The sequence below is a fragment of the Garra rufa genome, chromosome 6, assembly GCF_049309525.1.
Source record: "Garra rufa chromosome 6, GarRuf1.0, whole genome shotgun sequence".
Taxonomy (NCBI): domain Eukaryota; kingdom Metazoa; phylum Chordata; class Actinopteri; order Cypriniformes; family Cyprinidae; genus Garra; species Garra rufa.
The window spans coordinates 37,699,643-37,760,590 of NC_133366.1; the positions used below are offsets into that span (position 1 = coordinate 37,699,643).

Here is a 60,948-nt window from a genome sequence, read left to right on the forward strand (position 1 = left end):
ATGAAAGTGTTACACCACAATCCTGAGCTTAACTATTGTTAAGGTCATTTTTAAAAGTAGTTTTCATTCTATTTCATTAATCTAAGATCTATAAATATATGCAAATGAGCCCCGCCTCCACTCACACACACCAGCCAGAGCCTCCTGATTCGTAAACGTGATATAATGGCGATAATACACGGATACTGACTGATAAAACTATGTTTTTACTAGCGGACAACTACAGTGGATATTGTAACATTCGTTAAAGTTACTTACTTGACGATGTAGTGTCCTCAAAATGCCTCGAAGGCTCTAACGCCCTGGGCATATGTGTCTGAAGTGCAGACGCCAATGCGGTAGAGGTGCTTCTGACTCCAGGCAACCTTTACACTGTTGCCGCAGGTTATTATTCAAGTTAGCGGTTAGTGGTTTTGCTCTATTTAAGTTTTGGTTTTGTGCTGGTATTCCTATTGGTATATTTTGTGTGCTAATGATATGAATCTTTCCATTGATACAGCATAAAAAGGGCTGTTTCAAACCGCATTTCTGGGAAAGCCTTTGGGAAACCACAGTTTTAAGGAGAAATTACTAAGCAATTGTGTTGATTAATGGATTAGCACGTGGTTTGTCTAAAAGCATATTAATAACACCACATAGACAAATAAACAACATAAAAACTTTTTATGAAACATTTATTAACATTATATGTGTTTTGTGTGTGTGTGTGTGTGTGTGTGTGTGTGTGTGTGTGTGTGTGTGTGTGTGTGTGTGTGTGTGTGTGTGTGTGTGTGTGTATGTGTGTGTGCTATAAATGCACGTATACTAGTCAAAACTTTTTGAACAGTAAGATTTTTGTTTTTTTAAGAAGTCTATTCTCCTCACCAAGACTGCATTTATTTGATCAAAATACAGCAAAAAACAGTACAATTTTGAAATAGTTTTACTATTTAAAATACATTTTCTATTTGAATATATTTTGAAATGTAATTTATTCCTGTGATCAAAGCATGAGTCGCATGATCCTTCAGAGATCATTCTAATATGCTGATTTGCTGTTCAATAATTTTTTATCACTATTATTATCAATATTTGAGTAATATTTTTTAGAAAGATCAAAAGATCAACATTTATCTTAGCTAAAATACTTTTGTAACATTATACACTATACCATTCAAAAGCTTGGAGTTAGTATAATTTTAGAAATTATAGAAATTAGAATTATAGAAATGAATACTTTTATTTAGCAAGGATGCTTTAAATTGATCAAAAGTGATAATGAAGACATTTATAATGTTACAGAAATTCTATTTCAGATCAATTCTACTCAGCTGTTTTCAACATAATAATAATAAATGTTTTTGGGCAGGATCATGTGACACTATTTAAAATAGTAAACATATTAAACAGTAAAAATGTTATTGTTTTTGCTGTACTTTGGATCAAATAAATGCAGGCTTGGTGAGCAGAAGAGAAAAAAAAACATAAAAAAAAAAACTTTTGATAGTGTATATACTTTTCCCCTATTTAGTTTTTCATTTAATTACTTATTTCCTGTACATATTAATAAAGCATTGAAACACAATGCTCATTTGCTTTCAAGCTATTTGGCAGATACCTCTTCTGGAACATTGTACTAAAAGAGTTTTTATTCGCTTGCTGTCTTGCATCCCAACAAAATATAATGGCTGTCGTAATGGTTGTTGTTTGTGGTCTGAATGGCCTGTCAGACAGCCAGACTGATCAGTAGCAGTGAATTCAGAGTCCTTAGACTTGTCCTCCAGTATTTCTACTGAGAACCTTCTTCAGTAGCCTATACAGTATTCATGGATATGCTACTGTATTTCACTGGGAAGTATGTGACATGAGGTGAACAATAGATTGTCCTGTCAGCCATGTGCAACATTAATATTTGTCTTTGTGTGTGAACACTAGCACTGCAGTCAGGGACAGTTTCTTCTCTCTGTGGGACTGAAGATGTGAGGTTGGTAGATACTGTAAGATCACTTACTGTGATGTATTGTGGAGTATGGTGTATTGTGAAGGTGACTGAATGACAGTGACTGGGACAACATCCATTTGCAGCACTGTTGTGATTTACTCATCCTCAGGCCATCAAAGATGTAGATGAGTTTGCTTCATCTTTTTTTTTTGTAAGATTTATTTTTGTTATTTTCGCCTTTTATTATGATAGGAGATCACAACTGACAGGAAGCAAAGTGGGGGAGAAATAGAAAGGTCCTTCCTTGAGTCAGGAATCAATAAACTTGGGACGCCCATAGTGCAACAGGGCTGTTTGTCGGCACGCTGCTAACAAGGTTATCAGCACCAACATGAGTTTGTTTCTTCATCAGAACAGATTTGAAGAAATTCAGAATGACATTTCAAGCAGCGGATTAAAAAAACATAAGTAATTTACACATCTTTACTCTATGAGTTAAAGGGATAGTTCATCCAAAAATGAAAATTCTGTCATTAATTATTCACCCTTATGTCGTTCCAAACCCGCAAGACCTTTGTTCATCTTCAGAACACAAATTAAGATATTTTTGCTGAAATCCAAGAGCTTTCTGACCCTCCATAGACAGCAAGGGTCCTTCCACGTTCAAGCCCCAAAAAGGTAGTAAGAACATCGTTAAAACATGCCATGAGACATCAGTGGTTCATTCGTTATTTATGAAGCTATAAGAATACTTTTTATGCGCGAAGTAAACAAAAATAACAACTTTGTTCAACAATTCTTCTCTGCGTCACTAGCACCATTTTGGAGAGTATCACGACGTATGCGTGTGCTTTCATTGCATGTAAACAAGCATGCTCCAAAAGTGATACTCTCCAAAATGGCGCTAGTGACAGAAGAAAGGAATTGTTGAATAAAACTGTTATTTTGGTTTGTTTGTTTTGCACACAAAAAGTATTCTCCTAGCTTCAAAAAAAAAATCACGATTGAACCACTGATGTTACATGGACTATTTATGGACTATAAGTTCTTGGTACCTTTCTGGGCCTTGAACATGGAAGGACCCTTGCTGTCTGTGCAGGGTCAGAAAGCTCTCGGATTTCATCATATATATCTTAATTTGTGTTTCGAAGATGAACGAAGGTCTTACAGGTTTGGAACTACATGAGGGTGAGTAATTAATGACAGCATTTTCATTTTGGGGTGAACTAACCCTTTAATGTTTAATGTTTTAATGTTGTAATAAATCCATGATTAAGACATTTAAATTTAAACTATCCCTTCTGGTCAAAATACCAGTCCATAATCCATAATAATGCTTCGTCCAATGAAAAAGACCATCCAATCTTTGTCCTCCGACATCGAAATCAATCAACATTTGTTTAGAACAGTTTTCGTTTGTAAATGGCACTCTCTCCTGGTTCAAATAAGACTTTTCACCGGAGAATGCAATATTGTAAGCTCGTATTTTAGTCATAAGCAAAGCCTGATTGATGTATTACAACCATCTCATTTCACTTCACAGGATGTTAATTGATAGACTGGAGTCGTGCGAATTACTTTAGGATTACTGTGATGTTTTTATCAGCCGTTTGAACTCTCATTCTGACAGCACCATTCACTGCAGAGGATCCATTGGTTAGCATTTACAATTTGGATGGCCTGAGGGTGAGTAAATTTGAAGCAAATCTTATATTTTTGGTCGTACTATTCCTTTAAATGATAAACAGCACAATAAAAAGATTAAATTTATTTAGTCTTACAAGTATTTGATCAGGTTACCATCTACAAAATTACTTTATTGATACATATTTAGTCTTTACTGAATAAGACAACACTTTCTTTGTTGATTATGAAATAGATAACAAACCATTGACTGAATGCATCAACTTGCGCATTATAAATGGGTGGATAAAGAATTTTCTCGTTCTGCTTAGATCATGAAAGAGGCACAATACTCCTCTTATGTTTATGATCCCATCAAGATTACGTTCTTTTAGGATTTTCTTGTTTAAACAGTCTATTTTAACTTTAAATAGTCTAGCGGTGAAAACTAATGTCTTGTTCACAGACCACAAGGGGGCAGTAAAACACCCTGGAAAATTTCAAACGTAGGCTACCGGTATGCATTTGACCATGTACTGTGTATAATATGTGTAAATTTTAATAAGACAGACAACTGTCAACTTTCACTATACCTGCTTTACATCTATATTAAAAAACCTGAGTGTCCCAGGCCAGGATACAAGCTTTCTCCTCCATTCCTCTTTTATCCAGGTAGTTTCGATTTGTTAATCTGCCTAAGAACAAGAAAAATAAATAACATGAAGGAAGATTAAGATCCTCTCTGCTGGTTAAAAGTATTTTTGTTAATTATATTTTACATAGGCTAGATTTTAATAACATGCTAATGTTTATCTTTTATTTCAGCTGTTTCTGTTAAAAAAATTATATCTTTAGCTTTAGTTAATACCAACACTGAATTTTGGAGTGATATGAGGGTGAGAATATGATGCCAGAATTTTATTTTTGCGTGAACTATCCCTTTAAGTCTTCCTAAAATAAAATGACTGCACTGAGGGGAATGAGGGATGAATGAATCATTGATGAAGCTGGATCATTGACCCAGAGTTCATCTCATCCTTAACTCTTTTCCTCTACTGGTCACAGAGTAATACACAAGGGGATGACCTCTGGAACAGCATGGTCGGATGTTTGTCAGACCCAATAGTGCGGCTGCCCACCTCTTCCTGTCAGGCCTGATTTAGGTCTTCTGCACCTGAATCACAGTGATAACTAATGGGCTGTTGAGCCATTGACCCAGAAGACCTGCTGCTGGCTCACTCTGTGTTTTCATGCACAATGCTAAAGCACAAACACAAGCCATGAGACATTCTTTTACAGTTTAATAACCCAAAATATTCATAAATCATACACTGTGAAATGTACTGCATAAGAAAAACAATTGCATGGACAGCAATTCATATTACAATAAAAAATTGCATGCCTCCCATCATCATACAGGTCGCAAGCTCTGTAGGAGTAAGAGATGCATCCATAATCATCAAACTACAACATATACATAACAATATGCAACAGTATGCATAACATTTAAGAGAGATTCCTCCTGAGATCACTCTTTTTACTGACACAGCTTCCAGTATTTATAAAAAAGATGACAAGATGAAAAAACAAACACAGAACAGTAGTGTATTCAGTGATAATGTTGTACAATTAGATGTAATGCAGCCTCATGAATATATAAATATTCAAATCATATATACTGTATGTGTGTGAGTGTGTCGTCAGATTTAATTACAATTAAATCAAAGAAATTCTTTCACAATGGAATCAAATGGGATCATTTTTACAAACGGTATGTAAGATTCAATTTAATACAGTATAGAGGAAGTAAGTGCTGTATTGTACACTGTACATTTTCACATGTGAGCTTTTTTTTACTGTAGTATCTTCTTATGATATACATTTCCAACATACAGTACACTACTAGTCAAAAGTTTTTGAACAGTAAGATTTTTTATGTTTTTAAAGAAGTCTCTTCTGCCCACCAAGCTTGCATTTATTTGATCTAAGTACAGCAGAAACAGTAAAATTTTAAAAGATGTTTACCGGTTAAAATAACTGTTTTCTATTTGAATATATTAAAATGTAATTTATTCCTGTGATTTCAATTAGAGATGCTCCGATCAGCATTTTTGGGGCCGATTACCGATCACCAAGATCATGATCTGCCGATTGCCGATCACTGCCGATCACAGAATGGCAGGGGAATGGGAATCTTTTATTTATAATCTAGCAGAGTTTGCACCATTTGTGGAAATGAAACTAACTCTAAATTAACTATATTGAAAAAAAAAAACTGTAGAAAAAGGCTACAGTCAAGATCTTGAAGAACCACCAAGTTAGGGTTGTGCCGATAGACGATAGTATTGTATATCGACGGTAGTTAGAGATATCGCCAGTTGCTGATGCCTTTGACAATAGCAAGACGATTATTATTATTATCTGTCAAAAAGGCGCCTAACTTTAGCGATGCAGTGCAGAGAGTCGGTTCTAGGATGCTTCAGAAACTTGCCGCGGTATAAACACACACATAGAGTGGCCACGTCGTCTTAACACGCCGCATGGGGAAGAGATTTATTCATCATACAGTGTAGATAGATAAACTGATTATAACGGGAGTGTACCTCGCACTAGACTAGGCTACGCTAGTTAGTGATGAAGTTCTTTGATAATGTAAATGTTCTTTGCTTGTTATTTGTAGCCGCTTTTTAAGATGATGTAAGGATTATATTATCCAGCATTGCACAGTCATTAGGATAAAGGTAGTAAAATGTGGTTTAGGCTGAATTAAATACGATATATCAGAATCCGTCTGTATATAGGAAACATAAACATTCACCTCAGTAACATCTATATGCGTTCATTAGAATTACGATGCGATAAAATGGCGCTAAACATACACAGGTGAATTACACGCGCACCGTTTCTCCTCATTCTGTATGAACTGAACTACAACATGAACTGATGACAACAATCAGACATACAGCGGTAACATTATCGCAATATGACGGGTATAGAAAGATACATTCATTTACATTCAAGCACGCCCATTTACCACTCACTGAAGATAGCAGAGAATGAAACTGAAAGTAAACTTGAACTTCTCCGGCAAAACTACAGTCAGCGCTCTGTACACGCACAACTTAGTCACATGCCCAATAACAAGACTACCCTTACAAAACGAATAAGGAATTTAGTACATAGAGATTATTAAATAAATTAGCACGATAGTATCGTGTATCGGCGATCTCACAGGCTGACGATATTACGATATGAAAATTGAGCATATCACCCAACACTAGTCTTTATCGGACACTTTGAAAAACTTCCAGACGGGAGAACTCATGTTGCCACTGGTAAGCTCCGCTCTGCTGTTGTTTACCTGTGCACCATGCACGCACGTGTGAAAAAGTCGTGCGACTAATTTACGTCAAGTGAACGGCGCTTTTGGGGTTCGCCGATCAAGCTATTTTCGGCCGATCATGATCGGTGGCCAATCAATCGGAGCATCACTAATTTCAATGCTGATTTTTTAGAATCATTACTCTAGTCACATGATCTTTCAGAAATCATTCTATTATTCTGCACAAAAACATTGATTATTTTTATTATTATGTTGAACAGCTGATTTTTTCAAGTTTCTTTGATGATTAGAAAGTTCAGAAGAACAGCATTTAAGTGAAATAGAAATCTTTTGTAACATTATAAATGTCTTTATAAAGCATCCTTGCTAAATAAAAGTATTTATTTCTATAATTTTTTTCCATATATATATATATATATATATATATATATATATATATATATATATATATATATATATAGTAGTAATCAATGTAGAAAACTTTTGCTGTACTTTAGATCAAATAAATGCAGGTTTGGTGAGCAGAAAAGACTTTTAAAAAACATTAAACATCTTACTGTTCAAAAACTTTTGACTGGTAGTGTATGATTAGCCAATCCAAAACCTGCTCTGGTGACTTTATTATTTTGAAATATATCCAACATTTAAAAAAATACTAAACCTCACAGGCTCTGCTTTAGTTGAATATGAATATGGTGCAAGATAATGTTTAATACATGGAAACCTGTCAAAAACAGGACACATATAAGACCATGACACTAGACACTTTAAATGTGCAATAATATATAAATAACACTAACCAACATGATTTTTAGAAATGTAACCTATTACTCTTTGTAACCTTGATGGTCCCTCGCAGACCAAACCAATATAATACTTCCTTTAAAAACCTGCATGGCATAAATCTCATAGCTGCACAAGTATGCCAAAATGATGTACAAACACTACGCCATAATAATAAAATATAAAATTAATAACAGTATGATAACAAAATAAGACTCTACAGTTTCTGGCATTGTCTGAGTGAAGAGAATCTAGTGTGAATATCCTATTGTAAACGGTATGTGGTGCTCTCTCGCTCTATATATTCTGCTTTTAATAGCTCTGATCTAAATTGTCCCATCATTTCTTTCTGTTTCTTTCCATATGCTAATCTGTACACTTCTTTTTTTCGTTTAAAACAGTGAAATGGATCTTGGGATTTAGAAAACTAGATCAAAATACTAAAACTGTTTTCTCTGACTTCTCAAGCTACACTTTGTACTCGGTATGGGGTTTAAGAGTGTGCCACTAAAACACACATATGCGCACACATGCACACACACAAAACAAGATGCTTTGCACACACACACCTGACTGAAAAAAAGAAGGAGAGAAAGGAGAGAAACCCTGAACAGAAACAGATACCCTGAGTGGAAACCACACATAGTTATGCAAAAAGAACAAGTGCACTGAAGAGATTCACTATCAAAGAAAATGCTCTGGGTATAGTGAAAAAAATAAGTTACTTAAATCAATACTTTTTTTTAGTTAAGATAAATGTACTTGGGAAGAAAAATAGAGAACATGTTTAAGTTTATTTTTCTAAATCCATTGGCAAACCTCACTGAATTTGGCTAGAGTTATGTTTAAAACAAACTGCCAATGGCATAAGAACTATAATTTATTTTAGTTACAGTTTCTGACTTTATAACGTAATGCTAAGTTCCACCAAATCTGTTCTGATGAAGAAACAAACTCATCTACATCTTGGATGGCCTGCGGGTGAGGTGAATTTTCATTTTTGGGTGAACTATTGCATTAATAGTTCTCAAATAAATTAATTTTGTAAGAATGTTTAGATATTTGTACTAAAAAACAGTAACAAAGGAGAACTGAAGAAAATGATTTGACAGTGCACAAGAGGGAGGGAGGGAAGATTATAAAAAAATAATTCATTTTCTAAAATAATATCCCAAAACAAGACATTAAAAAGTTTTCTCCAAACTGAATGTTCATGTCTCATCCTGATGAATTTGATATTTGTGTATTATATATTTTTCCATACAATACCAGTCAAAAGTTTTTGAACAGTAAGATTTTTAATGTTTTTTTTAAAGGTTTGTTCTGCTCACCAAGCCTGAATTTATTTGATCCAAAGTACTGCAAAAAAGTTACATTTTAAAATCTATTTGAGTATATTTTAAATCTAATTTATTCCTCTGATTTAAAATCTGAATTTTTAGCACAATTATTCCAGTCACATGATCCTTTAGAAATAATTCTAATATTCTGATTTGCTGCTCAAAAACTATTATAATTATGTTAAAAACAGCAGAGTAGAATTTGTCAAGTTTCTTTGACGAATAGAAATCTTATGAAAACAGCATTTATCTGAAATAGAAATCTTTTGTAACATTATAAATGTCTTTATCATCACTTTTGATCAATATAAAGCATCCTTGCTAAATAAAAGCATTAATTTCTAGAATTGAGTCCAAGCTTTTGAATGGTATAGTGTATAATGTTACAAAACCTTTTTATTTCCGATAAATGCTGATCTTTGGATCTTTCTATTCATCAAAAAATCTTGAAAAAATGTTTCTTGAACAGCAAATCAGCATAGAACGATTTCTAAAGGATCATGTGACACTAAAAACTAGAGTAATGATGCTAAAAATGTAGATTTGATCACAGGAATAAATTAAATTTTAAAATATATTCAAATAGAAAACAGCTATTTTAAATAATAAAACTTTTTTCAGAATTGTACTGATTTATGAGCAGAAGAGACTTCTTTAAAAAACATTAAAAAACTTACTGTTCAAAAACTTTTGACTGGTAGTGTACATCTGCAAATCTAATTGGGATGCAAATCTAAATCGTGGTTAATCTGGTCTTTTTGCCTTTGTTCTGCTCCCCAACAGAATTTATTTCCGTTAAATGGACAGTGACCCAGAATCCAGCTGTTATTGTGGAGATGAATCACCGTGAAAAAATAGAAATACTATAAATAAAACATTGTGTAAGCCATGAGGAAAAACCCCACAATAACCATTATTTACAATGATCTTCTTTAACCTTTCGCTAAAGCTTTCCTTTACTCAGCAGGGGAAAAGCATCTCGGTTTGTGTGGTACTGGGATATGTTTCTAAATTCAAAAAATAGAAAGAATGATTCAGACTTCTGAATATGCATTAGGCCTTGTTATGATGTTCTTTCTCTGAGCTTGAAGCGAGCTGGGGAATAAGGGCACGGTATAATGAAGGATTGTGTTACTCCCTTGTAGGTATAATTACAATATTCACATGCAATATTGCTGATTTGCTCTGACTGTGTTTGGGCAGGTAAATTAAATGATGTTTCATTAACGAGGTTCGGGAGAAGCGCGTCAGATACTTAGCGTAAACGGCACAAGAGGAGCCCACTCAAGTCAATCAGCGCCATAGGTTTAAATACAGCGGACTCACCTCCATTCACTTGATGGTTTATCAGTAACCCTCCACCACCCCATCTCCTCACTCCGAGTTCTCACTACTTCTATTGGGGGGTACTCTGGGTTCGGGCCATCCCCGAGCTCGGAGCCCTTCACCGGACAGCACGCCAAACATGCATCTCCATTCTCCGGCTAATTATATGTAAGCGTGAACTCGTGAAATATAAATCGAAGACATGCGCCATTATGACGGGCTGATCATGTCAAAATGAATTCCACTCTGAGCATCTTGTCTTCTTTCCAAATTTTGGGCTTTCCATCCATAGCTTCTACCCACGTTCCTTTCTCTTATGTTTTCTCCTCATGCTCTCTATTTTATTTGCCTGTCTAATATAGACAAATTTGCTTGACTGTAGCAGAAGCTGCTCATTGATCAGTACCGTATGATCAAATTTCAAAATCTCTCCTTTTCTACTAGAGACCTTTTGTTCTGATCTTGCTGTTCTCTAATAAAAATAATAATAATGCTTGATTTTAAAATAGATGGAAGGAAACACACACACACGTACACACTTTTCTAGTTCTCTCTCCAGCACTGTTTTTCCCTAGAGACACTTTACTGCACTCCGGCTATTCTTAGACGACAGGCCATTTCTATGAGAAAATTAGGCTGTGCACATTACAGTTATGTTTTAATTGACTCTGAGAATTTATTTTGAATTATTTTCACTCTGTTTCTTCTCTGTGATGTATTAAATATTGCAGTTGTAGATTTGGGTGATGCAAATAAGCTACCAAAGTAAGGCTATCTAGGTGTAATAATTAGTTGTAAATAAATAAATGCATACATATATACAAGACACAGAACCGTTCAAAATTTTGGGTCGGCAAGATTTTTTAAATGTGTTTAAGAGAAGTCTTTAGGGCTCAACACCCACCACTAAATAAAAAAAATTAAAAAAAAAAACATTTTGCGACTTTCTATTTTGCAATTAAGACTTTTTTCTCAGAATTGCATTATACAAACAAAAATCGCAAACAATTGCGAGTTATAAAGTCAGATTTTTTTGTATTCTGATTTTTCTCAGAATTGTGAGATATAAATTCACAACTGCGAGATAAGTTTTTTTTTTCCATAAAATGTTTTTTTTTTCACAAAAGCGAGTTTGTATCTCGTAATTCTGACTTTTTTCTCACAATTCTGACTTTTTATCTCACAATTAAGACTTTTTCTGAGAATTGCATTATACAAACTTAGAACTGTGAGTCAGAACTTTTTTTTATTTCGCAACTTTATCTCACTATTCTGACTTTTGTTGCGCAATTCTCACTTTTCTCAGAATTGCAAGATAAAAATGCAATTTTTACTTTTTTTCCTCACAAAAGCGAGTTTGTATCTCACAATTCTGACTTTTTTCTCGCAATTGCGAGTTTATATTTTACTATTCTGACTTTTATCACGCAATTCTGACTTTTTTCTCAGAATTGTGAGATGTAAATTAAAAAGTGTGAGTTATAAAGTCAGAATTGCATGATATATTCTCGCAATTGTGACTTTTTTCTTAGAATTTCATGTAATTCTGACCTTTTTCTCGCAATTGTGAGTTTGTCTCGCTATTCTGAATTTTTTTAATGCAATTTTGACTTTCTCAGAATTGCATGATATCGCAAACAATTGCGAGTTATAAACTCCGATTTTTTTTGTATTTCGCAATTCTAACTTTTTAAATATATATATATATATATAAATTCACAACTGTGAGTTATAAAGTCAGAATTGCGAGATAAAAACTCACAATTTCTCACAAAGGCGAGTTTGTATCTTGCAATTTTTACTTTTTTTCACAAAAGCGATCAATTCTGACTTTTTTCTCACAATTCTGACTGAATTAAGTCAGAATTGTGAGGTAAAAGCTTGCAATTCTGACTTTTTTCTCACGCTTGTGATATTCTACATTTTTTCATGCAATTTTGACTTTTTCTCAGAATTGTGAGATATAAACTTGCAAATCTGACTCTTTTTTTCTCAGAATTACTTGATATAAATTCACAATTGCAAGAAATAAAGTCGGAATTGCGAGATAAAAACTGAAAAAGCGAGTTTGTATCTCGCAAGTCTGACTTTTTTCTTGCAATTGTGAGTTTATATCTCGCAAGTCTGACTTTTTTTCACGCAATTCTGACTTTTTTTTTTTTTAATTGTTTGATATAAACTCCCAATTCTGACTCTTTTCCTCACAAAAGCGAGTTTGTATCTCGAAGTTCCGACTTTTTTTCTCACAATTGCGAGTTTATATTTTCGCTTTTTTTACTTTTTTCACACAATTCTTGCAATTTTGACTTTTTTCTCACAAAAGCGAGTGTACCTTACAATTATACCTTTTTTCTCGCAATTGTGTTTATATCTCACTATTCGGACTTTTTTCACGCAAGTCTGACTTTTTTCTCAGAGTTATAAACTCGGAATTCTGACTTTTTCTTATAATTGCATGATATAAACTCACAATTGCAAGTATATATTTCGCTATTCTAAATTTTTTCACACAATTCTGACTTTAAGATATATTATTATTATAATTGCAAGTTATAAAATCAGAATTGCACAATAATTACTCAAAATTGCAAAACAAATTGAGTCCCAAAAGCGGGTTTGTACCTCGCATTTCTGGCTTTTTTTGTGTCTTGCTATTCTGACTTTTTTCACGCAGTTCTAACTTTGCGAGAAATAAAGTCAGAATTGCAAGAAAAAGTCAGAATTGCCAGTTTTTATCTTGCAATTCCGACTTCATTTCTCGTAATTGTGAGTTTATATCATGTTATTCTGAGAAAAATGTAATAATTGCATAAAAAAGTCAAAATAGTGAAATACAAACTTACAACTGCGAGAAAAAAAGTCAGAATGGCAAGGTACATACTTGCTTTTGGGAGAAAAATTGTGAGTTTATATCTCACTATATAGTTTTTTTTTCTCACGCAATTCTGACCAATTTTCTCAGAATTGTGAGATACAAGCTTGCAATTCTGACCTTTTTTCTCAGTATTGCATGAAATAAATTCACAATTGCGAGAAATAAAGTCCGAACTGCGGGATAAAAACTGACATTTTTTCTCTGAATTGTAAGATATCTAATAGGATTGCAAATTTATCTCAAAATTCTGACTTCATAACTCGTTCAGAATTTATATTGATGGGCCCTGCGTTCTGAGGGAGCAGAAACATGGAGGGGTATATCGATAGACAGATGAATGGATGGACATGGACAATAAATCAAATAAACCCTGTTCATTAGAGACAGACAAGAGGATGTCTCAGTCTTGATGTGCACAGCCATAAAATAAACTGCTCTTAATAGATAAATACATACTAGAAGGCATAAAGGAAGACCACAGTTGAGTATTCAGCTGCATGTCAGTAATGTGATTTTCTCTGCTCTGGTCAGCAGATGCTCAGATCTGTCTGGATACACTACAACAGGAGCACTGGAGGCTTGTGCTGTATGACGGTCACCATGGTGATGATTGACAGCAGGAGGCATTTCAAAGCTTCACTGCAACCACACAAGCCCCAGCTCGACCTAAACACAACGGCGCCACCTAGAACAAAAACACAAATCCCAATTAGAGAGAACGGATACGGCTTCACAAACAGCAGTGCATGTTCGCAATGATGAATCAATTTCTCTCCGTCAACACCTGCTGCTTTATTGCCCTCTCTCCCCCCCTCACATACACAAACATACATCGTTACCCACACACATCCCGAGGCTTGTTTTTTACAAACGAAACAATATGAACTCTCAGCATGTGGGCGAAGGAAACGTCGCCTAAAAACATAACGAGAAATGAAGCCCAGGAGAAATCAACCCGTTGCTATAGCAAGGTAATAACAGACGCTGTGATGCAGAGAAGAGCTGTCCTTCTGTCAAAATGATGGAGGCCCTGCATTTACATAATGAACAAACAGCACTGTAAACAAACAGCGCCAGGAGGAACGAGGCAGAATCTCACCGTAACAGAAAACGGAGCTGCTACTTGCAAGTGTGAAATGAAGGGCGAAGCAGATAATATAAGGAAATCAGGCAGATGGAAAAACACAAATTGTATGTGTTTACCTGTGTCCACTCATTGGTTTGGGGGTCGTAGGCTTCCACGGTGTTCAGATACACCTGACCATCATAACCACCGACTGCATAAAGACGGTCACCTAGAAGACACACCCCTACAGCATCTCTGCTGAGGCTCATGGGAGCTACTGCTGTCCACATGTCTGTCTTTGGGTCGTACCTGAAAGAAGGGGTAAAGCAGAGTAATTATATTGAAATCAGCCATGTTGATTTATTACAAATATTACCTACATTTATATTTCACTTCACCCTGCCCTCCCGGTACCGTAAATGTTATATAAAATTTGGCAACAAACCCATATAAAAATTGCACACAAATCCATTATTAATAATGGATACATATATTATTCATGAATCGTAGATTTAAATACTAACAAATCACGCATACAGTATCTCACAAAAGTTAGTCACTCCTTACATTTTAGAAACCATTTCATCTTCTCAAGGGACAATACTACAGAAATGAAACTTGGATATATTTTAGAGTAGTCAATTTGCAGCTTGTATAGCAGTATAGATTTACTGTCCTCAAAAATAATTCAACATACAGCCATTATTGTCAAAATAGCTGGCAACAAAAGTGGGTAACCCTAAGTGATAACAGCAGCCACATGTCTATTCATCATGTTTATGTTTTTGTGTTAGAGCAGTTAAAATTAGGTACTTTAAGTACAATCATGGCAAAGAACTCTCTGAGAATTTGAGAATTAGAATTGTTGCTCTCCACAAGATGGCCAAGGATATTAGAGGTTGAGTAACACCCTAAAACCGAGTTACACTACAGTGGTCAGGGTCATACAGAGGTTTTTCAAGAAGGGTTTCATTCGGAACAGGCCTTGCAAGGGTCGATCAGCGAAGTTGAGCACTCGTTCTGTGCGTCAGGTGCAGAACCTGGCTTAAAAAAACAAACGCATGAGTGCCAGCATTGCTTTAAAGGTTGCAGAAGTAGAAGGTCAGCTGGTCAGTGCTCAGACCATACGCCGCACACTGCAACAAGTCGGTTTGCATAGGCGTCTGAAGCTGGCTCACAAGAAAGCCCGCAAACAGTTTGCTGAAGACAACCTGTCCGAGAGCATGAATTACTGTGGTCTGACGAGACTAAGATAAACTTGTTTGGCTCAGATAGTGTCCAGCATGTGTGGTGATGCCCTGGTGAGGAGTACCAAGAAAATTATGTCTTGCCTACAGTCAAGCACAGTGGTGGTAGCATCATGGTCTGGGGCTGCGTGAGTGCTGCTGGTACTGGGAAGCTGCAGTTCACGAAGGGAAGCATGGATTCCATTATGTACTGTACATTCTGAAACAGAATATGATGCCTTCCCTCCAGAAACTAGGCCGTACAGAAGTTTTCCAACATGATAATGACCCCAAACACACCACCAAGATGACAACATAAGCGTAGGCTTAAAGCAAATGCCATACCATCTATTTTTCATCACAATGAGTCTAAACGTCCCCGGATAACAATTGAAATCCGCGCTGAGAAACTCCTTTAGTGGCTGCAGCATCATGACAAGCGTCGGCATGTTTACGTCCTGCCTCGACTGCATCTAGCGTTTCTCGTATCTGCCATTTGTAAGCTGTGGTCTACTAAAAGCCTTAAAAGCAGCATCAGGGCTAAAGTGGAGATAACAAAAACGCAGGTCTTTAGGAAGTTTTATTTGTCCAAAGACATCTTCCTATTCTTTTCTCCTCTTCTTATAGAAAAGCAGTGATGACTTAAATCGCTTCTGGTTTTCGACTGAAGATTACAACCAAAAGCTATGGCATTGTATCAGTATTTTATTTTCGGAGTTGTGTATTCTGAGTTGTATTGCGGTAAAAATAACAACAGGTAGCGCCAGTAGCTCACAGAGTGCAACCATTTCACATCATCAAAATAATGGTGCCCCCCATAGTCCAAAATATGTATAAAATGATGTGGATTTTTTTTAAATAAAGTAAATCTTTCATGGTTTTTCTACTACATCTTTCAGTAAGAGTCATCATTTATGCTATATTAAGCCATATAATTCCAAATTCAACATATATTTACTGTGTGTTACTTGCGAACAGTCTGTAACATTCTTACATTATTTATAATATTTAAAAATATTTTTTATTTGTATTTTATTTTAAATTAGGCCCAGCAAGAAAATTGAATTGGCTGTTTTATTCTATAAATGTTACTATACTATAAATGTACTTTCTACCCATGTCAAAAGTTCTATTAAACACAATACCTTATTAAAAGGGTGAGTTGATATATATTGGTCATACACTACCATTTAAAAGTTTGTGTACTTTTAGGTGATTACTTGTAAATCTGTATTTTTAATTGCCAATAATACATTAAGAAAAATCAAAAGTGTCAGTGTAAATACCTTTATATCACTACAAAACATTTTTTAAAAAGAAGAACATTTCTTCAGCACCAAATCAAGTGTATTAATAATGTATGTAAGAGCTTTGTTTATCTTCAGAACACAAATTAAGATATTTTTAATGAAATCCAAGAGCTTTCTGACCCTCCATTGACAGCAATGCAACTGAAATGTTCCCAGACCCCAAAACGTAGAAAGGACATTGGTAAAATTGTCCATGTGACATCAATGGTTCAACTGTAATTTTACAAAGCTATGACAACTTTTGTGCACAAAGAAAACAAAAATAACAATTTTATTCCACAATTCTTCTCCCCTGTGTCACTGCCATTATCAAAAGAACCAAGACATCCTTACTACGTTTCTGGGTCTGGGAAAATTTCAGTTGCATTTCTGTCTACGGAGGGTCAGAAAGCTCTTGGATTTAACCAAAAATATCTTAATTTGTGTTCTGAAGATGAACAAAGGTATTGCGGGTTTGGAACGACACGAGGGTTAGTAATTTATGACAGAATTTTCATTTTTTGAAAACTATTCCTCTAAGACTGCAGTAATGGCTTGCTGTGGCAGGAATAACTTACATTTTAAAATATATAAAAATAGATAACAGTATTATAATATTTCACAATGGTGCTGTTCTTACTTTATTTTTGATCAAATCAATGCAGTGTTGATGAGCATAACAAAGGTTTAAAAAAGAAATCACAAAAACTGTAATGAGCAAAACTGTGCAGCTGAAGAGACGTGTTGGATATGCAGGTAGGAATTGTGCATCTGTGTCTCTGTTCTGTCAGAAGTGAAGGACCTGCCAAGCAAACGTTGACTGGCAGAGACCGAGAGCATTCTGAGTGCAGGAACTGTTCTACAGACAGACAGCTCTTTTAAACAAAGATGCAACAGCAGAGAGATAGACAGATGAGAGAAGATGATGAGCATGAGTCAGTCACACTAAAGACCAAATACATTCCAAGACATGACCAAGAGGAAATCACACTCAGAGGCCTACTAACCACCCAGAAAAATGATCCCAGTTGGATGACATTAGATAAATGTACTTACAACACAAAGCAGCTCATAAAATCTAAATGTTGTGGAGCACAGTGTTCCCTCTCTCAGAGAAAGGCTTTTATCTGTTCATTTATTTAGAAACTCTAAGGCTAAGATAAAAAGTCTCTCTTCACAATGTCATGCATAAATCACAAGTGGGATTTTACCTGTGCTTCTGTTCAAATGGAATCTTAAAATCTTTCATGAAAACAAGCTCCAGTTTCATGTGGTGCTCAGATGGTATGATAAAGGAATAATTGGCACTTCCCACACGGGCTTCACTCATCACAAAGTTGCTGCTGCCCAAATCAATAGACTCAAACATGTAACACACTGGCACATTTCAGAAGTGCAACTTAAGCAACACAATCAATTACTAGAATGTGTCAAATACTATTCTGATGCTACTCCTTCAGCTCTCCCAAAAATAAAAATTATGTTGTTAGTCTCTCATCGTCATGTCGTTCCAAACCCGTAAGACCTTCGTTTAAGATATTTTTGATGAAATCCAAGAGCTTTCAGACCCTGAGTAGACAGCAAGGCAGCTGACACATTCAAGTAAGGACATCAATGTGACATCAATGGTTCAACCACAATTTTATGAAACCACGAGAATACTTTTTGAGACGAGAATACTTTACTCTCGTAAATGGCAGTGGAGACTGGCACAGAAGAAAAGAAAATGTTAAATAAAGTTGTTATTTTTGTTTTCTGTGTGCACAAAAAGTATTCTCATAGCTTCATAAAATTAAGGTTTAACCACTGATGTCACATGGACTATGTCACATGGACTATTTTAACGATGTCCTTACTACCTTTCTTTGTCTTTTTATGATCAGTGGTGAGAATGTAGCTATGCAAAAATAGTTGGTTTTATGACACATGCTCTATAAATGACAGACAAAAAGGTACTCTACAGAGAACACATGGCACTGAATATCACAAAACTATCAGAGCACACATCCTCTGACTCACTCTCAGCTATGGAACAATTAGAGGAAGAACCTCATACCCTTCACTAACCTACACTACAAGTTTGCACAGAGTCAGTTTTTCTTTAGGGACTCATCTGTAGCACTTTGATGTAAACACATTTGTTCTGGGATTCCTGTATTGTCTCCTTGATGTTCTCCTTGGGCTTTCAGACCTAACCATAGCATATGACTATTATTTCAGTGACATATAATGGCATTTGCCACTTACACAATATGAGAACATTTTGGTCTTTCTTTGGACAAAAACTGTCTGCTAAATCATAAATATCAAGGTAAGTCTACAGCAGAGTTTCTCAGCTGGTAGGCTGTGACCCAAAAATAGGTCTTAAGTCTGTGACTAACCATACACAGTGCTTTGCGAAAGTATTCATTTTTTTAAGTTTTGTTATGTTAAAGCCTTATGTTAGACTGCTTTAAATAACTTTTTTCACATCAATTTACACTCAGATAAAAAGCAAAAAAACTTATTACAAATTAAACACTGATATAAGTACATTGCATAAGTATTCATACCCTTAAATTAGTATTTAGTTAAAGCATCTTTACAGCCTCAAGTCTTTTTGGGTATGATACGACAAGCTTTGCACATCTGCATTTGGCAATAATCTGCCATTCTTCACCTCACCTCTTCACCTCTCAAGCTCTGTAAGCTTGGATAGCAGCTGGCAGACATTTTCAGGTTTCTCCAAAAATATTTGATTGCGTTCAAGCCAAGGCTGTGGCTGTTGTCTATAAGCCACACTTGCTGTATGTTTAGTGTCATTGTCCTGCTGGAAGGTGAACCTTCTGTCCAGTCTGAGGTTCTGAATGCTTTGGACTGGGGTTTCATTAAGGCTATCTCTATATTTTGGTGCACTGAGCTTTTCTTCTACTCTGACAAGTTCTTTAGTCCCTGCCGCTGAAAAACAGCCCCACAGCATGAGGCTGCTACCAGCACACTTTACTTTTGATGATACTCTGCAGGTGATGAGCAGTGCTTGGTTTCCTCCAAACATAATGCTTGGAATTGAGGTCGGACCAGAAATCTTGTTTCTCACAGTCTGAGGTCCTTTGGGTGCTTTTTTGCAGTGGGTTTTCATGTGTCTTCGCACTGTCATAAAGACCAGATCGGTGGAGTGTTGCAGTGATGTTTGTCTTTCTGTAAGTTACTTCCATCTGCATATATGATAATGGAGCTCAACTAGAGTCACCATCAGCTTCTTGGTCACCATTTTAACCAAGCCCTTTCTCCATTAATTGCTCAGTTTGGCCAGGAGGTCAGCTCTAGGAAGAGTCCTAGTTGCTCTAAGCATCTTCCATTATGGACAATAGGGGCTGCATGCTTCTGTGAACCTTCAATGCAGCAGAACTTTTTTCTAAACTCTTCCCCAGATCTGTGCCTTGATACAAGCCTTTGTCTGAGCTTTACAGGCAGTCATCTTGACCTCAGGCCTTGGTTTTTGCTCTGATATGCATTTTCAGCTTTTAGACCTTTTTCTGAGAGGTGTGTGCCTTTCCAAATCACACTCATTCAAATGAATTTGCAACCGTTTAACTTTACTCAAAGTGTAGTAACATCTACAAGCATTATGAATGCTCCTGAACTAACTTTTTAAGTGTCCCAGAATACTTATGCAATGAAATCATTTCAGTTTTTTATTTCTAATACATTTGCAAAGTTGTTACAAACCTGTTTTGTGCTTTGTCATTATGGTGTATGAAGTGTAGACTGATGTGAAAAAAGTCATTTAAAGTATTTTGTCATAAGGCTGCAACATAAAATGTGAAAAAAAAATTAAGGGGTATGAATACTTTTGCAAGGCACTGTAATTGTGCATAGTATACAGAAAAAGAATATTACTAATACCACAAATTAAAAAATAATACTATTTTAAAAATCAAGAAAACGAACCATCAAGCTTTTGTTTTGGCCAAAAAAAAAAGTACATGTAGCCTTTTAAAGCATCTCTTCTGTTGACAAAAGCCAGTTTATAAGCTTGTGCCTCTAAATGTTGACCCCTATTCCTGTCCTTTTGATTCTGGTCCTCTTACCTTTCGACGCAGTCTGACAGTCGAGATGCTAAGCTTGAAGCTGGGGCATCATGGCCACCGATAGCATACAGAAACCCATTCCAAGTCGCTACTCCAACACCGCCTCTGCGTTTCGACATGGGAGCGCAGCTGCTCCATTTGTTGGTGTGAGGATCGAAACACTCTACTGATTTCAGACATGAACTTCCATCCCGACCACCCACAGCATACAGCCTAAATAAAAAGAGACAGAAAAACAAAATATTATAGACTGAACAGACAGAATGCATTTTAATGGTATTCTATTCAGTTAGAAGCACAGATTTTTGCTGTCAATGCTTACTTGCTGTTTAACACTGCAACTCCCACAGTGCTTCGAGGTGTTGCCATGGATGCAACAAAGCTCCACTGGCGAGCTTGAGGGTCCCAGCGCTCCACCGTGCTGAGATAACTCCAACCATCATGACCTCCCACTGCATACATGGGGCCTTCTAACACTGCAACGCCTACAAACGCACACACAAATGATCAGAGATCGCACATAAGCCTTCATACGCCTTTTAAGATTCTTCAAGTGCAATATGCTTGAAAATATTGTATGGGGCTTTGCGAAAACATGGACGGATGCACAGAATCCAGGCAGAAACATAGAATATACACTGTAACGCATAATGTCAGTATATAATTAAATAGGAAGAAGGGTCTTATCTAGCAAAACGGTTGGTTATTTTCTAAAAACAATTGACAATTTATATACTTTTTAACCTCAAATGCTCGTCTTGTGTAGCTCTGCATCAACTCTGAGTATTCCAGTTCAAGTTAGGGTAGGTCAAAAAACTCCCATCTCATTTTCTCCTCCAACTTTAAAATCGCTGCAGAGTGTATAATGATTTTGAAGCTGAAGAAGAAAATGAAAAGGGAGTTTTTTGACCATGAACCGGAATACACACGCAGCTGACGCAGAGCCAGACAAGACGAGCATTTGATGTTAAAAAGTACATAAATTAGATAAGAACCTTCTTCCTCGGCTAGGATTGTTTAGAACCCTTTGAAGCTGCATTTAAACTGCATTTTGGAAGTTCAAATTTGGGGACACCATAAAAGACCACATTTTGGAAGTTCAAACTCGGGGACACCATAGAAGTCCACTATATGGACAGAAATCCTGAAATGTTTTCCTCAAAAAACTATTTCTTTACGACTGAAAAAATAAAAGACATGAACATCTTGGGGTGAGTAAATTCTAAATTTCTCACCCAGGCCGTGTCTGTGTGTGGACATGGGGGGCATGACACTCCAGCTCTTGCTGCGGGGATTGTAACACTCCACTGTATTGAGAGTCTTGAGTCCATCTCGGCCCCCTACCACATACAGGCGGTCGTCAAGAACAGCTACGCCGAACTGCAGCCTTCTTCCACTCATGACAGCCACCTGCCGCCATGTGTCCCTCCGTAAACAGTACTGCTCAATACTAGTGGCCCCTTTAAAAACAATTACAATCAGTTTTAAAAACACCTATACATTAGTGAGGTTCATCTTTAAGCCACACTATTAGAGCTGTACACACATGCAAGAATGTTATAAATTAAATAAAAATGACAATATACACTGTAAGGTTTACGCTTCTAAAATCTGCAAAGATAAAAATACATTTATAAACAAAATACAATCTTGAACTTAATATAAATGCAAATTTATCTTGTTTCAAAGCCGTTTAGGCATTCTGGGTACAGATAAAGCACAAAAGAAAAAGACAAAAAAGACAACCCTGATTCTGAGTTAATAGGCTAAAATAAGAGACAAACAACAGGATGTATAAAGCCCTAAGGACCGAACTGTGGAAGCAAAAGTCTTCATGCTTCTTTTCCAGCAATCCAGCTAGTTTTGCCTTCTAAAAAATGTACCGTAACTGCATAGAATGGGTCAAATTTGGGAAGCTGCAGTAGGGATCAGTGGGAAAGCTACAGAACTTCTTCAAAAAACCTTGTAAACCTTCTGTCCCTGTACAGGTCAGTGCAACGTTCGGTGCCAGCAGTAAAAATCCTATTTACTTTCTCAATTAAGAACTTGTCAAGTTGTCAAAACCACAGAAATGAGAACCACAGCAAAAGAGCCTTGTAGTGAACTCAAATTAAAGCACTGGAAACTGCATAAATTGTATTACAATCAGTATCCCTACAATTTTAAACAACATATTTGGATATATTTATTTTTTTGCAATTGAATGTAAAATATTACTTTTATTTATATTTATAAATCACCAGTTTTATATTGTATGATTATGTGATTATGTAGTTTCATGATCTGCAAAGTTCCAGTGGACTTCATATTCTTTCTCCACTGCAAAAAAAGGCTTATTTTACTGAGTATTTTTGTCTTGTTTCTAGTCAAAATATCTAAAAATTATCAAATTAAGATGTACTTACTAGATAAGCAAAATAACTCATGATATTTAGTCTTGTTTCCAGGGGAAAAAAAACTAAATTAAGTGCATTTTGCTTAAAACAAGTAAAATTATTTGCCAGTGGGGTAAGTAAAATATACTTAAAACAAGAGTATTTTACTTACCCCACTAGCAGATACTTATTTTAAGCAAATTTTCACTTGGAAACAATATTAAATATTATGCCATTTTGAAAAATACTAAGTAAGATAAGCCTTTTTTTTTTTTGCTTCTAATCCAAGTCTTTAATCCTGAATTCATCTCAGAGCTTGGTGATTTGGTCATGCCTTTGAACTCTTTATTGAGAAATATTACGATCAATGATGAACATGAATGGAACAAATTGGGCTGTCACTATGGCTCTCTATAAACCAGTCAATACAAACTATGAATCACATGAATCACCTACATGATTCACCATTACCACAACACAGCTCTGAATTCAGTTAATACCATTCACCTTCAGCCTCACTGAACATAATACATAATTCAGGCCTTTCTACCGAAAGAGCACATCTGCAAGTATGCTGCTTTCCATCAGACCATAAAGAGGACACAATACTGATTTAAATACAAACATATTTCTCATTTTTTGACCTACTCAAATGTAAAACACTTACCCCTGGTTTCACACACAAGGCTTAAGCCTAGTCCCAGACTAAAATGTAAATCCAAGATGTTTCAACTGAAAGAAACTTGCACTAACTGACCTTAAAATTTATCAGTGCCTTTGATTTGTCAGAGGCACACCAGTAATGTTTTTTCTATAGCATATTATAAAAATTACTTAAATGTCCTAAATGAACTATGGCCTAATCCTGGCTTAGTCTACGCCCTGTCTGTGAAACCAGGCCTTAATGTTTAAAGCACCATTAATTCAAAAGACTGAAGATTATCCAGTGAAAAATGGTAATGCCTCAGCAGTCCACTGCACTAATGGAAAAATACTGACAGATAGAGATGTTATCAACCCAGAAACTTTTAAACTTTTAAAACACAAAAGCTAAGGCATTAAGACAAAAGAAACAACAAAAAAGAATTTGAAAGGAATACCTTTTGTGGCATCCATGCCACCCACGGCAAAAAGTGCCCCTACTGTGGCCTTGCGTGGACGTGTCCTCGGGCTTTGGAGAAGCGGCCGTCTCTCTGGCAATAAATGATACTTCATGGCCTCCATCACCAGCCGCTGACACTCCACACTGTCCCTTAGCAATGGATTTGCCTCCATATCGGCTAGAAACTGCAAGATGAACAGACAATAACTATATGACCCAACAGCGTCAAAAAACTACAAATTATGAAATCAATGTTTTGAGGAGAGAATACCTTACAAAGCAATTTCCCTGTTAGACTGATTGCTTATAATATTTTTTAAGACAATAGAGAAATTCTCTATGTTGTTAGAAATATATGAATTCTATATTTAGAAATTAGGGCCGGGACTTTAACGCGTTAATTTAGATTAATTAATTACACAAAAATAACGCGGTAAAATTTTTTAACGCATTTTAATCGCACTTAGTTTTGCACCACGGAACGTTTCTCACTGGATGAGATTCGGCGGACCGATTATACTGGAGCACCAACTAGCGTTCAGACAAGCTGCGTCCGTCCTAAATAGTATTGTATGTCCCAAATCGTAGTATGTTTAAAAAAGTATTCCAAAGATTCCCGGATGGTCTACTACTTAACGATCAATGCACACTCTAACGGCTAATATTGCCCACAACACACTGCGCCGTGAACGTGGATTCGATTAGAACTACAAACACGCATAAAAAGTGTTAAAAAACTACAAACATGGAGGATATGCGCGACCACCGGACAGGTAGAGAAAGGGGTTTGAGTGATAAATAATCAGTGTGTAACCTGATAACAAATATTTTTTAAATGTTATCCGTGTTATATTCCATGTGCAGCAACATTTATAATGATAGGTTTGGTCATTAACGTTTAAATGCATAATTAAGCAAACACAAGAGCAGAGTTCTCGGTAAACTTATAGGGCATAGTATAAGTAGGCGAATTGGGACGCAGCAAAACAAACCACAGTGAACATGGACAAAAAAGCTGATGGGACCGCTTTGGTTGGCCCTGTGGATGGGAAATTTTGTTATAAAAAACGAATGGATGGAAGCGTCGATAAGAGCATGGTTGTGTGCAAGCTATGCAACAAGGAATTCGCATCTCACTGCAGCACATCGAGCCTATTGCTACACTTAATGGCAATATTGCACTGGTCTGTTGGACTTGGTTGAACAAAAATAAACAATATTTTGTTGCTTAAGCTTATGTATTCAGTCATTATTCAATGGTATACTAAAAATCCATATAAAAAAATTACTTCTCACTGTTCTCAGGTCAAATATTTATATGCGATTAAAATGCGATTAATTTCGATTAATTAATTACAAAGCCTCTAATTAATTAGATTAAATTTTTTAATCGAGTCCCGGCCCTATTAGAAATATATGAATTAGGGCTACAACTAAGATTTAAAAACATTATTCCCTGCGTAACATTTGATGTTTTTTTTTTGTTGTTGTTGTTGTTGAAATAACAGTTTATTCTTTGTTTTCTGGGCATGATGTGCAGAATCAATTAATCTGTAATGAAATTGTTATGGAATTTTTAATATCAATGATTACAGATTTTATCAATTGGTTGCCCTACTAAATGAAATTGCAGAAATAATGACGTCCCAACATTACTGCCCAAACACACTTCCTGTCTGCCTCTGGTTAGACAAAACAAACTCATGCCCCAAACACCATTCACAAAACTTATCTTAACCATTCAAATGTTGCAAAGTGTAGTTTTTAATTTTGGTTTATTATTATTTTATCTCTGCATGATAAACTGTTATAGAATACACTTCTGCTCACTTCAGGGCACCTTCACTGTTTAATCGCTTCTCTAAAAACTGAAATCACATCAGTCATGGTGCCATAAAGACCAACGAGCTGCTTGCAAACTTCAAGATGTTGATTTATACTGGAAAAGATTAGCTTTAAGATTAGCTAAAAGCTTTAAGCCTTTCTGACAAAAAGGGTATTTGTAAGAGAGGTGACTTAGCCACAACACTGACAGGTTGCAGAGTTATTTGTCTGAAATGAACAAAACAGTCCAGTCATTAACAATCTCATCATAGACTTGGCATCTGCAAGGGAGTGGCAAGACGAAAACTGGAAAAATTGCTGTTGCATCAGTGCTGGATATTGTTACAATCCATGTGAAAAACTTTTTTTCTGGAAGAAATTTCAGTCTTACGATGTATAATTTGAGGACTGTTTGGCACGAACCAAATACAGCATACAGGTAACAACACTATAAGCAGCCAACAAGCATGGTGGTAGTGGCCACATCATAATCTGGTGTTGCTCTCGGCAGGAGGAACTGACAAGTTTGGCATCAAGAACAACATGAAATGAGCAAAGTAGATATCATTGAGGAGAACATGTTTCCGCCAAAGAAGTTTATGGCGAAGAATCATTTTCCACCAGGACAATGGTCCAAAGCACACAGCAATAACTATAAAAGAACAGACTTGAATCCATTTGAATATCTGTGGTATGACCTAAAAACTGAAGTCCAGGAACTTTCACTGCATTAGAATGGTCAAAACTTTCAAAAGCTCCCACAGACAAAGAAAAGACCAAAAAGAATGGTTAAAATATACTTCATAAAGAAGAACGGGAAAAAATCTTCATCATTGATAAGAAAATTATATATTTTTGATATATGAATGTATTTTATGTTGATTTACAAAAAAAGTAAAGTATGGTTTCAGATTGTTAAAAATAAAAATAAAGGTGCTTTAAAAGGTTCTTTACAGTGATGCCATAGACTAGAGGAACCATTTTTGGTTCCACAAATAACTAGGGGTGTGCTCAAAATATCGATTCTTAGATACATATCGATATAATAAAAAAAGATACAGTATCGACATTTTAGCCAATGGGTTTTCAACTCTGGCCCTCGAGGTCCACTTTCCTGCAGAGTTTAGCTCCAACCTTGATCAAACTCACCTGCCTGTAACTTTCTAGTGATCCTGAAGACCTTGATTAGCTTGTTCAGATGTGTTTGATTAGGGTTGCAGCTAAACTCTGCAGGAAAGTGGACCTTGAGGGCCAGAGTTGAGAAACCCAGTTCTAGCCCTTAGTATCGATACTCCGCGAGTTTCGAAAAACTCATGGAAAATGACGAAGATTTTAGAAGCGCCGTTGTCCCTAAAGGCAGATGTTTGGACACATTTTGGTTTTAAAGCAAAGGAAGGAAACCAAGGGATCGTTAAAACAAATGCAATCTGCAAGCATTGCCAGGCTTCTATACGCTACACCGGTAATACAACTAACCTGCGCGCCCACCTGCAAAGACACCATGCAGACAAGCTAGCTTCACCGCAGCCCAAAAAAAACACGGGACCCCACGCAAACTACTTTGGATCCAAGCTTCCATCTAACTCAGTCCGTGCACAGAAGATTACGGAGTCTGTGGTGCATTATATTTGCAAAGGTTTATGTCCCTACAGTGTTGTCGAGAACACAGGCTTTCGCTTTATGATCAACACGTTAGATCCCCGTTATGTGATCCCTACCCGCAGCTACATGACCGACAAAGCAGTACCGAGGATATATGACAAAGTCAAAGACAATGTTAAGTCAGCCCTGAGTTCTGCTCCACGAGTGGCACTGACTTCATAGTGAAATATGTTATGGCAGTACATGGTGTCACAAAAAAGAATTATAAGAAGATTTAATAAGAAGTTAAGAATAATAAGAAGATTTTGTGCTTGTGTGAGCTCAGAAATGTTGACTTGTGGTAATTTCCAGATTAATACAATTTGTGTACAATTAATCAGAGCACTTAAAGTTGCAAATATTTAAGCAAAATGCACTTTGTTATAATGCACTTTTGTCTTCTATAAATTGAAGAAAAATGCAGAGTTCTGTTTGTTGAGTAAATGTGTTCAGCATTAGCTAATTGGCTCTGGCCCATGTATTTTTATTGAATCGTATCGAATCGTGTCACATTGTATCAAATCGTATCGAGACAGCTCTGTATCGAGGTATGTATTGAATCGTGACCTGTGTATCGAGGTATGTATTGTATCGCCAGGTTCTCCAAGGTATACAGCCCTACAAATAACCATCCAGTCAAGGGTTCTTTAAAGAACCATCTCTTTCTTACCTTTTTATAATCTGAAGAACATTCTTTCACCACAAAGGACCTTTTGTGAAACAGAAAGGTTCTTCAAGTGTTAAAGGTTCTTCATGGAACCATTTAGACTAAAAAGGTTCTTCTATGGCATTGTGAAGCACCTTTATTTTTAAGAGTGCAATATACTGACTTGGCATTCAATAAACATTTTTTATTATTATCAATGTTGAAATTTGCTTAATATTGTTTTTGTGGAAATGAAATAAGCTCACAATTCCTGATTGTTCACTGCTGATTTCTCAAAATTTGTAATTTGAGGGGGAAAAAAACTGTATGGAAATTCTTTTGAGCTTACTTCTGGCACACACGGCCTGAAAACAAATTTCTAGCGAAATAACACATTTTTCATATTTCCAATAACACCACATTTTTTGCACAGGAAATCTTTAACACCACAACCGCAAAGAGCTACATAATAAACTGGGTTCCAAACCAAACCAAACCCTCACCCTCATCCCCTTAAAGACACACTTTGATAGCCTGACAGTAGTGAATCCTTCCCAGCTTCTCAGACCTTGAGGAGAGGGCTCTGGGGACACAACGAAGAGAGGAAACAAGCCTCTGATGAAACTTCTGACAAAAGGTCCTACCTACATTCCTTTTTTAAAGGAGGGAATCCCAGGGAGAGCCAGAGCTAGTGTCCCTCTGGGCCTCTAACAGAATGCAGAGTCTCTTATATAGGTTACTACTCCTGAGCAAACAAGCTTTTAGGAAGCTAAAACAGCCACACACTCACACACACAACCCGTTTCCTGCTACAAGTTCAATGAAACTCTAAATCATTACCACCTCATACATAAACATCACACGGGACATCCTTTCTTCTTCATCCTCCTGTGTCTCTCTTTTTCTCGTAATCCTCTTCAAATGACACCTCTTGTGGCCCTGCTAACGAGTCTTCCTTCGTCACATTCACCCTCTCATCTGCGCTGTTTATACACCGTCTCATCTGGCCAGTAAATTGAGGAGGTTTTAATTAGAGGGTCGTCTTGGATAGTCACCGTAATAACGGCATAATGTATTCTACTGCAGTGCTATAGCCCCATAGAGACACTCTCTAAGATCACACACAGACATTCCCAGAGTCCAAAATTAGTTTCTCGTCACACCTGCCAAAGGCGAGCAAAAATTTAGTATCCAATCAAGTCAAATTTGTTTGTTTAGCGCTGTTCACAATACACAGTAATTCAAAGCAGCTGTAGGGACAGATATGCTAAAAGCTTGTATCTGTGTAAAACCCTCTGCTGATTTATTAAAGAGCAGGTCATATGGTTTTTTAAGTGTCCTAATATTGTGTTGGAGCCCCCTACAACAGGTTTAAATGCATATTAGAAAACACTGTAATTTTCTCAGAACATACATTTATGCATAGAGTCATGGCTCGTTTGAACCAGCTTTGAGGGTAATGTCTGTAAACCCCTTCCTTCCATAAGCCTACTCTGCTCTGATTGGTAATCTGGCCAAGTCTGTTGTGATTTGCACAGAGAGGAGTACTTGAGCAAGTTAGAATGTTGAATGTCCTGAAAGTCCGCGGTTGTTTTTGATGTTTGTGAGTTGAAGCAACCCCAATAACGTCATATTTAGCCCCTGGAATGCAAATTACCAGTAAATTACCAGTAATGTGCTCTGTGTGAAAGCAGGACAAGATTACCGGTATGAGCACAAGTTTGGGATGCGCTGACGTAAGATGTCTACTCTAGGCCAATCAGAACATTCTGACGCAGATGACGCATTTACTCCACCCAGTGTAGTTTGGTTTGAAGTCATCTAATGCGATGTCTCTGGGCCAAAAGCAGCTGCATGAACGTGAACATTGGACACAAAACTTGTCCATCAACAAAAACACTGACCACGTTTACCCCTCCATGTTTACAAATACTGGAAGGTGTGCGTAATTACTGGTATTTTGAATTTGATGTCTGAATGGTGCTTTACTGGTTAAAAGACAGAAAACCATTGACTGTGTGAACAGCGTATTTTTATATTTACTGGTAAGGTCATTCCAGTATGGCAATTTACTGGTATTGCCGTGTAAAAGGGGCTATAATGTGATAAATTCTAATATTTGTGGCACCACATAATTTTCTGGCAAAAAAAATAATAAATTGATGATTTAAGTTGATTGTTTGTTGATGTTTTTATTTGAAACATGCAATGGACAGACAATATTTTTTTAATTTTCACTTAAAGGGTTCACTTATCAGAAAATTGAATTATGTCACACCTATGTCATTCCAAATCCATTCTTTAAAAAAAGTTATTTTCATTTTTTGGTGAACTATTTCTTTAAACCACATATTATGCAGTAGTTTCTAATAAAGTGTCTGACTTACATTTTTTACTTTAATTTGGTAAGTTTTACAGTGAGCCCTGTACATAATAGTGTTGTTACTGCTAATTAAAATTAAAAACTAATCAAAAATTGTTTAGCGGAATTAAAATAAAATATATATGTGATGTCTTACGTAGCACAGGTATATTTGTAGAAAAAGCCAAAAATACAAAAATATATTGTTTTTTATGCCAAAAATCTTTAGGATATTAAGTAAAGATCATGTTCCATAAAGATATTTGATACATTTCTTACAGTAAATATATCCAAATTAAATTTTTGGTTAGTAATATGCATTGCTAAGAACTTGGACAACTTTCAAGGCCATTTTCTAAGTATTTTAATTTTTTTGCACCCTCAGATTTAAAAAAAAAAATAACAAAAAAAGTGACCCTTATGACTGGATTTGTGGTCCTGGGTCACATATAACTGAAACTAACTGAAATACTAAAACGGAAATAAAAATAAAGGCATACAATTTTTTTTTAAATTAAACTAAAACTAAACTAACTAAACTAAAATTAAAATTAAAACTAAAAATCTCAAATATATTTCAATATATTTCTAATTCAAAGCAACACATATACCACATATACATATATAAAATAACACAAGCACATACCACCTTGCAATTGCAATGCATGCAGACACAACACATTCAGCACATCCTGATATATAATAACGATCTAGTTTCAATCAGGATTTCTTTTATACAGCCATGCTTGAGATATGAATCTGTATGTATTTCCATGTGTGCACGCCATCATTCAGTATCATCTAACTGAATCCATAATCACATCCATCACTGCACTCAGAAAACAGTTTTCTAGTTAGAGCTTGAATATTCCGCCCATACAACACCACCTCCACCTCCTCAGTCTCTGCTTTCACCACTCTCCCACTCCCCATCCATCAACCCCATCTCAACTCCTCCCTTTCTCCTTCTCCTCTTTGTGCTAAAAACAAAAGCGAATCATTTCCACCTCTTTCATAAAAGCGCCCGCGTCACATTCAGTGTACAAGCGCATCTGTCATGAACCAAAATCGATCATCTCCACTGAACGTGAATACTGAGAAAGCCAAATTAATGTTCTAGAGTTAGGATGGCTGGACGGTGGCTTAAAGGGTTTTTTCTTCCCTGGAAAGCACAGAACAACCTGCGATTTACATTTAGATGGAACCGAACAAACTCTGCTCAGCCAGCCTTGAGTGGGAGAACGCTCAACTGGAATTATTTAAATATATCTCCTTTTTTCACCTTAGAAAAGGGGGGAAGAGAAAAATAGAAAGGTAGAAAGAGAAGAAAAAGCGAGGAGAGGGAGTTCAGTGGAATTCATCATGCATTTAAAATTAATAAAAGTGCAAAGCTTTGAGCTCCAAGGGGAAAGAAGCTCAATTAAACTGCATATCCATGTGAATATCATGTCTTGTGCCCACAGACTGAGTGCATGACAATAATATCAAACGCTGCAGTAGGGCTGCACAATCATATAAATAACCATAAATAACACAGTTCTCAGCTTCTTTTGGATATGTAGCCTACATAAAAAACTCCACCTGCTCCTTACAAAATAACACAAATGCAAAAATATGGAGAAATTTCACAGATTTTTTTTTTCCATTGAAGGGAAATAATCAATTCAATGCAAAATTAAAAAGGACAATTTTTAATAAACCTGTTTAAAACAGATAAACATTTCTATTATGACAACTTTCAAAACATTTTAGCATGGTAATGGATATTACAATGTAAATGTATTTGGCACAATAGCTTCTGCTGTTTGTTTTTGCTGTTGCAAATAGTATATATAATAACCCGTAGCAGATCTATACAGGTGGAGCTGGGGAAGGTGGAGGGTTTCAGAGGAAAAAATGCTCTAGTGGAAGCCAACCAGCCATTTAGATGTAAAGCAGCAAGCTCATTGGCTGTATATGCATCATAAACCAATCAGCTTGTGCCAAGTAATTTCACGTTGTAAATATCATAGGTTTGCATTGAACGACCCATCAGCGTGCTTCATCTAAAGTTTCATGACAGAACTTGTCTTTTATTTACATATTTTATGTATTTTTATCATGTACAAGACAAAAAGTAAATACAAAAGAAAAAAACTTTTCAGTGGAGTGTGTGTACGTGTGTAAGAAGGGAAGAATGTGATAAGGGAAAGAGACGCAACAACATCCTTATCACACTCTCCAGGCTCCAAATGCATCCCATCATTGAGCACACAGCCTCACAGCCCAGCAGAACAGCACTGACCTTCACACACACATAAAGACCACAGATACTATAAGGGCCAAATAGCATTGCTCTATACGAGCACATAAAGGCAAAGGCCTCTAGCTTCACAAGCTCATTTTTACGCATTAACACACAGAATGTGTCAGAATGCAATTCATAATGGAATGCAAGAAAATGTGATTCCATAAGGGAAATTAAGGAAATTAAAAGGATAGTTTACAGAAAAAAATTTAAAATCTGTCATCATTCACTCACCCTCAAGTCCCCATTGACTTTAATACTATGGAAAAAATAGTATGGAAGTCCATGAGGACCAGAAACTGTTTGGTTCCCCACACTCTTCAAAACTGTTTATTTTGTTTTTGGCAGAAGAAAGAAATTCATACGTTTGGAACAACACTTTAAAAAAAGATTTGAACAGGGTGTTTTTGCAGTGATTCCATAGAAGAACCATTTTGGGTTTCCAAAAGAACTTTTCAGTGAACAGTTCTTGAAAGAACCATTTTTTCTTAGTGGGATGAACATCTAAAGGATCTTTTTCCACTATACACTCTTAAAAATAAAGATTATTTATTGGCATCGATGGAACCTTGAACATCCATGGAACCTTTCAAATGCAGAAAAGGTACTCTATAGTCGAAAAAGGTTAGAAACATTAGATGTTCTTCAAAATGGTTCTTTTAAGAACTGTTCACTGAAAGTTTCTTTGGGGAACCAAAAACACCCTTTTGTAACCTTTATTTTTAAGAGTGTAAAGAAACTTTAGTGGTTCCATGGATGTGGAAGGTTTCTTATGGAACCATCAATGGCAATAAAGAACCTTTATTTTTAAGAGTGAACTTGAGGATGAAAAAACAATGACAGGCATTTGTTTTTAGGTGAACTATCCCTTTAAGAGTAATGTGACTTTTTTTACAGGGAGTTTTTTCTTTCAGGTCAATTTTGCCCTTCAGTGAGAGATGAGATATTACACATAATACAACTGTATGCATGTGATGCTAGCTAACTATTTATACCTTTATTAGCGCACACTAGCATTGACAAGTTTTGGATTTGTAAGATTTTAAGTTTTTGAAAAAAAAGTCTCTTATGTTCAACCAAGGTTGCATTTATTTGACTTAAAATACAGTAAAAAGTGTGAAAAGTTATTAAAATTTAAATTCACTGTTTTCTATTTGAATATATTTTGAAATGTAATTTATTCATGTGATGGCAAAGCTGAATTTTCAGTAGCCATTACACCAGTCTGCAACGTCATGATCCTGCAGAAATCATTCTAATATACTGATTTAGTGGTAACAGATTCTTTCATTAATAGAAAGTGCAAAAGAACAGCATTTATTCAAAACAGAAATATTTTGTAACATTATAAATGTTTTACTGTCTCCTTAGAACAATTTATGTAGTAATGCATCCTTGTTGAATAAAGGTATTTTAAGTATTTAAACCAATGACCACAAACTTTGTACTTGCTTAAACTATTTACAATTCTCAACATGCAGCCCACGACTGGTTGCCCACTGAAGCCAAGCAGGGTTGAGCCTGGTTAGTGCCGGGATGGGAGACCTCTGGGGAAGCCCAAGTGCTGCTGGAAGAGGTGTTAGTGAGGCCAGCAGGGGGTGCTCACCCAGTGGTGTGTGTGGGTCCTAGTGCCCCAGTATAGTGATGGAGATACTATACTGACAAAAAAGCACTGTCTTTAGGATGAGACGGTAAAACAAGGTCCTGACTCTCTCATTACAAATCCCAGGATGTCCTGGCCAGATTCGCCCATTGGCCTCTTAATCATCCCCATTTGATTGGCTTCATCACCACCAGTAAGCTGGTGTGTGGTGGGCGTTCTGGCGCAATATGGCAGTTGTCGCATCATCCAGGTGGATGCTGCACATTGGTGGTGGATGAGGAGATTCCCCCCTACTATGTAAAGTGCTTTGAGTAACCAGAAAAGTGCTATATAAATTTAAGGAATTATGAGTCATAAAACCAGTTTTTCAATGATGACAGCCAATTTCCAATGATAAAATATGGTTTGTATGCTCTTAAAATGATCTGGATCACACTGGCAAATACAGTTGATTATCTTTATTTAATCTAAAAAGGAAAATTCCTGAAGATGTTACAAAGATTGTCTGACTTGCTTTAAAAAAGACTTTAAAAAAAGCTCAAAGGCTGTTCTGCATTTTAATGCAAAACTTCAAGAAGCACATGAGCATTAATTACTGTGACTGACGTCTCACTGACTGATCCCTCAATTAACTGATTAGCTGATACATGAATTAATGCAGATTAATGATTTTCTGATGTGGATTTACGGGTATACTTATCAAGCTGTCTGAGCAAGTAACAGCACCGCAGAACCCAAGACTGACTGGCTGACTGGTTGACTGATGGACAGATGGATGTATGCTTGACTGACCTGTGGTTTAAGCAGGGGTAGGCGGATGTGAGCGAGAAGAGCAGGAAGCTGTGATTGACGTGAAGGAGCATCATGGCGGACCCAGCTAAGCAGGGCTGTTACCACAGTTTCCTCTTCTGGTACATTCATGTCGTCAGAAGCTAAAAGCTTCTCTACCTCACATGCAGGCAAGAGCAGAAACTCCTGATGCCTCATGACCTCCATGAAGTGCTCCTAGAGAGAGGCAGAGAGAGAGAGATTATCAGGATTGGTTGATGGAACCAGGGATGTGGCTGTCAAAGCATAGACCATCAGAGTACGTGTGTGTGTGTGTGTGTGTGTGTGTGTTTGTTTTTGTGACATATCAGGACACAAATGTGTGTAATAACATGGGTATGACATAGGTATTACAAGGAGAGGGTGACTTATGAGGACATTGCCCATGTCCCCACTTTTCAAAAGGCTTATAAATCATACAGAATACGTTTTTTTGAGAATGTAAAGATATGCACAGTCTCCTGTGAGGGCTAGGTTTAGGTGTAGGGAAGGTGTAGGGTGATAGCAAATATTGTTTGTACAGTATAAAAACCATTACGTCTATGGAATGTCCCCACAATTCACAAAAACAAACATGTGTGTGTGTGTGTGTGTGTGTGTGTGTGTGTGTGTGTGTGTGTGTGTGTGTGTGTGTGTGTGTGTGTGTGTGTGTGTGAGACTAACGGCCTTTCAGCATAGCAACATACAAAACACACACAGTAAGCGTGCACTCTACTAAGTCGATTTGACAGACAGCATCTGCCAAGAAAATAAATAAACATACAGATGTAAATGGTAGATCAGTGGCACATGATGTTTAGATCAGGTTTGGGCTTGTAGATATTTAGCCATAGTGACAATATATGGCAGCACAGGCTTGTATAGTAATAACATGATCAAAATTTTGCATTTTCCATTGTTTTTTTCCCTTTTTTTGCAGATCTGTTACCCAACATGGCAAAAAGAGTAGTAATACAAAGTGGACAACGGAACTGGACATCATAGCATTGTTGGGGGATGGGAGGGATGAAATTAAAACAAGGAAAAGAAAACCAGATAGGAAACAGCCGCACTGATGGAAAATGGAATATAAGTTTTCAGTGCAGTCTCCATGACAACCCCCCTGTTGTGAACTGTGGGCGGGCTATTATGGGTTATATTTTCTTGAATGAGTTTCCCTCAGGAGCAGTGGAACATCAAACGCCGAGCGGAAAATTTGCAAAGAGGAACAGTAGCATGTCCAATTAAACACACTCGCCTCGTTCAGGGAACTTTTTCAGCACCAGTGCTTCCACGCCTGTTAAAACAGGCTCAATTGCCCACTCATAAACCCACAGACACAGGCACAGACAGCCAGATGGACACAGACGCCTATATATGAATACAAATACACACACTCACTGAGGTAGCCGCCCACCTAGAACACTGAAGGACGAAAAAAAAGACAGCGTGTCTGTAAGTTTAAGTAATGATGTCCTCTAAATCACTTCCAAGTTTTTGACTTGGTGAACTGCAGATGATAAATCCCTCAGTGCACGCTTGGTTGGGAGGAGGACAAACAAAAAGGAATGAAAGAAAAGTGATAAAGGAAGAAAAATGATGCAGAGAGAGAGGGGTGCTCATTGAAGATAAAAAACAAAGAGGTTTATTATTCACTTTCCTGGAGTAGAAACTCCTTTTGACTTTGCCAGCATATCTTTTGTTCTAATTAAGTCAGTTTGTAACTGTTCTCAATGTGTTTTGCTCACCATGGTGTAGTTGTGTGCCACTTTATGGAGGTCCAAGCAGCCCTGAGCATCGGCAAAAGATCGAATGCCCAGACAGTTGGATGGATGGAGTTGCTTCATTAGATAACTGCAGCAAGCCTGAACCACCGCAGACAGCTGGAGAAGACAAGCAGCTGACAACAAACTCTCTATAGTGTCCTCTCTCAACTCCAAACGCCCTGTAGAAAAACAGACAGAGTTTTAGTGTGTAATTGCCATTTATTAGTATGTATTTATTTACAACTATTTTAAGTCATTGAGTTTTTTTTTATTCAGTTACAATGCATTAATTTGATCAAAAGTGACAGTAAAAACTTACAAAAGATTTCTATTTCAAATAAATGCTTTCAAATAAATCTTTTTTTATCATGGTTTACACAGAAGTATTAAAGGAACCGTATGTATGAAATTTATTTCAGTTAATCATAAAATGGCCCTGACATGTCACTAGACATTAAGAAATCATGTTCATTTCAAATACTTATATCACTGACAACAGTGGTCCGGCCAGGATATTGTCATTTAAAAGTGAGAGTTGCAGCCCACGACTGATGTTATTGTTGTCATTTTGTGTTTTGGTCTGAGGCTCCACCCTCCAGCTATCTACCAATCACGAAGTCAGTAGAGTTTCGTCATCCGGGTTGCCAGCTCTGCTCTAGTTACAGCTGCAGCTACGAACGCGTCGGATAAAACATGTATAACGTTACGAAACCTAAAAGACCTCGTTATGAATCCGAAATACGTCGTGACAAAGTCCGAAATAAAACAAGGATTTGTGTAGGAGATGCCTTTGAAAGATGGAGACGGCTGAAAACGGAGAAGAATTTGAAGACAGACGCCAACGTTGCTGATTTTCTCCTGGACAGGTAAGATTCATCTATGTTTGGCTAACTTTGCTTCCGTACACAGTGGATTTTCCACGGTCGGCCGTGCTAAATGCGTTCATAAAAAGCTTTATATCGCACCACTAGCAGGGTATGAAAACAATCTGTGTTCCGACTGAAATGTGGAATTACAGTACATCTTTACGAAATATTTGGCTAATCGCCATTAGTAAATTTTTGCGATACATAATTACTTCGCAAAACATCTCTCGTGAAGCATAAACATAATTAACAGAAGAAAAAAACTTGCCATTGGAAGCTCTAACTGTTTTTAATGCTACTTATGGAGAAATTATGATTTGAAATAATTATTCACCATTATTGTGTATAAATCATCTTTTTCACCTCCCCTGAGCCCACTGATTTTTAACAGAACCCCTGACAGTGGCAGTGCATTTGGTGGGACGTATTTGAGAATGAATGGGGGAAAGTCACATGAGAGGAGGCAGTGCCTCATCACATTATGATTGAATAAAAAAAGTGAACTATATAGCGAACATATGTTCACAAATAAAATATATTGTTTAAATTGTTACTGCCTTAAGTTATTATTAATGAGATACGATGGCGTTTTAGTGCCACGTAAAAAAAAAAATCAAAGATTCTGAGATTGAAGTCATAATATTTCAAGAATAAAGTATTATTCTTATTCTTTATTTTCATAATATAGTAAATATTATGAAAATAAAGTCAAAATATTAAGAGAATAAAGTATAAATATTTAGAGAATAAAGTCGAAATGTTTCGAGAATAAAGTCGAAATTACTAGAATAAAGTCGTAATGTTTTGAGAATAAAGTCGGAATTTTAAGAATAGAGTCATAATGTTTAGAGAATAAAGTCGAAATTTTTAGAATAAAGTTGAAATGTTTCAGCAATAAAGTCCAATTGTTTCAAGAATAAATTTTAAATTTTGAGAATAAAGTCACAATGTTTCAAGAATAAATTTTAAATTTTGAGAATAAAGTCGCAATGTTTCAAGAATAAAGTAGAAATTTTGAGAATAAAGTCAGAATGTTTTGAGAATAAAGTTGAAATTCCGAGAATAAAGTTTAAATGTTTCAAGAATAAAGTCCAAATGTTTCGGGAATGAAGTCAAAATGTTTTGAGAATTAAGACAAAATTCCGAGAATAAATACGAAATGTTTAGAGAATAAAGTCGAATTTTCGAGAATAAAGTCAAAATGTTTTGGGAATAAAGTCAAAATGTTTCAAGAATAAATTTGAAATTTCGAGAATAAAGTCGAAATATTTCAAGAATAAAGTCGAAATTATGAGAATAATGTCGAAATGTTTAAAAAATAAAGTTGAAATGTTAAATCATAGCAATTTATAGCAAAATGCAAACAATGTGTCTTGCAATAAAGTGTTTTTCACATTCTTTAATGTGGCGGGACAGATTGCTGTATTCATGTGAATCAACCATCTTTTCGATTACAATGAGACATTTGTTTCAATAAATTATACTGTTTTCTTTGTGAAAATTCCACCGCCTACTCCGCAAAAACGGATGTGGCGTCCGATCTTTCCTCACATATATTTAATTAAAAAACACTAAAACATTCTAAAGGATGAAGTGGCATATAATTTTATACTTTGTTGCATATATATATATATATATAAATATATATAAATATAACACAGCTCAGCTTTCAAATTTTATTTCAATAAAATGTGACTGGGAGATAAATTTACATTTGATTAAAAAAGAACAATTTTGAGGACTCCTTATTTCAGAACACCACTGATAGTATGGCATTCTACCTTAGTATGTGTGCATGGGTATATCTAACCAAGCATTCCAAACATTCTCTTCCATATAAACACACACCTGTGTAAGCATACTGTACCAGGACCCATAATGCATCTGGATCCACACCCTCCATTTTGATCTCTTCTTGTTTTGCCTCTCGGACATCACTGGTGAACATTGCCGCAAAGTAATCAGACACTGATGAGAGAACCAGTCTAAGACAAAAAGAGAGAGAGAGAAACGATGATTCGATATCTCACTGAGTGCCCGCATGCTTTTACATGCTCTCATTTTTTTCATGCATACTGTTCATCTTCTGGATCACTGAATAGACACTTTTGTATGCTGCAGGTAATGCATAATAAAAAGTTGGAAAAGAAAACAGACAGACTAGAGAAACACAGACAGATAGAGTGGGAGAGAGATTACAGTAAGAGACAGGATTTGAGGATCTGTTAACTGAAGCATGGTAAAATGAGGATTTCCTATTCAAATCCAGCTCTGCAGACAAAGATATTCACATACACACACACTCTCACTCTCAAAGCTTGCGGCTTTAAATCTATTAGACTCATAGCCAAAATGCTAATTACTATATCAAAGAGCAGAATGTGTGTGTGTGTGTGTGCTGCTGGAAATGAAGGCAAACTCTATGAGGTTTGCTTTTGTTTGCTTTACGTATGAAGTTACTAAGCAATTGTATTGTTCTGTTTGCGTGTATGCTAGTTGTGCTTAATTACACTCATAAGAAATTTGATAAGTCATTTACATTAAATACATCAAACCAATTGACGTCCGATAAACCTTATAAACTCCACATTAACACTCAAATAGAAATTTAAAAATGGCTTTTTATATCATTAGCTGTCCAAGATGGTGAACAGAAAAATGGCTTGTGTAACATTAGCAACACATTATTAGCTGTTTGATAATGCAGTCAAGTCAAAGGCTAATGATATCCATTACCATTATGTGTCTAAGGTTGTGCATTACCATTCTGATGCACTGACTTGTAGACGACCCTGTATAATTTACTCTTCTCTTCGGAATCAGTTTCAAACACATATAGCTGAACTATTGCCAGCTGCCACTGTATAGAGTTTACAACTACAGTTAAACGAGTGAAAGTAAAGCATTTAGACTGAGCTTGTGATTGAGTGGAGGCAAGAATTAATTTGAATGTTCATGATATACTAAATGAGGTACAGACAAAGAGCAGGTTTAGAAATTAACATTTCCATTAAGGGTGGGCAATATACCGGCAGACACGATTGATTAACGATAAATCAGCTGTTATTTTTTAACAGTTATTTTTGCTGCTTATAGGCCTTAAATGTTTAAAACACACACTTGTTTGTGTCAAAATGCCCATCTTTGCAAGTATCCTCATAATCACAGTAATTTAGGTCTTAAGTTTAGGACCCAGGTAGCTCTTAAAGTGATAGCAGTCTAATATTCCTGCTGTCTATCATTAATGTCAATCAAAGAAAAAGGTGAGAAAATCTCTCACTGCTCTTGACTGCTCACTTTTGTAACTTTAATAAGATGAAATACTTTTTTAATTGACACAGTTTAGAATATTCAGTGTTTTTATACATTTGATTACTTTATATAATGTATGTAGCTTTGTCCTACTGCATGTAATTAGTTTTGTATTCTAATTTTCACACACGGTTTACTTGTCTTCAGCGAGCTTGAGTTTTTTTTAGACTAGTCTTATTTTTGTGACATTGGCACTATCAAACATTTTGGGAGAAAAGAACATTATATTCTGGCAACAGAATAAAGAACTGTTTATGAATTTGTTATTGCTTTTGACAAATTAGAAAATCAAGACTATGGATATTTCAGTAGCATTTTTTGAGTGTTAGATGCGTTATTGGTAACTGGTTACCAGCACTTAAAAATAATGTTTTCAAATCAAAACTGCTGATAGGGATTTTGTTTCCGAATTTTCATTTAAAAAAATTGGACGACTGAGATTGTCTCAATTCACAAGAATTTCACATGAATCTGCTTTAACATAAAATTGTTAAAGGGGTCATTGGATGCCCATGCAAGTTGATATGATCCTTTAGGTTCTTAATAAAAAGTCTGTAACATACTTTGGTTAAAATTTTTACTTTAAATGTTATTTGTGCTGTAACTTTAGCCGCATTCGTTGCATAACTTGATTACTATCACATTATTAGGAAAGGCAATTTGCAAAGATTTATAAACATAAGCTCACTTCTTCTGTAGGTGAAGCTGGATCACAAATGATTCGCGCGAACATAGATGTATTTGGGTAGATCAGTGAGCACAATCCCTTCAAAAACAAAAGTAATCATCTGCGTCTTCAGCGGCTCAGATATTAGGAGTAAATGATGACTGCTACGTTCATTATTGCAACCAACAACAAAACACCTCAGTGTCACCTGCTCTACCGTCGAAACAAAGGTGGACTGTTTGCAACTCACTCAGGGCGGGTCAACACTAAAACACCAGTGTCAGTGAACAGACGTGGGAGGGGCCTGTGCAAAACTACATCACTCTGACCAGAATCTGTGAACGGCTTGATCTGAGAAAGTGGTTATTTACAGGGATTAAAAAAACACTGGGTGGATTTTTGCATTATAGGGTGGTTGTGTACATACTGCCAAGACACATCTCAGTTCAAACAATGCATACAAGTTAATTTTGCATCCGATGACCCCTTTAAGAATTGCTTTGAGAGTGTGTTCCCTCGCTCTGGCACCACTGAAAACAGGTACATTCAAACACAGAGATATGGAAACATATGAAGCTGGAAATGCTGAATACTCATGCAAGAATTATGATGACAGAATTAATGAGGGAAGAGAAGAAAAGAGAAAGAAAGGGATCACAAATGAGGCTTCAGCAGTAAAGCGGGGAGTGAAAGTACATTAGAGACTGTGAGACTCATTTAGCAGCATGAGTAACACTGAACATTTGTCCTCTGCCACTCTCCTGCACTCTTTCTTTCTGCACTTTCATCACTGAACAGATTGCTTTTAAACCTTTCACTTTACACACAAGCAAAATAGCACTTCTCTGTTTTTTACTCATTTTAGAGTGTCACTGAATTTCTGATTCAGCTTTCTGAAGCTCTCTGAAGCTCTTTCTCATAGTAGCCTGCAAGTCTGTGTGCTAAAGCAAGATTTTAGGGATTTTAGGTTGCAGATGGTGTTCTAGTTAGAAAAAAAAAGTACAAAGGCTATTCACTATAAAGTGTATGTGTGTGCATTTGTGCATCATTATAAATAAAACACCAGCAAAACCTTCCAGCTGCCTGAGGCAGCCCTGCAATCAGCAGAACTATGCCATCAACAAACACGTGGAAACAACACAAAGAGAAGGGTAAAATAATGAAGGAAAGGAGATGATGAGCAGATCAGAGAAGAACGGAATGGAATGCCAATGTATACGGGTATTCTTCAATTTTCTGCCACCTACTATGGTTTTGAAGTATAACTATCAAAGTGTACTTGTTAACACTTGTAGTTAATATATTTTCTGTGTTATTAACACATTTATTCAATACGACAACATAAACGCTATATTCTGTTCCGTGTGTTTACCAAAAACTGATTGGATCAGAGCTGACACTCACAGAGGTCTCTAGTGAAGCATGCGCGTTCATAAGTAAATAATGAAGATAGACCATCTCTATGGGTAATTTATTTAGAAATCAAAACAAATAGAACGTTTAACGAAGGTATTTGCATTATATCTACAGTGAGCGTGTTCCCACGAGTGAAATAAAGTAAAAATGTTAACATGAAAGTTGTTTTATTAATAATTAAATTCGGTGATTGTATTTCCTGTGCATTTTAATGCAGTTTGAGAAATAGATGAGATGAGTGAAGAATGTTGTTACAGAACCTTATTATTATTGTTTTGTTTTCTTTATGTGTGCATTTGTGTATAAAGGACTGAATTTTGATTTAGTTCATGAACTGAGATGGCATACTAAAAAAATAAAAATAAAAACCTCTCTGAGCTGGATTTAGACCTTAAGAAACTGAGCTGGAAAAAAAATGTCAAAAAAAGCAAAAACAGCATGAGTGGAAAGCTGTGGAACCACGGGGGGAATACACAACAACTGTGTCTAATACATTTTTGTTTCACTTTAATAATCATTAACAGTATAAATATTCTCATATGCGACAAAATGCACAAATATATTTTGTAATAGAAATTTTCTAAGCTATGTTTTGTATGTGCATTACACAATATACACAGATCATTTTATATCTGTAATTGAATATACACATAAATGTGGCACAATTTGCATTTGTACTCTGAACTGAAAATATATGTGAATGCACTTTTGCATTTTTAATAACTTTTGAGACTGCTATTCCACAACACTGATTCACATATATACAGTATCTCATAAAAGTGAGTATACCTCTCACATTTCAGCAATTATTTTAGTATATCTTCTCAAGGGACAATATTGTAGAAATGAAACTTGGATATATTTTAGAGTAGTCAATGTGCAGCTTAGCAGTATAGACTTACTGTCCTCTGAAAATAACTCAACATACAGCCATTATTGTCAAAATAGCTGGCAACAAAAGTGAGTACAATCTAAGTAATAACAGCAGTATGTTGTTTAACCATGCAAAGCCACATGTCCTTTTAATCATGTTTATGTTTTTGTCTGCTCGACAGGACAATACAAAGTTGTGTATCTAGTATTAAACCAGTAAAAACCACTAAATGTTCAACCTGACACCTCATGGCAAAGAACTCAATGAGGAATTGAGAATTGTTGCTCTTCACAAAGATGGCTATTAGAGGTTCAGTAAAACCCTGAAACCGAGTTACACTACAGAGGTTTTCCATGGTTTCCATTCGGAACAGGCTTTGCAAGGGTCGATTAACGAAGTTGAGCACTTGTTCTGTGCGTCAGGTGCAGAACCTGGCTTCAAAAAAGGGGCATGAGTGCTGCCAACATTGTTTTAAAGGTTGCAGAAGTAGAAGGTCAGCTTGTCAGTGCTTAGACCATACGCTGCACACTGCAACAAGTTGGTTTGCATACTGGGCATCCCAGAAGGTCTCATCTGAAGCTGGCTTACAAGAAAGCCCGCAAACAGTTTGCTGAAGACAACCTGTCCAATAGCATGAATTACTGGAACCATGTCCTGTGGTCTGATGAGACTATAAGATAAACTTGTTTGGCTCAGATGGTGTCCAGTATGTGTGGCAATGCCCTGGTGAGGAGTACCAAGAAAATTGTGTCTTCAAGCATGGTGGTGGTAGCATCATGGTCTGGGGCTGCATGAGTGCTGCTGGTACTGAGGAGCTGCAGTTCACTCAGGGAAACATGGATTCCATTATGTATTGTACATTCTGAAGCAGAACATGACGCCTTCCCTCCAGAAACTGCCGAACTGCAGTTTTCCAACATGATAATGATCCCAAACACACCACCAAGATGACAACTGTCTTGCTGAGAAAGCTAAAGGTGGCCAAGTATGTCTCCAGACCTGAACACTATTAAGCACCTGTGGGGCATCCTGAAGTGTAAGGTGGAGAAGCACCACGTGTCTAACATGGAAGAGGATCCCAGCAACAACCTGTGCAGCTCTGGTCAATTCCATGCCCAGGATGATTAAAGCAGTGCCAGCTAACAATGGTGCTAACACAATATATTGACACTTTGGACAAGTTCATTTAGAGTGTACTCAATTTTGTTGCCAGCTATTTTGACAATAATGGCTGTATGTTGAGTTATATTCAGAGGACAGTAAATCTATAATGCTATACAAGCTGCACATTGACTACTCTAAAATATATCTAAGTTTAATTTCCAAAGTATTGTCCCTTGAGAAGATTTACTAAAATGGTTGCTGAAATGTGAGAGGTGTACTCACTTTTGTGAGATACTGTAAGTAGCTTTATTATTTACCACAGACACACAGTAAAAATGAATGCTGTTTGTGTCCGAGGTCACATCTCAAACGTCCACCTCTCCATTAATCTAGAAACTCTCACATGAAAAATGGTGGCTACATGGCTGTCAATCCATCAGCATCACAAGGGAACCTTGCTTGTCAAATGCGACACCTCTCATTAATAATATCAAAATCTGTATGTCACAACCACATGACATTTGCTTAATATTGATTTCAAACTCACAAGCTGAAAATAGACTAAAATTAACCGCTTTTCCCTTCAAACAACAGAAAAAGAAACACAAATTTTTCGTTTAGATTTAGTTATTTCAGGTTGGGCCTAAATACCTTTCAGCCTCTGCTACCGCAATATATGAGAAAAACTAGGAACACTACTGTTATATCATATACAAACAGAAAGTTAAAGGTCTTCACAGCAATCGGTCAAAATAAAAGTTCAGTTTAACTTGAAGAAAATGTGACAAAAATATATTATTTAATGTGCTGAGAGTACTACTACTACTACTAATACTACTACTACTAAACAATAATAAAACATAATCTTTTAAGTAGTATTTACCAGAATTTTTGTTTTATTTTTTCTAAGAATTTATTTACTTGAAAAATGTAAATACACAAAACAGTATTTCTAGGGGAAAAGTAAATAAATATTCAAATCAATTAGAGATGCTTTTGATTATTAAAATTTTATGACACCATTAAAATGGAATCCAAAAAATTTATGGAAAACACAGAATTTAGTAAGAAATAAAAACAGGAAAAAACATTTCATAGGGCCTTAAAAATAAAATTTTTGCTGTTGAATTGGGGTCGTTTGAAGATGTTATTTAATTGAACATTTTAATTTAACCATTTTTTTTTAAATCTAGGAAATATAAAATGAAAAAAACTGAATACAGAAAAAAAAATTATTCTGAAAAAAATAAAACAGAATTTGGATTTCATAGGACCATATATAGATTATGTCTCTGCTCCATCTCTATAACAGGCACTACTCTTTATCAAAAACAATACTCAAAATAATACCATGACAGTTTCAAAAGTCCAAAGTTTTATTCGTCAAATTCAGAAAGTGCAATACTTGCTGACAATGAACTGTGCTATAAATGTGCCACTGCTGCTACATTCAGCAGTAAATTGTAACTACCATCACTCATCTCCAGCATCTCCAGGGCATTTATGAATCAGCAGCATGGACTACATCTACTCCGATCTTGTCAGAGGCCCCACACAGAAGAAAAACCTGTCACTGGATTTACTTAAGTTTTCGTGGTTTAGTGGTTGAAGCTACATGTATTTGGTTCAGCTAAATGAGAATGTGATAACATCTGTACTGTCTTTACAATGTTTTACAGAGAAGGCTCCACCATTATTTGCTGCACACTGGTTTATTGTTTCTGCTTGTAACTTAGTGGAAATTTCAGGGATTGGTTGTGATTTCAATGAACCACATGTGTGTGTGTACTGTTTGTTTGTTACCTGTGTGCTGGTATTCTGCGGTCTCCAGCGAGGAGGACAACATCACAGAGTTTCCTGGTCCTCAGGTAGGCCTCCATCCGTCTGAAGGTGTGTTCAGCGTGACTGTGTGCCTGGAAATGCTCATCTGACACACACGGCTCCATCGAAGCACATGAGGACAAAGTCGCACTGCTGTTAGACGTTCTGAAAAACACACATGCACTAAATTAGAAAATTCTGAATCAGCAAATTGTAATTATTTTACCAAATAATAAGAGGGGTCATACAAAAATGCATGTTTTTTTAAAAGATGTTTACATATAGTCCACAAGAGAAAATCTTAGTTGAATGTATAAAAATTATCTCGATCAAAAGTTGATTTCTAATACTGTGTTGTTACTTGAATAATCCACAGCTGTGGGGGGTTTTTTGTCTAGTGATAGTTGTTCACCAGTTCCTTGTTTGTCCTGAACAGTTAAACTGCCCACTGTTCTTCAGAAAAATCTTTCAGGTCCCACAAATTCTTAGTTTTTTTAGCATTTTGGGGTATTTGAACCATTCACAACAATGACTGTATGATTTTGAGATCCATCTTTTCACACCAAGGACAACTGAGGGACTCATATGCTACGATTACAGAAGGTTCAAACACTGATGCTTCAGAAGAAAACACAATGCATGAAGAGCTGAGGGGGTGAAAACTTTCGAACAGAATGAAATTGTGTACATTCTTCTTATTTTGCCTAAATATCTTTTTTCTTTTCACTTAGTACTGCCCTTCAGAAGCTACAGAATATACTTACATGTTTCCCAGAAGACAAAATAAGTAAAATTTACCCTGATATTTGAACTCACCCCCCAGCTCTTAATGCATTGTTTTTCCTTTTGCATGATCCTTTTTATTTTGGTAAAATGTTAAACATTTTGCAGATTCTGTGAGGTGTATGTAAACTTTTGACTTCAACTGTATATGTTCACTCTTATTTAAGCATTATTAATAAAATTAAAGGATTAGTTCACTAAAAAATGAAATTCTGTCATTGATTACTCACCCTGATCTGGTTCCAAAGACCTTCATTCATCTTCGGAACACAAATTAAGCTATTTTTTTTATGAAATCTTAGAGCTTTCTGATCCTGCATGTTAATTTGTTTAGACCAACATGAAGTTGAGTAATTAATGACAGAATTTTCACTTTTGGGTGAACTATCCCTTTAAGAACCACTGCTTTACAGAAACATATGGGGACCTCCCCAAGTCTGCAACTTTCTTATGGGCCTTGGGCGCTGACATTCCCAGTAACTTCAACCTCAGTTCAAGCACTAACTGCTTAATTGGACTAACATATCAAAGACTTGAACAACAGTAACAAATGTCGTTTCACAAAAAAATCAAAATCGTTTTAAACACAGCCGTAAACTTTCCTTGCAAAATTAGGGCTACACACACTCAGAATTACACACACATGCACACGATCAATGGATGGATAAATATAGAGGGCTTTAGAGAGCTGTTAGTAATTAGCTTTGATGATGAAGCTGGCCATGAAATACACAAAGCAATTTAGCTTGTTCCCAAACGGCTGTCGTCTCTACTGCCTCTCACTCTCTCTCTCTCTTTATCCCTCGCTTCCTGTCATTCTTGTCTCCCTCTTTCCTCCGTCTCTGCAGATTGCTTTGCAATCCCCATTTCCCATGTTCACACTTATTTTCTCTCCCTTAATGGTGCTCTTGTGAACACATCCCTGTAGTAGAAATTCTGTCCACATTCAAGGCTGCAGAGCTTTTGATTCATTCAGGATCCTTTATAATGAATAGTTCTCGCTGTAATTAATCACAATAGCCAGCAAGTGAGCCTGCAGAGAAGCCGATAGTAAACTCTAACTGCCTGTTCTTTCCAATGAATCACAAGTTAACAGTCAAATATGCTCAAGCACCGCAATGCAAGACATTTTCAGCTATGTCTGTTATTGAGAACCAGAGTTTCAAGTTTGTGAGACTGCTATGTCAGCAAAATCAGTCTAATTACCCACTGGCAAAGCAGATTTTTGTTGTAAGAAATGGTATTAGAATCAAGTAACACAGTTTCATGTTCTCAGTAACACTTAGCAAGTGTTCATTACGGCCCTGAGTATTAGCTATTGGCATAGTTAATGTAAACCCATTTGTAAGGTTGAAAGATTTTTCTGTTCAAGAGGAAAACTAATTTATGTTACAATCATAATTTAACAGCATTGGATTTTTATTTTAAAGACAGTAATACTCAACCATTCAAAAAGGGTGATTTTTTGACTGAACAAATGTGAAGCTGCTAACTTAAATCGATATTAAAGTTAAAATGTCTCTAAAGGAATCACAACTTGAAGGCAGATCCATTTCTAAGGTCTTGAGAGGTCACACTATTGGCAAATATCAGTAAAGGGAACAGCAGTGTGTCGCAGTGAGGGTCTCTGGGGTTTCAATGTGCTCAGCAGCAGGAGATAACAGCAGTCAAACTACAACCTTTTATAAGCCAAGATCTCTCAGCCTCACAGACCATGATCAAATGGAAAATCTATTTCATTCAAGCAGAAAGTTCAAAAAAGAGCCCTTTCACGCGCGCACACACACACACAGAGCTTTCAATCAGCCATTTGAAAAGAAGACAGATGGTGAGATGATGAGAAAGAGTGAGTATATTTGAGCTCTCAGCTTCAAATCTTTTAAAAGCAATTAAACACTTGCAGTCAGATGAATGTAGGAGCCTAGTCTATCAAGAACCGGAGGGAAAGAATGAGAGAGATAGGGGAACAAAATTCATGGAGAAGACTTTTCATGGAGATTTGAGAGCTATGGCAGAGGGCAAGATATTTAGATAACAATTCTTACATTTTGTCTCCTAAAATGGTTTCAGAAAACCTGGAACATAGTGCTCAAGTCAGCCAATGCAGTGTTTTTAGGGCTTTTTTGGTCCAAAATCACTTCTGTTTTATGGAAAAGAGTAGCAATGTAGTCAGGACTGGTCAGCGCATTCAAGTCTGAGTAGGTTTAATATGAGACAAGACGACGGTCGAGTCCAATTCAAGATGAGTCACGATTAATATATAAATTTTCTCTGAAATGAATGAAGCAATTTTTCATATCAGTGGCTATAGCCATGTTTCCATTACCCTTCAAAATGTGAATTGAAAATACGGTCAATGGAAATACGTCAATTTCGCAAAAACTGTCATACATCGTAGAAAAGTTTTTACGCTCACATGAGGTGATTTGTATTTATACAGCGCAAAACTCTTGTTCGAAAAAGTCTCCTTCGATTACAAATAATGGCTAGTGCGGTGGCTGCAATAAACTTTTAGAGCCATCGCCATGACTTATCGTAAGAGGAAAAAAAAACTTTTAGTTGCATAACGTTGGTTAATAAAAACGCTGTCAATTCACAATATTTTTTATTGACATTTATAAAATAATGAAAAAATGTATAAAATATTGTGTATAAAAAGTTTTGCACAAATCTGTAAAGGAAACCCAGCTTGTGTTTTCATTTCAACCATTTTTATGCACATTTTGATATATTGCATTAGAAACGAGTGATGGAAATGGCTAATTTTGGGGGAATATTTTTATGCTCACTTGAGATTTTTTTTAGACTTGTGCGAAAAAGAGAATGCAAATAATTGGAGACGAAAATGCATTTGGAAAGGAAAAGGAAAGGATTTAAGTTTAAACTTGGCATATTAATTCATATGTAGCAAATGTGGCTAATGAACCCATGTGGCTATTTGGCTATTTTAGCTGTTGGTGTATTTCACATTTTTATTTACTGTTGATTACTAGGTTACAAATACCATTGTTATCCACTCAAACAACTTGATGGAAATGCACCTACATTTTTTTTTTTTTTTTTTTGAAAACTGAAAAGATTTACTATGTTTGCATGGAAACCCAGTTTGTCATGTGTGCTCTGGTCCAGAGACACAATAGTACATAGTTTTGTAGTTTTGTCATGTTAATCAGGCAGTTTGAAAAAAGTTCAGGCCATGTTATTTACATCAGTTGTAGGATATAGCATATTTTATAATTACTCATTTTTATAGTTATTAGTTGCATTTAGTATTAAACCAGAAATAGATTTTAAAATATAGCTGCAAACAGCTAAAAAAAAAAGCATTTTTGGCAAATGCAGTTTTTTTTACGTTTATGACTGTTATAGCACTAGCTGTGGTCCAATCTTCTTAAAACATTGCATGCTTGTTTAGAATCACCTATCACATGTGCTCACCAGGCTTTGTGAAGTTTTGAGTTTTACTTTAGGCTTTATAGGATTTTGTGTAAATTCGGACAAGCCATTTTGTAAACGACCCGTTATAGCTTCCCAAAGCATAAATTTAAAAAAAATAATAATAATTGACCTAGAGAGTCAAGACAATTGTACTGCATTGTACTGTGGTCTTAGATTGAGCTTTTACATAAATGTTCTGAATTTGGCAGAGATATCTTATTATGTTCAGGGGTTATAGGCATTTTACTAAAAGTAGCAGTGCCCCTTTCAAACACTGTGGTGCCTTTTGTGACGGTGAGTCAAAAGTTCAACTTTGTTTGATAATTATTGATATTCACTGGTTTTAGATCAAGCGAAAAACCTAAGACTAGTTTGAAAAAGTAGTATTTTCAAAAAATGCAAAATACCCGAAAATTTCGCCAGGCTCACAATCGAATCTGAGCCAAGGATTCCAATGACATAAGACACTTGAGCCTGCGATTGACGGTCTAAGAGTTACGAGCAATTTTGTACTTTTGATCGCTGTAGCGCCCCCATCAGGCCAATTGGGGCAAGCCTTTGTCACTTTGTAGCCGGTGTGAGTGCTATCATCCTTCCAAGTTTTGGAAGGTTTGGTCTGCACGTCAGTTGCTGATGCGTAAACATTCTAACAATTACAACAGGGTTTCAGCGCTATGCGCTTGAACCCCTAAAAAAGGTTAATTCAATACAACTGAGTGAAAAATAGTGCTTTGTTGTAGTGACTTGTCATTTGGTCCAGTAAACAAAGGGTTCTTCAGTTTGACTGAAGACTGAGTCCATAACAAGACCAAGTCCAAGACCATGAAAACAGGGTCTTAGATATTTTTGAAAGCAGTCTCAAGTACTACAACACTGGACAGGAGCAGAATTGGCATTTTTAAAAATCCCTCAGTTCAGGTTTCACAGAAGAAGGAAAGCCATGTGGGTTTTAGATGACATGAGGGTGAGTAAATGACTGAAATTTTTGGGGAGGGTTAACTGTTCCTTTAATACAAGTATTTTGAAAGTAAGAGAAGCAGACAGTAGGAAGCGTGCAGATGCTGAGACGAACTGCAGAGATTCCCTCTCTTAAGCGCTTTAGTAAGTTATGGGTAGCAGGTTTTCAGCCTCTGGCTCTTCTCAATGCCAAAATAATTTAGTCTCATATGAAAACAGAGACTAGAGGCAACATAAAACACATACACACACATATCTATCTTATACACAGCAAACACACAGGCAAATTCACAATCCTCCAAACACGACCTACCAAAGTAAACATCACACAAACCCCAGCACGAGCACAAACACACAGGAGAGAGGCAGCAAGTTATCTCAAAAAGCCAGATAAACACCTGCCAGTTCCTGAACATCCCCAGTGGGCACTCGTCCATTCATATTTGCACTCTTTTTCTTACTCCCTCAGTTTCCTTTTCAACGAATATCCTCCTTATTTCCTGTCTTCCTCCTCTGTTCTTCGTCAAATGTTAGGGAGTAACAGTAACTGAAAGAAGTGACGCTACTGTAGCCAAATTCTACAGTATGACAGCATTCACAGCAATGATTTTCAATAACAGCCTTCTTTTTCCAACAGATACCAGTGTAACAAGTTAAAACGCTACAGATCTGTTATTATATCACATTGATTACACAACTGATAGCAAATTAAAGCAAGAATTTATGATAAATAATTCTACATTTGATTGATAAACAGACAAACAGCATTTTGTCTTAGTTAATCAGTTCGTTTGTAGAGGTAAATCAAGTGGTTTACGAAGAATTAAAACCACTCATTTATGTGAATCGTCTAAACAAATCCAGGCAAAAATTGGAGGCAAAAAAATCCACTTAAATTTAACTGGAAAGTTTAATGCTGTCATCTTAATATATAGCCTCTATAAAATGTAATAATGCAAGTTCACTTGGAAATCTACAGTTCCAAAGCAGCTTCTCCAACACTGTTTGGCTCTTTTACTTAATCACTCCAGTATTTCAGTCTCTATGCCATTGTTAGTTTCCATATGCCTTTAAGCATAAGGCTCTCTTTCTCTCTCTCTACCTCTTTCTTATTTTATGAGTATTCTGCTCTATTTTCTAAACCTCATGCTGTCAAAAGATCTGACATTGAGTCCTTCAAAATGAAAAGTTAATAAATGCATATTCATGTCTGATCACTTCAGTTGAGGTTAAAGGGAAGAGAGGTGGTTTCCCGGCTATAATGAGCTCCGCTGATATGTGCTGTCATTTCAGAATGGATTTGAGCTGAGATTACGGCACCATTTGGAGATCTGGATCAGATTTAAGCCTCTATAGGCCAATTCAGAAGGGAATGGGGGAATATATCAGATGGAGAGGGAAAAAGAGGGATTTTACATTTTATAAAAGTCTGGTGAGCATTAATTATGTAAATGCATTTCAAACAGCATCTTACAAGACTCTGAGTCTTATTCTACAAATGGGTGTACATAACCACACATTCATATTGACAGCTTCATGCAGATGAGGAGACATAGAACGCCAAAGAAGGGGAATAAAAAAGGGTAAAGAAAGAGGAAAAGGAAGGAAGAGGAACTGAAAGGGGAAATGGTGTCATGTGGGCAATTAAAGACAAGGCGTTCAAAATATCAATTCAATTCCCAACCAACTAACTCAAATCATGACACATACAAGAAACATGTTTTAACCTGTCTGATAGAGCTGGTATAAAAATCCATCTCCTACTGTTCTTGTTTATAGATGCCTTTTATCCATAAACACAAAAGCTCTTTTCTAGATTTTGAGCCAAGACACTTTTAAGGACAACACTGTTTTGAGGTTTCAATGGTTGAGGGAGGGTTAAGGGGTCCAGGACACCCCATTTGAGTTAAAGGACTCTCCCATAAGAACAAAGGAAATGAGAAAGAAAAAAAAGTTGAATGATTGCCATTTTATGATTGTTTTCCATTGTTACATTTTTCATCAGTGTACTGTAAGTACTGTACGTGTGAAGCATTTATAGAACTGGACAGACACTTAGGATCCTCATTTTCATATGATAATAGCAATGTCACAAATGTTCATTTTATTTTTTTTAAATTACTATCCCTACCCTGAAAGCACACATCTTGGAGACATCTAACTGACATCTGCGTACATCTGCAAGACATATTTTTTAGTGTTTGCTCATCTGCAATACACGTCTATAGGATGTTTCATAACAGATGTCAAAAAGACGTCCATTAGATGTCTTAAGGAAGTTTATGATGTAAAACTGTTTCTTACAGACGTCTATCAGATGTTTGTACACAGCAGATCTTTAATAGACATCTTGCAGATGTACGTGTGCTATTTGGGTATGTTTACCTTTGTTCAGTCACATTTATCACACACTAGCAATTTCTTCTCTTCCTTCTCGTTAACATGCGTCAAAGACTGACATGGAAGAGAAGAAATTGTTGAATAAAGTCAGGGTTTTTTGTTTCCTTTTAGGTTCATAAAATTAAGGTTGAACCACTGATGTCACACAGACTATTTTAACAATGTCCTTACTACCTTTCTACAGTACGGTAAACGCCAAATACTAATATTTGAAATTATTTAACAATTAAGATACTTGTGAAATTAAAACTGCCAGTAGGTGGCTGCAAGTCACAAGTGAGTCATTGCGATTGAACCGAATCATTTAAAAGGGTCATCGGATGCCCATTTTCCACAAGTTTATATGATTCTTTAGGGTCTTAATGAGAAGTCTATAACATTTCTCAATGGTAGTGTAAAAAAACACTTTTTTTAGCCCCTTTTAGAGCAAGCTATTCTGTTGCATGTTCCTTTAAATGCTAATGAGCTCTGCTCGCCCCGCCCCTCTCTGCTGTGGGCTGACGAGCCGTAAAACGCATTTAGCCACGTTTAGCTGCGAAATTTGCTAACTACCACATTATTAAAAAAGGCCATTTGAAAAGATGCATAAAAAAAACTTATATTCACTTCTGCTGTGGGTGAAGCTGCATCATGAATGATTTGCATGAACATAGACACATATGTAGATCGGGATCGGCGCCGTCCTTTCAAAAACGAAGGTAACTTTATTCTCTGCATCTTCAGCGGCTCAGATGTTGGGACTAAATGATGACTGCTATGTTCATTATTACCGTATTTTCTGCACCATAAGGCGCACCGGATTATAAGGCGCAGTCTCAATTACGGGGTCTATTTCTGTACTTAACCCATACATAAGGCGCACCGTATTATAAGGCGCATGCTAAAACATATGGTCTACAAAAAAGGTAACGGAAGCAAAACTGAGTTTAGTTGAACTTTATTCTACTATTTAACAATACACTCACATTATTTTTAATCAATCTTCTCCCACAAATCCATCAAAGTCCTCATCTTCTGTGTCTGAATTCAACAGCTGGGCAATTTCGCCATCAAACATGCCGGGTTCTCGCTCATCATTGTCAAAGTCAGCCTAACAAACAAATGTTAAGCGTACGTACTGTACGTATTACGTCCCTGTGTCAGCGGGAAATGGTCTGACAGTCAGTCAAGCGGAGCGATTACCAAAGTCGCACAACATTTTTACAGATTTTGGAACAATTCGCTTCAGAAGGCCTTTATTAACCCCTGGAGCCATGTGGAGTACTTTTTATGATGGATGGATGCACTTTATTAGACTTCAAAATCTCAACACCCATTCACTGCCATTATAAAGCTTGGAAGAGCCAGGACATTTTTTTAATGTAACTCCAATTGTTTTCGTCTGAAAGAAGAAAGTCATATACACCTATGGCTTGGGGGTGAGTAAATCATGGTTTTTTTTTTCATTTTGGGGTGAACTATCCCTTTAAGATTACTAATATTAGTTATATTATCTACTAGGTAATGAAATTTGACATTTTTTACTTGATAAAAATGCAATAAAGAGTTTTGCGCATGTTCACTAAATAGGTTCCCCCTGTCCTGGTCCTACTCATCCCTCTGAACAACAACAACAAAAAAGATTTTGAAAGAAGATCACTAAAAATGAAAATCTTCATTGCTCTATAGTTGGGAGTAGAATGAATCGTGTGCATGTATGCGTGTCAACATAAATGGAAGTGTGAGCTGGAGGCGGATAGGAGAGAGGGAGAGCCCTGGTTTGAATGCTTAACGGATATCAGATGCTTTGCCCCATTATCTCAACATCGTAATTGCCGTTTTCAGTCGGCTAGACTGTTTCCTTCATCTTCCTGTCTCTCTCTCCTTCCATCACTCTTTCGCTTTCTTGTAAGTCATAAACAACCCCAGGGCCTGGAGGCTTATGGAGTCACACTTGAATCCTCAAATAGTCACTACCTATTTGAGCATCAACTGTAACAAACCTTGTGTTTGAAATAACAAAGAGTTAGTGGTTGAAAGCACATGCGTATGTGGTTAGTGAATGTTATGAAAAGCGTGAGGAGGGGCCACCTTCACTAAAGTACTTTTGGAGGACAGAAAAACAAAATCACTGTGTCTATGTGTCTATAATCTCATAAAATAAAATATTATTTCCGATTTTCGAAATTTCATCTTTAAATCAAAGTCTCACTGTAAGAGAATAAAGAGACATGCAGTTCTCACGGTTTTCAGATTCTGTTTTGCTTGTGTGTGTGTTTGTGCAGTTATCTCTTCCTGATATGAACTGTAAGGAGCAGAAGCAATAGGTTCAATCTGCCGTCTCCAAGGTGATGAGTGACTAAGTGCCTTTCAGAGCTTAACCACACTGACAGACCCACATCCTTCACTCACACAGAAACAAAACCCTAGTAAACATACCCACTCTCACATAGGCTAGTACCAGATTACAAAGTATACGGCACAATCAAACAAGAAACACTGCTACTGGCACATATTTATAGGTCATTACTAAGCGTCGGACACAGAATGAGTCGTCAAGCCCAAGAATGGAGTATCAAATCAGGAACCAGACACGCTTGCACATACACAGTCTCTTTTCAATCACAGAAAGCATGTACTGTAACGTTCTGCAATCTCATAAAGCATTGCAACACCTCACAAGTCTGTTTTCATCTTTCGAATTCTCACATAAAAGACTCACAGCTGCTCATCACGCTAAAGATCTGTGAAGGAACATTACGCACAATTTATGTACACACCACTCCCTCACCGAGGCAAAAGTGTTTAGTGGAAGTTACATCATGTTTGCTCTACTACGCGTATAGTAAGTGAGCTAATGCATCAAAGGTAAGTTAATGGATTTTCATGTCGTCATGATGCAACAAAAGCAGCATGAATTTAAGAAAAAAACTAATTCTGTCATTGTTTCTGAACCCTCATGTTGCTCCAATACTTGCTTTCTTCTGTGGAATACAATGAAGAATTTTTTGTATAAAATGAAGAAAATTATGATTCTTCAAGATGTCAAGCTTCAAAATGGCAAAACCATAAAAAAATCTCATAATGGTCTAATAAGTCACATATTACATTCCAAGTCTTCTGAAAATCTTGACATCTAGTCTTCCATGTAGCAATCATAAGATTTCTATGAATGTCTGATTTGTAAACAAATTATGTTCCAGACTGATCTTTCAAAGAATCACTTGATCTAATCACTGCATTACCCAGAATCACTGTAAGCCTATTGGTGCAAATGGTTTCTAGGATCTATGCTTTTGGGAAATGCAGCCTTGAATGATTCACTCATGAATCAAACTGACAAAGTCAGTTCAGCTCACTAACTCAGTCTAGTCTCAGATGTTGATAGCTCACAGGTGAGACGGTTAAATTATGTGAATGCATGTTGATTGACATGGAGGAGAAGAAAGTGTTAAATAAAGCATTGTCGCAGCCTCATAACAATTCAGTTGAACCACTGATGTCACATGGACCTTTACCTTTCTGTCCCTTGAACGTGGTAATTACATTGGTGTCTATGTAGGGTCAGAAAGCTCTCAGATTTTATAAAAACTTATCTTAATTTGTGTTCCAAAGATGAAATATGACCAATATGTTCCCCTGGACCGCAAAACCAGTCATATAGGTCAATATCTTTTAATAAATAAGCTTTCCATTGATGTATGGCTTGTTAGGAAAGGACAACATTTGAAAATCTGGAATCTGAGGGTGCAAAAAAAAAACAAAATACTGAGAAAATCACCTTTAAAGTTGTCCAAATGAAGTTCAGAGCAATACATATTACTGATCAAAAATTAGGTTTTGACATATTTACAGTAGGAAATTTACAAAATATCTTCTTGGAACATGATCTTTACTTAATAACCTAATGATTTTTGGCATAAAAGAAAAATCAACAGTTTTGACCGATGCAATGCATTGTTGCCTATTGCTACAAACATACCCGTGCAATTGGTTTTGTGGTCCAGGGTCATATATAACATGCAAGAGTTAGACTTTTGCTGTACTTTTGTATCCTTTTTTAGGTCTGACATCTTCAGTCACCACTTATTGTTATGAAAAGCAGAGGTTAACACCACACTTGATGTACCATAATAGCTATACAGAACACATTCGATAAGATATACGCAATAATCTAAGAAATATGACTGATAAATTCAGTCAATTAAATTTCACAAACCAGAGGTATGGTGCAGTTCTTCCTATAACTGTCACCATTTGCTTTTTCACTATTTCAAATCATCCTTTTAGCCATCACTAGCTCATTACATTTTTCTGTGGTGTGACAAATTAATTTTTATAAGTACAACTATTCCATGCAATTTCTCAATGAATATGAGATCATAAATCTTAATGCTTAATTAAGAATTTTGTCACACTGCAGAACATACTCTATCAGCTTCCCAAAAAATATTCATAATATTCAGTGTACTCTATATTCAACATCATCTACAACAGCACAAAAGACACAGACTGTACTACACTATCATAGATTATGAACAAATTCCACATTTTACACACTAAAGAGAAAATTGTAAAGCAATCCACATTAATGAAAAAAATTAAATCCATGCACACTGGCGTACACTTACAGTCTGTGAGTGTTTCAAAGTTAAAGATGTACCTAATAAAAAGCTAAATTTGTTTTTGTCATTCAGCTAAATATTTGAATACACCATATGCACTATTTATCACACAGAGAGAGTGTAAGGAAACAAAAAGGAGAGCTCTGGTAACATAGTTTAATCTTAATAGAAAACATCTGGCGATGCATCTGTTGTGAAGTGGCACCAGCTCAGTACAAGCGCCCTGCTGTGCTCGACTGGAACCACACCAGTAATGCTTCCCATACCTGCAAGAGCTGGAGTCAGACTCCACGTTATTATTGTTCTCCTCGTCTCCAGGGGCAGGGGCGTCTTTTATACGCGTGGACTGCTGCTGCTGCTGCTTCTGCTTCTGGTGCTGCTGCTGTTGCTGCTGCTGCAGGAGCGGCTCCAGGCTCTCGCTGGAGCGCGAGTGAGCCGGGAAGACCCAAGGCGCCGGCGGGGAGCTCCGGCACTCCTGTTGGCTCATGGACCGAGGACACGCGGAGGCAACTACCACCGCTGCTGCTGCTGCGGAGTGCCCGCTATTTGGACCCGAATCTCCAAACTTTCGATTGTTGTTTATGTTGGAGGAAGAGTTGCCGTTACTCGAACTGGCACCGGCGGCGGCGTTGGAGTTACTGCAGCCGCCGAGGGAGGGCTGATCACCGCCGGATGAGGAGCCTCCGGTCCCCCGGCTGCTTCCACCGCTGCTGCTGAAGAGATCTCCCGAAGGCTGGTTACCGGGAGAAGGAGGAGATGTGGGGTGGCCGAACCATCGCCAGCGGATGCGCAAGATCTGTTTAACGTCAAAGTCTTTCCTGGGATTCGACATACCCGAGACTCCGGTAACGGGAGACGCGGGGACGGAACGACGAGCCTCGTTATCCGTGATTGTCTTGGTAACGGAGCACGCGTGCACTGCTGGCTAAGATCACGAGACGACGTGTAGAGTGAGACTGAGTATGGAGGGGGAGATGGAAATACACACCTCTCTCTCTCTCTCTCTCTCTTTCTCACTCACTCGCTCCATCGCGCGCTCTCTCTCTCTCTCTCTCTCTCTCTCTCACACACACACACACACACACACACATACACACATACACACAGAGAGTCAAAGACGTAATCTGTGCGGTAAAACCTCTTATGACACTTTTCAATGACCTGCGTACATGAATATATAAAATACTCAAGCTAATATCTGTCAGCCAAATGCCAAATCAATTATTGACATGATTTCATTGACATAAGATCATTATAGACGATGATGACTTTAAAATTACATGTGGAGTAGTCTATAAACATGTTATGAATAGCGTATTATTAGAATTACTTATCAATAGCCTACCTAAAGAACTCATTTATTTTTGCTATAAAATGTTTTTACAAATAAACTAAAACCACTTAATATATAATCATATACAAATATCATTA

The 60,948-nt window shown here is 36.6% G+C and overlaps 1 protein-coding gene across 1 annotated transcript; it reads right to left on the reverse strand.

Annotated features, from left to right (window-relative positions):
* Positions 1 to 13,839: 13,839 nt before the first annotated feature.
* klhl5 (kelch-like family member 5) lies at positions 13,840 to 60,446 on the reverse strand. Its single transcript, XM_073842361.1, has 11 exons — positions 59,784 to 60,446; positions 47,318 to 47,500; positions 39,990 to 40,126; positions 37,258 to 37,454; positions 35,495 to 35,707; positions 24,338 to 24,524; positions 22,098 to 22,322; positions 21,185 to 21,347; positions 20,863 to 21,075; positions 14,415 to 14,586; positions 13,840 to 13,896 (listed from the first exon to the last, which is right to left on the reverse strand). The coding sequence occupies exons 1-11, from the start codon at positions 60,347 to 60,349 to the stop codon at positions 13,840 to 13,842; spliced, it is 2,313 nt and encodes a 770-aa protein (XP_073698462.1). The 5' UTR covers positions 60,350 to 60,446.
* Between the last annotated feature and the right edge of the window lie 502 nt (positions 60,447 to 60,948).

What these genes read in the sequence shown, in the direction of transcription:
- klhl5 (XM_073842361.1), bottom strand. Translation starts at nt 60,349, where the DNA reads ATGTCGAATCCCAGGAAAGACTTTGACGTTAAACAGATCTTGCGCATC. An exon ending in TCTGACTCCAGCTCTTGCAG is followed by an intron (nt 47,501 to 59,783) that starts GTATGGGAAGCA and finishes TGTGTTTTTCAG; the next exon opens with AACGTCTAACAGCAGTGCGA. An exon ending in TGGCACACAACTACACCATG is followed by an intron (nt 35,708 to 37,257) that starts GTGAGCAAAACA and finishes GCCTCTCTCTAG; the next exon opens with GAGCACTTCATGGAGGTCAT.